Raw genomic sequence first — 69,888 nt, forward strand, 5'->3', positions numbered from 1 at the left:
CCGGTTAACCTAAACAATCCAACCGTTAGTGGAAGATCCCCGTTAAAAGTGAGATTTTTTTGTGGAACACCGACTAAAGGTGAGACTATTAATTTTCATTTTTCCATTTACAAAGGGTAATTTTATGCAAAGAAAGCAATTTAATCTATCAATGAAAAATATTAGTAAGTATATTGTAATGAAAAAAAGGGGGAAAAAAAATTATACAAGTAACTTTTATTTTAGATTTTGCAGAAAACCAGCTATTGGCTGGAATGACTTTGATCATTTTGAAATTAAATTTACATTCGTCTTATATTATTTAGGAAAATTTGTCAAAAACCTCTTTATAATTTATTTTATTTGCAAATTCATACATTAATCAAATTTTTTTTGGGAAGTGATGATACCTTAATCAAAGCCCATTTTCCGGCGTTGACTACCCCAATCTCACCCACAAAACCGCCCCTTCCTCAGCCCCACTCACGAAAGTACCCCTCTACTTAGCCCACCCACGAAACCGCCTCCCCTCCTCATCCCAACCAGGGAAATCAAACCCCCTCTTTTTCACCACCCCGCGAAAATCGGGGTTTAGAGTGGTTCGAGTGCAAATTTAGGGTTTGGGGGGCGCCACTAGGGTGCTGGCATTGACAATGGTGGGGAGAGGGGTGGCTAGGGCAATAGAGGAAGGTTTAGGGTGGTTTTGTTGATGGGGCTGGGGAGGGGAGCGGTTTCGTGGGTGGATTGAGGTAGTCAACACCAGAAAATAAGGTCAAATCCCATTTTTTGGCATAAAGGTATGACTTTGCAAGAAAAAAATTGATTAAGGTATGACTTTGCAAAAAAAAAAAAAAAAAAAAAAATTATAAGGAGATTTTTCCCAAAAAAAAAAGTGCTTTTATAAGGAGATTTTTGACAAAATTTCCTAATATTTATTGTATACGCGTTTTATTTCAAAGTTTTTGTATTCTTAACTTCCTCTTAACATTTATACCTAAGTACTCCCTTTGTTTTTAAATACTTGCTTCGGTTTTCATTTTCGGCCGTTTTTAAATACTTGCTCCATTTCCTTATTTGGAAATCTTTTATAATATTAAATTAATTTCTCTCACCTAGTGGACCCACCATGAATTATATTTTATTAATTTCATATTCTCTCTTTCATCCGATTCTCTCAACTACTTTTGTTTTTTTACAATTTTTTATTTCTTCCACATACCCCATTACTTCCATACTTTATTACTTTCTCCAATTTCTCCTAAAACTCCACACATGGAAAAATGCATGAAGTGTAAAAATGGAGGGAACACTCTCGGTCTTAAAGGTATAGCAAGCTAATTGTGTACACTTGGCAACATAAGTTGTTAATATTTATGAATCACGAGTATGGGAGTTTAACAAGGATGTATCATGAAATTACTACCTTCGTTTCATATTTTTTGCAACTTTCGTATATTTTATACCTCATAAATAATACCCCAAAGTTGCAAAAAATATAAAACGAAGGTAGTATGTTTTTTTGCAAAAATCAGGATGATAGCTTTGAATTCAATGACCACATGGCTGCACTATAGTATTATTGCTGACATACTTTATATATACCAAATACTTAGGGCCTGTTCACATTTACTTAATTTCAGTTCAGTTCAGTTCAGTTCAGTTCCAATCAGTTCAGTTCAGTTCCAATCAGTTCAGTTCAGTTCAGTTCAGTTCAGCTCTTAATTTCCCTCTCACATAAAATATTCATTTCAGCTCAATTCAGTTCAGTTCAGTTCAGTTCAGTTCCAATCAGTTCAGTTCAGTTCAGTTCAGTTCCAATCAGTTCAGTTCAGTTCAGTTCAGCTCAGTTCAGTAAATATGAACAGGCCCTTAATACTATGTATGTAGTAGATTACATGGGTTTGTATATTAGAGAGGGGAAAAAAAAAAAAAAAAAAAAAGAGATGCACTCGCGTGTATAATAAACATGCTAGTCAATACGTATTTATAGCTAGGTTTGTGTCCTTTGTTACACAAGGCGGAAAACATAAAGATTTAATAAAAAAGAAAAAAAAATAAAACAAAACAAAATATGTGTTTCAAAATATAAAAAAACTACAATCAATGAACATTACAGTTAAGCAAAAAAGCTTGAACCATAAAAAAATGAAGCTCCAAATTCAAGAAACAAATAACAAGTAAATCAACTTCAAAAAATCTCTAATCTTCATGCGTAAAATAAATTCTCCGTAAAAATTATTCATTACACTATGTATCATGAGCATTGTGTATTTGGATGTATCGTTTTAAGTGTAACTCACATCTTGAAAAAAAAAAGTTAATTTGCAAAAACGTTCAATTTTGAGTCCCCACCAAATTTCAATTTTCCTTCCTCCCCACACCCTAAGCACATACACCCTTATTTTGGGCTTAAAAAAACAACTCCAAAGCAAAACCCCCATCAATTAGCTTCATTCTGTATTCGGCTGCTTAGCTTTCTTGTCCCAAATTGAGTGCTTACCATTTTCCAATAAACTCTTTTCTACCTTTCTTTATTTCATCATGCTATTATATGTATGCTTCACTAACCTTTTTGCAAAGTAGTCTCTTAATTATGATTACTCTTTATTAGCTACCCCAAAATAAATACCCTCCCACCAAACAAACCCAACTTTACAATATTGTTTTCATCTCTTTGAAGGTCAGTCCAAATTATGGTTTCTACTTCTCCTGAACCTAAGGTATGAAAATGGTTATAACATGCATATATTTTATAATCCTTATTATATATAATTCTGCTGAATTCATGAACCCATGCAAATGTTCAACTGATGAATTTTATGGATCCTAACATTTGTCGTCAAAAACTTAATATATGTACAGGAAATATTTTCTGTTGACGTGTGTCAGGATAAGGGTCCTCCTCGTCGAGCCAAATGGTGGTACTCAACCTTCCACACCGTCACCGCCATGGTCGGTGCCGGTGTTCTTAGCCTCCCTTATGCCATGGCATACTTAGGATGGTAAATTTATACTACTTGAACTCGATTTCCCTATGTACCTGTCTCCAATTAGTCGTTTCATTTGTTGTTGGTAGTCTTTAATATACAAATTTGACCATTAATATTTTTATTTTTATTTCTTAGGCCCTGTTCATTTCATCTTAAAAAATTAATATTCAGTGAATTAAAAATAAGTTTAGTTTTAAGTTCAATAAAATTAATTTTACTTTAATAAAAATAATTTCAGTGCAAAATTAAAAAAAATACTTATATTATACTAAAAAATTGCATTGAAATAGGGAAGCCTTTTCAATGACTGTTATAATAATATTAAATTATAGCCGTGATAATTATATTAAATCATACCCTTCATATTTTAGGGGCAATTGCGTCCATTAATTTACTTGACTGTATATTGACATTAAATTTTGTTTGAAAAGTATTCAGTTAAACAATTTTCAAAACTATAACCCAAAAAAAAAAAAAAAAAAAAAAAAAAAAAAAAAAAAAAAAACCTTTTACAATGGTTACAAGATCTAACGAGATATTATCTAACTATTTTTCTTAACGTTAAATCAAGAAAAGCTAAGGAATGTGTGTGAGTTGTGTAAAATCCCAAACATTTAAACTTAAAAATAATGAAGTATATTCTTAAAATAAAGCTAACAAGATACATACTACACCTTACATGATATAATGATAATGTTTAATTATATGTACTACTCCCACTATTCTTTTTTATCTTCCTACAAGAGTAAATTAGGTAAGATATCAAGGTATATAATTTTGCTATGTGGGAATTAGGAATTGACATGTTAGGTCTATTGAAAATAACTTCTATATACTTATAAGGTATAAGACTTATTTTTGGTTGTTTAACTGATTAACATAGCATTACAGTAGAAATGATAACTATTAAAAGAGACGAAATCAAAATCTAGAATGTTGCACACTTGCACTTTCACAATTTGTATTTTTCTACAAAAATTGGGGAGTATGGTTTCTAATGTCCAACCAAACGACCACTAAAATGGACAAATCACTGGATCAAGTTACAATATAAATACTCCATATTTAATTTTAAGATTCCCCCCCCCCCCCCCCCCCAATGTCATTGGCTTATGGCTCAAGCAACCCTCAATTCTAATTGATGTTACAGGGGACCAGGCACTGTAGTAATGATACTATCATGGTGCATCACTCTGAATACAATGTGGCAAATGATACAGCTGCATGAATGTGTTCCTGGGACACGCTTCGACCGGTACTACGACCTCGGTAAATACGCCTTCGGGCCGAAGCTCGGCCCTTGGGTGGTGCTCCCTCAGCAGCTGATTGTTCAAGTGGGATGTGATATTGTGTACATGGTCACCGGAGGAAAGTGCCTAAAAAATTTCATGGAGATTTCATGCATCAACTGTGTTAAGCTTAGGCAGTCTTATTGGATCATCATTTTTGGGTCAATCCATTTCTTCCTTTCTCAACTCCCTAACTTCAATTCTGTTTCTGCTGTTTCTTTAGCTGCTGCTGTTATGTCACTCAGGTACTTTATACTACACTATTAATTTGGTTTAATTTGTTATGTCTTATTCAAATATTTAATTTGGTTTTCATACTTTACTATGATTAGTTGATTGCCATAGATTTTGGAAACCTTAATTTTTAAGAAGTAGAATAGATACCTAAAAGATTCTTAGTTGGTGAAGGCTAATTTAGTCACTTTGAGTAGCTTAATTTAACAAGATAACTTACTCAAAACTAGCTACAGTAAGGTAAACTATCACTCGTCGCACTCGAATGACCAAATTAGCCTTATTTAGCTTCATATTGTTGATGTTGTAGACGAGATTTGACCATCAATTTTGACTATCTCTTTCAAGACTTTACCCACTAAACTAGTTGACATCCACAACTATACTTTTATATTGATTTATCGGGATTGCTATTGTTAACTCGCTGCACTTAAATGACCAAATTAGCCTTATTTAGCTTCATATTGTTACTGATGTAGACAAGATTTTACTATTAATTTTGAGTAACACTTTCAAGACTTTATCAACTAAGCTAACTGACATCTGTAACTATGCTTTCTATATTATTGATTTATTGGGATTGCTATTGCTAAAAAGATGTGCTACTTAAAAAGCCTCATTTTCGTGAATAAATTTTACTTTTTTGTACATATAAATTTAATTGATAGCACTATTCTGTTGCTGAAGATATGATTTTGCAATTGAAACTTGCAGTTATTCAACAATAGCATGGGTAGGTTGCTTAGCCAAAGGTCAAATTGAGAATGTGAACTATGGTTACAAAAACACAAGCAACGTTGACTTCATGTTCCGAGTCTTCAATGCACTAGGACAAATTTCATTTGCCTATGCTGGACATGCAGTTGTGCTTGAAATCCAGGCCACCATGCCATCCACTCCTGAGAGACCATCGAAGGTATCGATGTGGAAAGGCGCCTTAGGTTCCTATTTCGTAAATGCACTCTGCTATTTTCCTGTGGCATTTATTGGTTACTGGGCATTTGGCCAAGATGTTGATGACAATGTGTTGGTAGGACTCAAGAAGCCTGGTTGGCTTATCGCCTCTGCTAATCTGATGGTCGTCATCCATGTCGTTGGCAGTTATCAGGTAATCCATTTTATATATTCGAAATCTACAGGCAAAATGGAATGCAATATGTACAGGTTAGCTGAGACCTTTATAAAAAATCATGAAAAATGAGTCTTAGATTAGCTGATCTGAATTCAATTTACATCTAAATTATGTTTAGATAAGGGAAAATATGTTCTGAATAAGGGCTATTAAGTTGTTTCATGTTAAATGAAAGAAGCCTACATCCAAAATACAATCAGTGTTATTTATTGGGCAAAAAAGACTTCATTAGTCATTTAGTTGTGACTTTAATAAGATGAGATGAATGTATGCAGGTATATGCAATGCCAATCTTCGATATGCTCGAGAATTTGATGATAAAAAAACTAAAATTCCCACCAGGACTTACTCTTCGACTCATTACTCGAACAATCTACGTTGGTAATTTAACTAATTTTTTTTATCTTCACTAGTCATTTGATCAATTTCTTTTCAAGAATTTTCTTCATGACCATAGCCATGATTGATCACTAAAAATTCCTTGCAGGGTTAACATTATTTCTCGGAGTCACCTTCCCTTTCTTTGGAGATCTCCTCGGTTTCTTTGGTGGATTCGGCTTTGCTCCAACCGCGTACTTTGTAAGCTCTTCATGTCTTCTATATGCCCTATTCATGTTAAACTACCCCTGACAAAAAACAGAGTTTTAACTTTGTTGAGGGACATCTTTGCAGCTTCCTTGTGTCATTTGGCTCGTAATCAAGAAACCAAAGAGATTTAGCGCTTCTTGGTTCATCAACTGGGTATGCCTTTTGTTGATTATGCATGCTGTATTATGTTAAACCTAAGATTAAATCATTAGATCGATAAAGTAATTCTTTTCATTTGTACTTGTTTTGCAGGCATGTATAATAATTGGGGTGCTCATCATGCTGGCATCAACAATCGGAGGGCTTCGAAACATCGTTATGGACTCCTCCTCTTACAGCTTCTACTCCTAAGTGAAACATAATCTTTGTATGACTGTAACTTAGAGCTAAGCCAAGCTAGCAAATGATCCATCATCGTACATTCGTACCCAGATGATCATTTTGCTTGATTATCTTGATCTAGATCAGGATAAATGTTGTGCTGATAGATTTGAAGATAAAAATTTAGAGTTGAAATGTAGCTGTCAAATTAATCAAGAACATATGTTCAAGTTACAAGTAGCATATTTGGCAAATAGAGCTTGTTGTAGTTAAAACTTGTATGTTATATCAGCTTACCAGTTACTAAAGTTGTATCTTTAGTTTATACCAATGTCCCATGGATTCAATTTCACATAGATCATAAACTCACTTACCAAACATTTAAAATTAATTACCAAGTAATTAATTCTCATAACATTATCAATATGACAATATTCAACATGTCTAGGCCTTTACAACACTACTATGGGTCTGTTCTGATTTACTGAGCTGAGCTGAGCTGAACTGAACTGAACTGATCATTGGAGTTGAACTGAACTAAACTGAATATTTTATGAGAAAAGGAAATTAGGAATTGAACTAAACTGAACTGATTGGAATTAAATTGAACTGGACTGAATTGAACTAAAAATAAGCCGAAGAGACAGGCCCTATCTATTCATTAATACAAGAAATTTCGAACAACATAGCAAAGAAGCATGACAAGTAGTATTAAAACATTTGTTGTGACTATTATATTGCAAGAGTGCCCAAATTGCCGTTTAAATAACTTAGTTCATTTCATGAGATTTTTAATTTTATTGTACTTTAAAAAAAAAAAAAAAAAAAAAGATAGGTGGTTGAGTGTGAGACCCTGAAATAGGTGACAAGGGCTTAGGCCAAAAGTCCACTTCACTAATCAAATTCCTTAGCCATTCCGCTTCTTTACATGCCGAAGCCAATGCTATGAACTCGGAAGCCATTGTTGTGTCTGTAGTACATGTTTGCTTCTTAGATGCCCATGAAATAGCACCTCCTCCAAGAAGAAACACCCAACCACTAGTAGAAGAATAATCCTCTTTATTAGTGATCCAACTAGCATCCGTAAACCCTTCTAAAACCGAAGGATCTCCTTTGTAAACTAAACCATAATCCATGGTTTTCCTCAAATACCTTAGAACACGCCTTAGAGCTTGCCAATGATTCATACTTGGATTAGTAGTATACCTACTTAGCTAGCCTACGGCGAATGCTATATCCAGTCGAGTGCTTGTCATGGCATACATCAAGCATCCAATTAACCTAGCATAGTCCAATTGTGAAATCGGACCTCCTCCATTTGGAACCAAAGAAGCATTTGGGTCCATTGGAGTAGACATGAGAGAACTATCTATTAGTTGAGACAAACACTACAAGAGGGGGGGGGGGAATTGTATGCGAGTTCCTAATGACTACTTTTGCGGAATATGAAACAGAATGTAAAGGAACTTGCAATGCACACAATATTTTACGAGGAAACCTTCCACGGCCCAACTGGAAGTAAAACCTCGACCCTCTAAAGGATTTCCAAAACCAAATCAATCCACTATAATAGGGCAAACACACAGGTTACAACCTATTATACTTAGATCTTTACTCACTAGTTCCAAACTGAACTTGCTACACAGTAGGACCCTATCCTACCCAACCTAATTCCTTGACTTAGATTCACTCATACTCCCTGAACACTCTAACTCTCAGCTTCAACCTTGAAGCCTATAATACCGTATGCAAAGATATAAATCAAACACACACACACCTAGTAACCCAACCAATACAATAAATTTGACTCTAGTATATGAAAGATAAGATACGCATGAAATCCGAAACTAATATGACAAAGTATGAACTTGGCAACTTACACTTTTAAAACACTCTTCGAATTCTTCACGCATAAACTCATAGAAAATATGAAATGTGATTACTACAATTTATATAAGATTAGCTCATATAGGAATCAGGGTTTTCAAAAGATAATTATGTTATTATACCAAAATCACAAAACACGGTTTTAATGTAAATCTTTTAGAAGAAAATCTTTTTAGGAAAACTTAACAAAGATAAATTACAAAAACAATATTATCTTTTAGGAATCCAGATTTTACAAAATAAAATCTTCTTAGAAAATCTTTTCATAAAAACTTATCTTTTTAAAACTTTCGTATTTTAAGCTTTCCAAGCCCTTTTGTCACGTTTCTAATAAATCTCATATCTAAACTTACCAATCATATTTACAGCAATAAATAAAAGTATAAACTTATTAAAAACTAAAATTGCTTTGTAAAATACCGCATTCCAGGTTACTTGGGCTTCACGCAGTCCAGGACTAAGTTCCTGCCGTCTCTTCACTTCCAGTTCTCAACTGGAACTTTGCAGGACAAGTTTTTGTGAAACTTCCTGTCTTCAACGCAGGCCAAATTGAACTTCTCAACTTGCTTTCTTCAACTTCTCGTTAGGGAACTCAGTTAGTTCCTGGTTGGAACTCTTAATCCTATCTTCTTTAACTTTCCTTGAGATCTCTTTGAGTCTTCTTAGATAGGTTACTCTTCCACTTCCAAAGTCTACTTCACTTGTTCTAATCACAACACTCAAAGAATTCTTATTAGTTAAAGTTTGCTAATTTATATTCATCATCATCAAAACACTTAAGCTTCAACACTATCCCACTCACTAATTAACTTCTTAATCACCTTTTCAATATAATGAGATTGTGTTAAAATTAATGAGCCATTCCCTCTCTTTATCCTAATACCAAGGATAACATCCTCTTCCCCCATATCCTTCATGGAAAAGCTAGACGAAAGAAATTCTTTGGTCTTTTTAACTTGATCCAAATCAGTCCCAAATATAAGCATGTCATCAACATATAAACAAATCATAACACCTTTTCCATCATTATCAAATTCACTATATACACACTTATCCGACTGATTTATCTTAAAGCCATTTGCCAAGACTACATCATCAAACTTTTGATGTCATTGCTTAGGTGCCTGTTTTAGTCCATACAAAGATCTAATCAACTTGCACACTTTGGTTCCTTGTTCATTGACAATGAAGCCTTCTGGTTATTTCATGTACACTTCCTCCTATAATTCACCATTAAGAAAAGCTGTTTTTACATCCATTTGGTGAATTATAAGGTCATGAATCGCCGCGAGAGCTATCAATAACCTTATGGTGGTTATTCTTTCCACCGGAGCATATGTATCAAAGTAATCAATAGCGGGAATTTGCTTGTACCCTTGGATCACTAACTGGGCTTTGTACTTTCCAACGGTTCCATCGATCCTTAATTTCCTTTTGAAAATCCATTTACAACCTAAAGGAGTGCAATAGGGTGGTAAATCTGACAAAACCTAAGTATTATTTCCCATAATTGAATCCATTTCATCTTGGATAGCTTCTTTCCAAAATGCCACATCTTGAAACTTCATAACCTCATCAAAGGTTTTAGGATCCTCCTCCACACTATAGCAATATAGTGTTTGAGTCTCTATTGACTCCCTTGACCCTTCAACTAAATAAAGTTGAAAATCGGGTCCAAAAGATTTTTCTTTTCTAATTCTTTTACTTTTTCTAACTTCCAGCAATGTAGTCTCATGATCTTTATTAATAGGATCATCTACAATGATGGAGGTAGTACTAGGTACAATGTCCTTTGGCCTTGGAATTGATGAAAATTGAGTTTCATAAAAAATTGCATCCCTTGACTCTATCACCGTGTGAATCAAGACAAAGTCATTCGGTTCAATGACATAAAACCTATAGGCTTTTCTATGTTCCGCATACCCTATAAAGATGCAATCAATTCCCTTTTTACCCAATGCTTTTCTTTTGGGTTCCGGCAATCTTACAATTGCCCTACATTCCCATACCTTAAAGTAATTGAGAGTAGGTTTCTTTTTGTGCCAAAGTTCATAAGGAGTAACTTTGTTCCTTTTATTGGGAACTCTATTAAAAATATAGAAGCTTTTAACATAGCTTCACCTCAAAATCCGTCACTAAGACCCGAATTAGAAATCATGGAATTAACCATCTCCTTTAGGATTCTATTTTCCTTTCAGCAACACCATTTTTTTGTGGTGAATAAGGGCCGGTTACTTCATGAATTATACCTATGGATTGAAAATAACTTGGATCAAAATATTCCCCACCCCTATCTGTTCGAAGTTTCTTAACTTTTTCATTAGTTTGCAATTCAACTTCGATTTTAAAGACCTTAAACTTATCTAGAGCTTCATCTTTATAAGATAATAGATATAAGTAACAAAACCTTGAAAAATCATCAATAAATGTTACAATATATTTCTTATTTCCTAAAGAAGGCATGCTATGAAAATCACATAAATCACTATGCACCAATTCAAGCAATGTAGAATGTCTTTCAACACTTGGAAAAGGATTTCTTGTAATTTTGTTCAACATGCATGTCTTACACTTCTCTATACTAAAATCAAATGGAGGTATTAAACCAATTTTAGTCATGTCATGCAAACGACGATAATTAACAAGACATAAACGATTGTGCCATAGAGAAGAAACACTAAGCATATAAGTAGAATCTACCACTTTATTATCAATACTTAATTTGAACATTCCATTACAATAATATCCTTGTCCTACAAATACACCCCCTTTAATAAAATAAACTTATCGGCTTCAAAAACCATTTTAAAACCATACTTATTTAAGAGTCTTACAGACATTAAATTTTTCCTAACTTCCGGAACAAACACAACATCATTCAGAGTTAAAGTTTTCCCGAATGTTAACAACAATTCTACTTGACCTATGCCTTTAGCCTTAACCGTAGAATCATTCCCCATGTACAAAATTGGCCCATCTTCTACTTCTTGATAATTCTTGAAGAAATGCCGGCTTTTGCACACATGTCTAGATGCTCCCGAATCTACCCACCAAGAATCATCATCCTGCACAACATTGATTTTAGAAATCATAGCCACAAAATTCATTTCTTAATTTTTAGACTCATGTTGAACATTACCTTGGACTTGGTCAACATTTTGTTGACCTTGGCTACTTGCCTTCTTCTTTTTCCAAAAGGGGCAATCCCTTTTAAAGTGAGGACCACCACACATCCAACAAGTTCCGAATTTACCTTTCTTTTCCTTCTTGTTGTTTGAATTTTTGGTAGACTTGAAAGAGCACTTGTTAGACTTTTTATTATTAGTCCCACTTGCTTGTTGATAAGTGCATAATATGCCATATTTTTAGTCCCTAGTATTAGTCTTATAACATCCTTTTATTAGTTATTTTATGGAATTTGTAACTTTAATTATTTTAGACAATATTTTAGTCGTTATTTTATTTTATAGCTACTTTTATAATATTTGATACTTAATATAATACTGTGTGTTTTTGGTAGGAAAGCAAGGGGAAATAAAAGTGGACTTGAATTGGGAAATGCAAAATAGCTACGGAGTACAAAAAACCCACTTGTGTTAGACCATTCAAGATCACGTGCCATCACAAGGAAAACAAAGCAAAAGAAAAAAAAAAGAAGAAAAAGAAAAAGAAAAGGAGGAAGAGGTGCGTGAATACGGGGAATCAAACCTAACATTATCAAGTTTCACCCCAAACAAGAATTGCAATTATCCTCCGAATTCAAGAGCAAGATATGGAGAAGATGAAATTTTATCCTATTCCACAATTTTATCTTCTCAAAACCAGAAAATTTAGGTCGTTCTTGGTCTATAAAAATCCCCAATTATTCCTGCTAAACACACAACTTAGCCAACAATTATACAAAGAGCAAGATAGTTCGAGTGAGTTCGTAATTGGGCAATTGGTGAAGAGAAGATAACCATTGGAGGGAAGCTTAGTCTCAAATCCAAGGTAAAACAAGAACGAAGGCGAATCGCGGGGTCGAAACCGGGTTTATTCGGGTGTTCTTGGGAGTATATTTTATAAGTCTTCTTCTTAACTTATTTGTTCCATATTACTGATTTATTTGATGTTCTTTGCTAATTTGATGAGATACTTTTATTGGATTATTGGTATTATAATTGATTCTTTACAGTATTATTTTTCGATTTAATGGGTAGTTGAAATTTTCTTGTTCGTGATTATCAAATTTGCAATTCGACATTGATTGTTATCTATCATGTTGTTAGTTGTGAATTATTGCTATCTATATTGTTTGACTTAGTTTACATCATATAGTGAAGTAGTGTCTAATTTTATATCGAGTCTGCAATTACTATTTGGTTTAAATTAGTGAGCAAATTCAATATAAGTAATCTGACAAAATAAATTGCATAATGTCTTGGTCTGCTAAGTCAGATTCGGATAATTTCTTAGCTTGCCTGATGCTACTAAATTCAGCAAACTAACTGTCAGAACTACTTGTAATTAAACATGTCTTGTTTAATTTGAATAACTGATCTCAGCTCTATATTTTGGCTATATTTTAGTCTAACCAGAAATTTATTTTCAACCTAAATTTATGCACTAATATTGCAAGCTTATCTCTCACTAGTTTTCTGTTTTCTTAATAGGTGCATGTACGTGTACGATACAGAAGCAAGACTTCAGCACATAAAAGCGTACGTAGGCTTCCTAAACGAGGCAGAACCAGAGAAGCTACTTAAAATTTTTAGTGCAGAACCTGAACTTGAAGTAGAAGATCCACTACCAATCACATACACTTTCATGGCAGAACGGACGTTGAAGGAACTAGGAGCTCCAAAGCTGGAGGATGAGCCCCTGTGCATTGTTTTTCCTACTCTGGAAAAACCATTGAAGCTCTATTCAGGTTTCCTTAATCTTCTCCCTAAATTTGATGGGAACGCAGGTGAGGATCCTCATAGACACTTAAAAGAATTTATTGTTTGTGTGTTCCACTATGAAACTTGAAGGAATTGAACAAGATCATATTCGAATGCATGCTTTTCTGTTTTCTTTGCATGATATAGCTAAAGATTGGTTGTATTCTCATTCTTCCGGATCAATCACGACTTGGGAGGCTATCCAAAAAGATTTTCTTGAAAAATTCTTTCCCGCAAGTCGTGTTGGATCCATTAGAAAAGAAATATGTGGTATTAGGCGACATGGTAATGAGTCACTATATGAGTATTGGGAACGTTTTAAAAAGTTATGTGCTTCTTGTCCCCAACATCAAATTAGTGATCAACTCTTAATTCAATATTTCTATGAGGGATTGTTGCCTAGTAATAGGGGAATGATTGATGCTGCTAGTGGGGGTGCCTTAGTTGATAAAACACCATCTCAAGCTAAAACTCTAATTTCTAATATGGCACAAAACACTCAACAACATAGTAGTAGGAATGATGTTAGAAGAGTTAATGATGTGGATTTAAGTGGTATTCAAAATCAATTACAAGAAAATGCACAACAAATTGCTACTCTAACCACCTTAGTGTCTATAATTGTTCCTGGTAATGAGTCTAGAGCTAGAGTATGTGGTGTTTGTTCTGATTTTTCTCATGCTACTGATGAATGTCCTACTTTGCAGAGTAGATGTTAATGCCTTAAGGGGGTTTTTCTGGACAATAAAATAGGAAGTATAATCCTCTCTCTCACACTTATAATGACGGTTGGATAGACCATCCTAACCTTAGGTATGGAAATAGACCACAATTTCAGCAGTTTAATCAATTTAAGCAACATGGTCAACAAAACCCACCACCTAAACCGGCTAGCCCCTTATTAGAAGATTTGGTGAAACAGTTAGCAAACCAAATAGGACAGGTTCATGATCATGGTGTTGAATATCAAAAGAAAACTTACATTCACCTACATCACATTGATACTCAAATAGGTCAAATAAGCACTACTCTTAGTAATTTGGAATCTCAACTCTCGAATACACTTCCTTCTCAAACAATTGCCAATCCAAATTAACATGCTAAAGTTGTAACACTTAGGAGCGGTAAAGAGTTAACGGAACCTAAAATAAAGAATAGAGCAGTAAAGAAAGAGGTAAAAGTCAGACCTAAGGATGTAGTTGGTGAGAGTAAGGAAAAACATGATAAAGAGAGTGAGAAAGAACCTGTAGGGAAGGGTAATTCTGATGCAAATTTTGATGTTTCTCGTTTTAAAGATGTTCCCCCTTTCCCCTCTCGATTTGCTAAAGCTAAGAAAGAAGCTATGGACAATGAAATTCTAGAGACTTTTAGGAAAGTTGAAGTTAATATTTCTCTTCTTGATGCTATTAAGAAGGTACCACGCTATGCAAAGTTTCTTAAGGAACTTTGTACTAATAAAAGACAATTTCGGCCTTCTGAAAAGGTAAGTATGGGGGAAAACATTTCAGCAGTAATTCAAAAGAAACTTCCCCCCAAAATTTAAGGATCTTAGCATGTTTTTATTTCATGTAAAATTGGTAATTCTATTTTTGAAAGATGCATGCTAGACTTAGGTGCTTCAATCAATGTCATGCCTAAATATGTATATGATACCTTGAATGTGGGGCCTTTGTCTAAGACTAATGTTGTTATCCAACTGGCTGATAGATCTAATGCATATCCTATGGGAGTTTTAGAAGATGTACTTGTTCAAGTGAATGAATTAGGTTTTCCTGCTGATTTTTATGTGCTTGATATGGGTGATAGTTCTGATAGTGTTCCTTTATTGTTGGGTCAACCTTTTCTAAAGACTTCCAAGACTAAAATTGATGTTCATGAAGGTAATTTGACAATAAAATTTGATGGCGAACTGATTAAATTCAACATATTTGATGCTATGAAATACCCTAATGATATCAATAATGTTAGTTCTATAGATTCTTTTGATGCATGTGATTGGATGGCTCAGGATGTTTTTGATGAGTGGTGTGGAAATTTGTTTGAAAATGGTGTGGTTGGTGATGTTGAAAAAAAAGAAATGGTTGATTCTTTTGTAGCTTTGTCTGCTGTGATTGAATCTGATGTGCTTGAACCTGATGTTTCCGATGGCTGCGAAAATTTTTTGCCTTCTGTTGTGTCTAAATTGATTCCTTCTATTGTTAAGCCACCTGAATTAGAATTAAAACCCCTTCCCTCTAATCTGAAGTATGCTTATCTGGGTGATAATGAGACTTTACCTGTGATTATTTCAAGTTCATTAAATGAATCTCAAGAGACTAGATTATTGAATTTGCTTAAAAATCACAAGGAAGCCTTAGGATGGACTTTAGTTGACATAAAAGGCATTAGTCCTGCCATGTGCATCCATAAAATTTTTCTTGAAAATGATGCTAAACCAACTAGAGAGGCTCAACGTAGATTAAATCCTTCAATGATGGAAGTAGTTAAAAAGGAAATTTTAAAGTGGTTAGATGCAAGGGTGATCTACCCTATTTCTGATTCTCAATGGGTAAGTCCAATTCATGTGGTGCCTAAAAAGAGTGTAATAACTATTGTAGAAAATAATAAAGGAGAGCTTGTCCCTACTAGAGTTTCTAATGGTTGAAGAGTTTGTATTGACTATAGGAAACTTAATCAAGCTACTAGAAAAGATCATTTTCCCCTTCCATTTATTGATTAAATGTTAGAAAAGCTTGTTGGATAATCTTTTTTCTATTTTCTTGATGGTTATTCTGGTTACACACAAGTGCCTATTGCTCTCGAAGATCAAGATAAAACTACTTTTACTTGTCCTTTTGGTACTTTCGCTTTTAGAAGAATGCCTTTTGGTTTATGCAATGCTCCTGGAACTTTTCAAAGATGCATGATGAGTATGTTTTCTGATTTAATTCAACAATATATGGAGGTGTTTATGGATGATTTCACTGTGTTTGGTGATTCATTTTATAGATGTCTTCATGCTTTACCTCGAGTTTTGAAAAGATGTGTTGAAACTAACCTTGTTTTGAATTTTGAAAAATGTCATTTTATGGTTGAACAAGGTGTAGTTCTTGGTCATATTGTTAGTGCCAAAGGTTTAGAGGTTGATAAAGCTAAAATTGATGCCATAAGTTCTTTGCCTTATCCTACATGTGTTCGTGAAGTTAGATCATTTTTAGGACATGCTGGCTTTTATAGACGCTTTATTCAAAATTTCTCTAAGATTGCTTCACCTTTATGTGCCTTGCTTGCTAAAGATGTTGTTTTTACTTTAATGATGAATGCAAAAAGGCTTTTGATGATTTAAAAGACAAATTGACAAGTGCTCCTGTGATTAGACCCCCTGATTGGTCTTTACCTTTTGAAATTATGTGTGATGCTAGTAATAAGGTTGTAGGAGCAGTTTTAAGGCAAAAGAAGGATAAAGAGTCTTATGTGATCCATTATGCTTCTAAATCACTGGATTATACCCAATGCAATTACACTGTAACTGAAAAAGAGATGTATGCGGTTGTTTTTTCTTTAGAGAAGTTTAGGCCCTACTTACTTGGCACTCGTGTGATTGTTTATTCTGATCATGCAACTCTTAAATATTTGTTAAAGAAGAGTCACTCAACACCTAAGTTTCTTAGGTGGATGCTTCTATTATAGGACTTTAATGTGGAAATTAGAGATAGAAAAGGTGTTGAAAACCTAGTTGCTGACCATCTAAGTAGAATTGTACCCAGGGAGGATTGGCCTTTAATAACTAATTTTTTTCCTGATGAGCAGCTTGCATATTTATATAGTGTTGACACTCCTTGGTATGCTGATATTGTTAATTATCTAGTGACTGGAACATTTCCCCCCTACACTCACTAAAGCTCAAAAGAATAACATTATATCTGATTCTAAATATTATATGTGGGATGATCCATATTTATGGAAATCATCTTCTGACCAAATGATTAGGAGATGTGTCGACAAACTTGAATATGCTTCTATTCTTACTTTTTGTCATAATCTTGAAAGTGGAGGGCATTTTGGTCCTCAAAGGACTGCTCATAAGGTACTTGAATGTGGTTTATATTGGCCTACTATTTACAAAGATGCAAATTTGTTTTGTAAATCTTGTGAACGTTGTCAAAAGACTGAAAATCTGTCTAAAAGAAATGAAATGCCTCAATCTGGTATCTTTATTTGTGAAATATTTGATGTGTGGGGTATAGATTTTATGGGTCCCTTTCCTTCTTCTTTTGGTAAAGTTTATATCATTCTTGCTGTTGATTATGTATCTAAATGGGTAGAGGCAAAGGCTGTGATAACCGATGATGCTAAAACAGTTGTTAAATTTGTTAGGATCATATGTTTAATTGATTTGACATGCCTAAGGCCATCATAAGTGATAGAGGGACTCATTTTTGCAACAAAACCTTTAGTGCACTTTTGGAGAAATATCATGTAACCCATAGAGTTGCTACTGCATACCACCCTCAAACTAGTGGGCAAGCTGAAGTTTCTAACAGAGAAATAAAATCGATTCTTGAGAAAATGGTTAATCCTAATAGGAAAGATTGGAGTCTTCGATTAGGTGATGCATTGTGGGCATATAGAACTGCATATAAAACTCCTTTAGATATGTCTCCATTTAGAATTGTTTTGGGTAAAGCATGTCACTTTCCTGTAGAAATTGAGCATAAGTCTTTTTGGGCCGTAAAGCAATGTAATTTAGACTATGACCTTGCTGGAAATGAGAGGAAATTACAGTTGCTTAAACTGGAAGAATTGAGGTTAGAGGCACATGAAAATGCCAAAATCTATAAAGACAAAACCAAAGTCTTCCATGATAAGAACATAGCTAGGAAATCATTTTAGGTTGGACAGAAAATTCTTCTTTTTAATGCTCACTTGGAACTATTTCCAGGAAAATTGCAAACTAGATGGCTAGGCCCTTTTGTTGTTACTAATGGTTTTCCTCATGGTGCAGTAGAAATCAAAGATTTTAATACCAACAAAGTCTTCAAGGTTAATGGTCACAGGTTAAAACCATTCTATGATCAAGCTTATGTGACCATGATTGAAGACATATTCTTCGAGCAAGCATGAAGAGATGAATGTCGAGCCAACGACATAAATTAGGCGCTTCTTGGGAGGCAACCCAAGAATAATTTTTTTATTTATTTTGCTTTCTGCTCTTCTGTTTTTATTTTATTTTATTTATTTATTTTTTTTAGGTAGTGTTTATCTATTTACTTGTTGTAAGCTGATCTTTCTTGCAGACATATGCATACATTCAAATACATCATGACTTGCCAGAGTATCATCAATACTTAAAATCTGAAGATCAATGAATGGAGCAAGAGGCACAACGACAATGAACATAAAAGAAGATCAGATGTTCAGAACGTTCCCAGAAACCAACTAAGTTTCTCTTTCCCTTTTTAACTTTGTTTTCATTGGGACAATGAAAAGTTTAAATGCGGGGGAGCATTGAATAAATGAAATTGGCTTAGTTTTTATGGAGAAAATGCTATTTGAATGGATATATGGCTGTAAATACAATGATTAAAATAACTCATTGTTGAGTGGATTATTCCTAATTTAGAGAAGGTGCTGTCGAATTTTAGATTAAAATTCTGTTAATTTAGATTGCTAGTTTCGTGAATAAATAATGGAACTTTGGGCTAATCAGCAAATTAAAAAAAAAATTGTCTTTTATATATTGCATGCTGTGGATTACAGACATGAAAGATAGCTTAAACCCCTTTTTGGTAGGATTAGTAAAAAGTTTTTGTTTCTCACTAATAATTTTATCATGTCTCAAAGCCTACCATAAACATCATCCACTAGTGAGCCAATTTGAGCTTAAGTTTGTTTTATTATCGTATAAAAGTCACAAATGTGCCTCTATCCAGAAACACAATTAAAACACCTTTTGGGATTAGTAAAGCATATTGTTAAACTGCGATGTAAAGTGGAGTGGTGGTTGTCATTATTTGGTGGTGTTCTAATGTAAAGTTTCAGATTTGAAAGCTCTGCGTAGCAATGTCTGGATTTAAAAAAAAAAAAAGTTTAAAACCTAGTTATGTATGTGTGATGTTTTTATCTCGTGCTTAAGTAGTTCGAGTAAGTAGATCCGTAGGGGTATCTTAAAACCTAGTGCCTTGGGCCAATTGGACCGGGAGTCACTGGTCGAACACTCGCTACAAAAACTATTTGACAAAGACAAAGCATTAAGAGTTCTGAGACTAAAAAACAAAAAAAAAAAAAAAAAAAAAAAAAAAAAAAAAAAAAAATAGAAAAAAAAAGAAAGAGAAGTGTATGTCAAGTTTAATGTTGGAGATGTGTGATATGAATGTACTACTAATGTGCTTTACTAATTTTCCATCTGTACCACTACAAGGCTAAACATATTCTTACACCCTTATTTTACCTTGGTCCTTTTGCATTTCATAAAAGTCCTGATTTGAGACACCTACTTGAATATATCAAAATAAAGGTGAGAAACGGAAATGATACGACGTCGTTCATTGTGGGTGTTAAATCTTTCAAATGTATGGTCCATGCTTGCTGTTTGTAAAAAAAAAAAAAATGTTCATTGTATTTGCTGATTGGTTCACTTGTCCTTCCTCCATCATATTGATGGTGGAAGCCGGAGTACCATTTTCCTTGGTCTCCTTATTTCCATCTTGCAATCGAATGCCCTCCTCAATACGAAGATGAGCACCCAATTGTTCTAGAGACATATCCTCCTTTTGGTGCTTTAAGGAATTTTTAGTCTCTTTCCAAGATAAGGGTAATTTGTCAATTATAGATGCAACCGCAATAGATTCATCCATAATCATGTTATGCTGTCTTATTTGGCCAAAGATTTGTTGAACCTCATGGAATTGCTCCATAACCGGCCTACTATCAACCATTTTATAATTATTAAAACTACTAACAAGAAATTTCTTACTTGAAGCATCTTCGGCCAAGTACTTTGATTCAAGAGTATCCCAAAGCTCCTTTGCACTTTCCACATTTTGATATATATCAAATAAGGTGTCCGACATTGCATTGAAAATACTTTTAGGTTGTAAATGGAATTTCAAAAGAAAATTAAGGATTGATGGAATTGTTGAAATGTACAAGGCCCGATTAGTGGTCCAAGGGTACAAGCAAATTCACGGTATTGATTACTTTGATATATATGCTCCAGTGGCAAGAATAACAACCATAAGGTTATTGATAGCTCTCGCGGTGATTCATGACCTTGTAATTAACCAAATGGATGTAAAAACAGCATTTCTTAGTGGTGAATTGGAGGAGGAAGTGTACATGAAACAACCAGAAGTGAGCTGCTAAACGTCGCTCCCCTTTTACAAGAGAACGCTCCCTTTTTCACATGAATGGACAATTTTGCCCTTTTTACAAGTTGTACTATAAAATGGTCCTTTGTGGGTCATGGCCATTATTATATCATATCGACCCCTCTAATTTGTACCATGTGGTTAAGAAAAATCCCAAGCCCACCACATCGGTCTCCACGACATCCAACCCCACTTTTTTCGATTCACCACCAAAAAAACGTTTTTTTTTTAAAAAAAAAATTATGAAGTTTTTGCGACGAATTTAAGACAATGGACAACGGCAACATTCGTACTCCGAAGATGTTGTCGGAGGATTCTGTAAGTCGTCATTTTTTTTTTTTTGGAAAACAGACATCCGCCCAAAACAATCAGATCCACCTAGGTGGATCCATCTAAAATTTTCGGATCCACCTAGACAGATGAGGAAATTCTAGGCGGATGTGGAGATCCGCCTAAAATTTAGGTGGATCCGATTTTTTTAGGCGGATGTCTGTTTTTCAGTTTTTTTTTTTTTTTTTTGGAATTAATTAAATTTATTAAAGTAATATTCGTATTAGTATTATAAGTTTTATTATCGTTATTATTATGTTTTTGATAATTAGAGTAATTAGTAATAATGTTATTATTGTTCTAGTAATTAGTATTAATGTTTTTATTATAGTAATTATTAGTATTAATGTTATTATTGTTAATATTATTAATATTTATTTTTGAATTAATTAAATTTATTAACTTAATCTTCTTATTAGTATTATAATTTTTAATGTGGTTATTATTAATATTTTGATAATTTGAATAATTAGTATTAATATTATTATTGTTGTTGTAATTAGTATTAATGTTATTATTGTTTTTATTAGTATTAATGTTATTATTATTATTATTATTATTATTATTATTATTATTATTATTATTATGTGAATAGTGATATTTTCAGTTCTAATATTGTTTTATAATTATTATTATTAATATAATAAAAAAGAACATAATGTCTGAGACCATTGTTTTGTTTATTTTATTTTTATAGGGTTTGGAATCTGAAGACGGCTGTGATGGTGTGAATTATAGTGTATTTTGTCACGGACACGTTATTTCCAACGTTTGATGATGTAGTTAAATGGGAGGATGTTGTTGCCATAAATCTGGGATTTATTTTGGTGAAATCGTCTTACAACAAACCAGAGATGGTCGGCCGTATCGATATTTAAAGTGTGATCGGGGATGGAAGAGCAAGCCGAGAGATTTGGAGAACACGATACGGAAGGACCCAAAAACCAAAGCTAATGCTTAGCCTTTCTACATCAAGATATATTATGAATTCATCACTGACAGTTGGAAGATCCGTGCAAAAAATGATGAAACCAGGACCCAACCATCCCATGATTGTGTATCAGGAGGGTCATTGTAAAGTTAGCGGATTGAGCTCGGGTGCAAAAAAAGTTGTGCGTGACATGACAAAGTCCAAGGTTGCGCCACATAACATCATGGCCACTATTACAGAGCAATTTCCTAATGATCATCCAAACATCAGACACATTTACAATTGCCGAAATGACTTGAGGACGGAGATGTCTGAAGGCAGAGGAGTTGTTCAAAAATTTCTTCATTTGGCGCGACAGAGTAAGTATATTTACTGGGTCATGGCTGATGACCTCGGCGTCCTGCAACATGCATTTATGGTCCACCCAATCATGGTGAACATACTCCGCACATACCCACATGTAATAGGTATGGATTCGGCTTACAAGACCAACCGATATGGGATGTCGTTCTTTAAGATAGTAGGTGTAACACCGACAAACCAGAATTTCCTAGTTGGTTATGTGTTTGTGTGCAACGAGTGCACGACTAACTATCGGTGGGTGTTGTAGAGATTAAGGGAGTTGATTGGGTTTGATAAAGATCCAGCGGTATTTTTGTCAGACCGTGAACTTGGCCTCTGTACGGCTTTGAGAAAAGTGTTTCCAAGGACGTCGCATTTACTCTGTCGATGGAACATTAACAAAGATGTGGAGGCTAGGGTAACTGATATGTTCAAAAACAAGAATATTGGTGCGAGTTTAAAAATGGCAAATGGAAATGTATCATGGATGCTATATCCGAGGCGGAGAATGATATTGCTCTAGCTACAATGAAAGCTAGGTGGGCTAGTTTTCCGGCAGTGATTCTTTATGTTGAGAGAACATGGCTTTGTCATAAAACCAAATTTGTGACCTGTTGGACGAACCAAGTTCTTCAATTTGATAACACAAGTAACTGTAGAGTAGAGAGCCAACATTCAACAGTGAAGACGTGGTTTGAATCATCGATCGACAAGTTCGTTGTTTTACTATAGCAATTGTTGTCTTTGCGTCGTTAATGTAATCTTTAAAAAAAAATTATATTGTTTTTAATAATCTGAATCAATGGCAGGTTCTTTGGATACCGTATGGGCCCGAGTACATTGTCATATTAGTAATCAAATCATTGCAATTTGCAATGGCTTGGAGGTTTCAAGATCTAAAATTGGTGAGAAGTACAGACAATTGCCACTGTCACGTATAAATGGCAAAGTGTCTCAACATTGTTTGAAAGTACTCGATGATGAGACGACAAGGATGCGTGAGTTGAGTTACCAGGTGTATGAGCGTTGTGGATGTGCAATGCGTGTGACCATGTGCTTGCCAGATACATGATTCGCTAGTTGCAAAAACATGCTTGTATACCAGGCAAATTCATCCTTTCTGGAAGACCTTGGTTATTGGTGATGGTGTTAACATTCCTGAATTGGTTAACAATTCGACCAAGGAAGCTGCACATTTTTCGTTCCCTGGTTGATGAAGACATTGATAGTGATCCTGCTGTACTTCGAAATGTGTCTCGCATCATTGAAGAGGAGTTGCTTCCGGATCATACAAACCTTGAAGAACCACATGTAAACCTCAACGTTCGAGGTCGATGGAGGAACAATGATACCAGGCGTGATCAAAGTTATTTCGAGCATGTAAACCGTCGAAACACTCAATGTGGTGGTAACCAACAAACAGGTACTAATAAATGACTATTAATTTTATGAATTAAATGTATTTTATCTTGTAGCGTTGCTATTAAATGACTTTTTTTTTTTGTGCAGAAGATCCATGTGACATTAGTCAATGCAGGTATTTTCACTTGCTTTCGGGACCGATGTTGCCTTACATCATGGCATGGAAGGATGTCATTGGTGATAGGAACTGTGCCTTTCGTTGTGTGGCCAACTTCTTCTTTAGTGATCAAGCGCAATGGTATGACACTCGGGAAGCAATAGCAAACGAGATCGCTGGTCATCCTATGTTGTACGAACGGATTTACGGGATTAGAAGACTTTGGATGAATATAGATCGTATTCGATGGGATGATGGGGCGGTTGGGGAGCGGCATTGGATGGTAACAATTCAAGATCTATTTCCTATTGCTACTTGGTTCAACGTAGGGTTATTTGTCTCGGTGTAGGCCTAGTACCAACTTGCTACTACCCATGCATTACGGTGTTACCGTTGAGGGCAAGAAATGGGGTCAGGGCACCCAGTAGAGAGTTCGTGATCACTACAGTTGGTGGGTCACATTTCATACGTCTTGATCTTGCACCTGATTCACCTCTGCCGCCAATCACAGGCTGGTGGACTGAGAACCACGAGCAAAGTGTTGATAGATGGGATCAACAATATGAAGTTAGAAGGAACATGTGGGATGCATTAATTAGGTAGTAAACTTATTTATGTAATTAATTATTGTCTATTCATCATTAAGTTTGAACATTTGTAGCTATGTAATATAGATTAATAACACTAATTAAACTAAGTTCCAACAAAACAAAATATAAAAGTGTCCAATTCTTACATTACATGCTAAATAAAAAGAAATATAAAATAGTTAAGACAAGTACTGAAAATGCAATCACTAATGCGAATAAACAGTAATCTACAACCCCATCTTCGACTTCCTATCAAATACCAGCTGCTTAGTCATTGCCCTTAATTCACGCGACATGTGAGGATACTCGTCCTGTGCTCTTTGGTGAATCTCCATGGACAGACTCATCCACTGCAAATAAGACAACAACATGTTATAGAAATTACAATTACTAGAAATAGAAATAATAGTATAATAAAACACAACAACTTACATAATCCGTGTTAGTTCTCTCAGGTAGATTGCTTCCAACTCCTGAACCAGGAGATACACGAGGGTGAGAAAATTTGTACAACCACTGCATGTAACCAGGCACAACCATAGGAGCTCTAGGACTAAGTCTGCTGAGGGCACCTAAAACTACACTGAAAGACGAACCAGGGACAATCCTAGACCACATCACAGATGTCATGTTGGTCGGGAACTCTATCCGGGACATCTTCAAGTTGGTCAGTCTCTTGGCCTTCTCTGACATGATAATGCTCCTTGGAATGTCTTGCACGAATCCAAGTTGTCGAACCACTCGATGAGGCATGTACGGCTCAATGATGTTACGGTATTGGATGCAGCCAATAAATAAAGTGGTTAGCACGTGTCGTGCAATATCAACTCCATACGGGAGCCAGTTAACCTCAATGTCAGTCAGCGCATCCAGTCTAGCACGAAAAGATAGAAGGCACTCCATGTTCTTGCTAGGGCATCCCGCTCCAACATCCCAAGAAGACGCTCGAGGTATATTAAGGTTCCTCGTCAAGGTACCCTGCTGAGGGCGAAAGCACGGAAAGTACTCGTAAATCCACGCTTATAGAAGTGTGAGACAACCAACAATCGAATCAGCATCTTTTCATGATGCCGTACCCAATTACCGATACAAGTAAGCTAAAGTAGCTGCACCCCAAGAGTACTCATTAATAAGGACACCTTCAACAACAAGCTCGTGGAGGAAGGAATGATGAGTCCGGTTACCACTGTAATACCCCGTATTTTTATATGTATTTTCCTAATTAATTAATTTATTATTATTTTCTAAAAATGGTATTTTAGTAATTCAACTTACTATTTAAATCTTGGAGCCAAAATGATATTTGAATTTTGGCGCCAAAAGTATTTTAAAAACAAATTATTATTTTGGATAAGATTTATTATCCATTTATCCTATTTTAAAAACCGGATTATTTACATATTTCGGATATTTTAATTAAAGCAAAATAATTTTTTTAATTAATTAACTATTATGGCCAAAATTACCTAATAACTAGCTAGGATTTTCGGATTTTCCATGTATGGAAAATCTTATTTTTCTTGGTTATTTATTGGTAAATAATTGGTATTTAATTAATTATTTATTTAATTATTATTCTATATTATTTATACAATTATTTTATTCCTTAAAAACCGAGCAAAATCTTCCTAAATATATATAGAGGAATCCAAAAATTAGAGCTATGGTAAGCTCCATATTTTCGGCCCTCATGAAATATTTTAGGGGAATTTAATTGGTAAAATTATATTTTTAATTATCTCCCAAAATCTCCTATTTTCCTTAATTCTAATTCTCCATCTTTTAATATCCAATCATCATATTTTCTTGCCATTCATTCTTCTTAATTATTCCCCAAGTAATTCCAATTTCCTTTATATTTTTCATGACATACATACCTTCCATATTCAATTATACACAATTAATCTCTTTAATATCAAAACTTTCCTCAAATCTTTACTCACTTCTCCAAGTAATCCCTTAAACCCTACTTGCCATAATTCTTCCCACATTCTCTTGCTATAATTATTGCATGAGCTAGCCTATAAATACCCCTCCATACCTCTCACATTCTTCACACCAATTCTCTTCTTTTCTTCTCTTCTTTTTACACAAATCATCCCGTTTATCTTTGAAGCCAATTTTCGGGCACTTCTGGTCAGTTTTGGGGGTATTGCTGTTTCACAGAAGATTGTTCCTCTTGAAAAATCCTTGAAGTTAGGATCAAGAATCACCCAATTCGGAGTTATATCAAAGGAGTTATAGCCTCTGCAAGTTCTGCCTATTCTTTCCAACGAAAATCCAATTCTTCTCTTTTCCTTGGTTTCTTATCTTTTCTTCTTCTCTTCTCTTATTCAATAATAATAATAATTATTATTATTATTATGGGGAATTTATAAAAATTATTATGAGTAGTTTTAATTATATAAAATTAGATTTTTAATGATGTTTATGAAAATTAATTTAAAAGGTTCATGTACATATAGTTGGGGGGTTTTTAATTTCATTATTTGTGATTATTTGTTAACCTTATATTGATTAAGGTTATATTTATTTATAGGGTGTGTTCGATCAAGAATCTTGAGGTTCCTTTTGTGTGTTTTTGCTAAGTGAGGATCAAGGTACGTTAGGTGGTTAGATACCTTGAAAAAAAAGATTGGTTTGAATAAGCATGTTTGAATGATTTCTTGTGATGATTGAATTAAATTGAATTGAATTATGGTTTATGAAATAAAAGTATGTTTAAAAGATTGGTTTTAATAATTAAATTGGAGTATTGATTTTTATAACATGTTTTGATTAATTAATTTATTATTCATGTTTAAAAAGGATTGGTTTTGAAAGCATGTTGGATTTATAAAAAAAAAAAGGGTTTGGATTATTATTATTAAAGGTTGAATTATTGGATTTAAAAGAGAATTTATTGAATCATTGATTTATTATTATTTATGCTTTATAAGCATGTTGGTAATCCCACTATGCGGATTTGGTTTATTGATAAGGCCTTGGACTTTGTATGACCGGGTCTTTCCTCAAGAATAGCCTTGTTACATAAGGAGACTAGCTTGGGGGGTGTGCACACTTGGGAGAGAAATTGGTTTAATTGGTTTTATTGGTTTATTATGAGGAATTGGTTTTAAATAATTGATATTGGTTTTATTGGTTATGGATATTGGAATATTGAGAATCACTTTTGAATCATGAGTTTTGAATTTATTGGATTAATTATTGGAATTGATTTCAAAAGCATGTTTGCAAATAAGTTGAGTTTAATTATCTTACACTTACCGTACTTAGCATATTTTGCTAACCCGTACTTCTTATTTGTTTTGGTTCGCCCTATTTACCGTAATGGTAAGCAGTGTTATTTCAGGTGGAGTGAATAAATTGATGCATTGGAGTCCCGGGATTTGGTTTCACTAAATTAGGAATTTTGGTCTTGTATTTAAATTGAGTACTCATGACATTGGTTTCTATTTATAGTTATTATTAATAAAGAAGAGTTTTGAAGTTTCCGCTGCAAAGTATTGGTTTATTTAGTGAGTTTGAGTAGCTTTACGTAATCACGCGGCGGTAATACGCCTAAGTCTATCTCTACGGTATAATTATACGTATTATACTAGTATTTCCGTAGAGGGAGATTTGGGGGTGTTACAACCACTCTTGTCTAAAAATAGTGATCCTCCAAGCACTAACCACATGTATGCAGCATAATGGACACTTAAGGGCCTCTGAGCCTCCAACGTCGTACCAAAAATCCTCTCAGTCAGCACCCCACTACCTTGCCAAATCGTCTTAGTACCGCATTTCTCATTCAACTCATTCGCAGTCATATCCATGGTAACCGAGCACGCGTCTCGTAGGGCGTCCGTGCTAGGGGTAGTGGTAACCATGGAACCATAGACACGAAGCCCAAGAATATAGTACACACCGTGCAGCATGATCGTGATCTCCCCAAATGGCATATGAAATGTGTTCGTATCTGGCTTCCATCTCTCAACAAAAGCAGAAATCAACGATCAATCAAGACGCTTAAACATAATCCCGGGTAAGTGAGACAACCAACTGCCATCAATCGATTCGAGGTGCTCCTATGGAAGACAACCTCACCAATTAACCAATTCAGAACACAACTATGTCCTACTCAAACACCGCAAAACATTTTGCTCCTTCTCGACCCATATATATGACGCCACGTGACAACCAAAACTAGGGATAACAGTCCCATCCTCAGGACCACCTGGCATCGGCTGCTGCACTAACCATGTCTTTGCCGAGCTTGTGGTAGGTTGACTCGCTTGACTACCAACAAATCTTCCATGCTGACCCCTATATACTGCATGATAATCCTGAGGGTTTGATTCTTCGTCCCGATCAACATGACTTGCCGAATCTTTGTCCTCCTCGTCAGATGTAGGTAGTCCACCTGATGAATACATGGGCAGGCTACCTTGTGACTGATGCTCTCCTGACCAACCACTAGGAGACCCATATTGCTGCTCATGATGAAGCGGTGACCCGATAATTATTGAACGAGATGACTGCCTCCTAACCGACGCATTCAAACGTCGTGATATTGCATGACGAGCACGCGAACCCTCAATCTACATTAAATAAGTACAAAATAATATATCAGTAATAATTAGAAATAACACTATTTGATTAAAGTTGGACGATAAATATTAATATTCAAATAAAATAATTTCATAACAGCACCATCACTAAAACTAATAATAATAATTATTATAAACCACATATTTTGCAATGTACTAATAACATAATACAATAACAACAACACAAAACAATATCCTAATAACAACACTCAACAACAACAACAACAACAATAATCATAACACCAACAACAACAATAACAACAACAACAATAATCATAATAACAATAATCAATAACATACTAATAATAATAATAATAATAAGAAGAAGAAGAAGAAGAAGAATATTAATCATAATAACAACAATAATCATACTACCTCCGTTACATATTATTTGCAATGATTTGACATAAAGTAGAGAGGAAAAATGTCTAATAGTTGCAAATAATATGTAACGGAGGTAGGAATAACAATAATCAATAACATACTAACAATAATAATATCTACACTTTCGCCTAAAATTTCTGAAAAAACCCAGGAGGATCTGGAAATTTCAGGCGGATCCACCTAGGTACTTCCGGAAATTTCAGGCGGGAGTCCTGGATTTCAGTTTTTTTTTTTTTTTTTTTTTGGTAACAAACCTGTTCGCCACCGCCGCCCAGCCCTCGACCAACGTAATTCACCCGGATGCGTCGCGGATCAGCCATCGCCGAAAAAATTGTCACCTCCTTCAACTGGTGGCTGTCGGTGGTGGGTTGTTGGTGGTGGTGTGTATGTGTTTTTTTTTTCAAATTTTAATTAATTAAAATTTTTTTTTAGAGAGATAAAATGAGAGTGAATGAGAGTATGATAGTGAGGTTAGAGAGTAAAGTATGAGAGTTGTGAGTGTCGTGGAGTGAGTTGTGGGTATTTAGGGGTAAAAATGGAAAATCCGTTAAAAAAATGCGAGCGTTTTCTTATAAAAGGGGAGCGACGTTTAACAACCCCAGACTAAATTTTTAATTAAAAATGATTCAAGTAAGTTGAGACTACTTTACAAATACGCCAATACAGAATAAAAATATAGAGCAACCAAACTAGTAGATTGTGAACAAGGATAATAGAGAACAATATACTTCGTATTATTTATTGTATACCCTACTAATACGGGTAGAAATATGTAGCAACTGATCAAGTAGATTGCGAAGGATAGTGTACAATACGAGTACAATATTTATTATATATTCGCTTTACATAAAAGTATAAAACTTTGGTTTAAACCAACAAAGTGTTGGCTCACTTGCTAAGACTCTAACGTCAGATGCTAGAGGTTTGGGGTTCGAGTTCTACCAAGTGAGAGTATTTCAGGGTAGAAATTCTTTTACCTTCCTCTCTATTTCTAAATGTTTGGCCCGCAAATACTAATTACAAAAAATCGTGATGTTGATTCCTGATCAAGATCCTCCATACCATTAAAAAAAACTTTGATTTTAAGAAGAAAAAAAAAATTATAATAATCAAATCAGACCCAGAAAGTGGGTAGTGGACAAATGAGAAAAATGAAAGGCAAAGGCTTCAGACTCATACACGCGCACAGCACGCCCATCACAATTCACTCAAATTCTCAACACAAAATCTCAAACACACAAACACTGTGAACTTGCGAAGAGGAGAGAGAAAATTCATACTTCTCTCTAATGGAGACTGCAATTATTGGCAGATTAGCTCTTTCTCCCAACCATGTTCTCAACCCTATATCCGGTAATTTCTCTTTTAATTTCATCACTTTTTTGGTTTTTGGTTTTTGGTTTTTGGTTTTGTTGTTGTTAATTAAGCTTCTAATAATTGCTTCTTTTGTAATTGCATTGTTGTTTACATTAATTTGAATGAATTCAACTTAGTTGCTTCAATTTTTTTAGGACCTGGAATTTATTGATTGACTTTAGGTTATTTTTCTGGGTTTTGCTATATATTTTACGTTTTTTTTTTTTGGTTGTGGAGGATTTTAATTTTTGATGGAAAATGATATACGCTGCCCAATTAAGAAGTTTAAAGTAAACATAGAGATTTAATTGAACATTTATAACATTAAATGATGCGTGATTTTGTCATAAATTTCTAAATTAATACGGAACACCATTAAAATCAACTTTCTGCAGTTGATGAACTTTTTGGATTTTTTAAATGTGTTAAGAGCTGCAATTCTCTCTTTCCTCACTCTTCTCTTTCTTTGGTTTAAAACTTGTTAAAGTTTTTTCTTATTTCTTTAAAGTTTTTAATTAGGATTTTTGGTTTATTAAAATGTTTTCTTGGGATTTCGGTGCAACAATTTAGTTGGAGAACCACCTTGCTCCTTGCTTTCTAAAGAATTTGTTTTGCTTTTGAATTTGATAGTCATATCCATTTTAGGTTGGAACTTTATCTTTATTTAGTAGGTGATTTTATAATGGTTTGCATAAGGTAATGAATTCTGTAATATGTAATGCCTTATTGTAACATGGAATTAACCCGGGCGTTTGGTCACGTTTAAGCCATTCTGTGATGGTTTTACAATTTGTCATTCCACTAAAAGTTAAGCCATAACTTGTATTTTTTATAAAAACTCTTGAATGTAACTTTTACAGACAACTAGAAACATAGATTTAAACTCTAAATTTCTAGTTGTCTGTAAAAGTGTGGACTCAGTGTGAATGAATTAGAAATCTAACCAATTTAGCAAATGAAAAACAATCCAGAAAATGTATAATTATTTTACAGAAGATTGGAGGGAAAAGAAGAAAGGAAATATGTTTCTTTGGCTGAAATATCTCATTAAAAGAGGACATACAAAGAGGCTAAGGCCCATGTCACCTTCCAATGAACAGGCTACTCTCAAGTTTCTGTTTGACAAGCTCTTTGGATGCATTATTTTTCCTTGTGACTTAAAACAAATTAATAACTTTTGCGGTAGCATTTTATTTCTAGTTTTTCTTAAAGTAAACTTATGCAGATCGGTAATCTGTCGTGTTTTAGTTGCTACGGAATTGGCTTGCAGGAATGCTTGTATATGTGACTGTGTTCTCTAATCTCTTTGAACATTGGTTCTAGATTGTATGATAAGGATTATGATAGTTTTTGCTTGGTTGCTTTAGTGATGCAAACTTTGGATGCCCTTTTACCCTTTAAATCCTCATTGCTTGATTTTATTTGGATGTTTGATTGTTTGGTTTATCTTCACTCATTGGAGCAGTTGACTGTGGTTTATTAAAAGAATGTGTTATGTTATTACTGGAATGATCTTTCTGGATTTATGCCCAGGGGATAAACATTATTTTTGTAAAGGATTGTGCCACCACCGCGGATTCCTTATGGCTGTGTCAGCTACTGGATCTTCTAAGGGAGGAGTATTAGACAGACCTGTAATTGAGAAAACCACCCCTGGACGTGAATCTGAGTTTGATCTGAGGTGCTAATACTAATAATGCCTTCCTTTTATCTTTGATAACATTAGAAATGCTTCTAACACAAAAATGGAGTTTATCTACTATTTGTATTTGTGCATTTTTTGTTGGGAGGGAAATATATATGACTTATGTTTAGGTGAGCTCACATGGAGTTATTTTGAAGCCTATCACCAATATCTTGTTATCACACGACAGAAAGATGCAAATCTAGAGAAATGAATTTTGGGATTTTGGCTGCATATAAATTGCAAAATGGTATTGCAAAGTGATGAACCTTGTAAACTTTTCATCCCTCTTAAGAAGTGTATCTTTTGGGTCATTTGATGGACATTAATACTAATTTAGTATATTGAAAATAGTGGAGGATAAATAATTGTTATTACATCACAAATTATATTCAAACAAGTTAATGGGACATACCGTATAGGAAAGTGGACAGTCACTTTGAGTCTGAAGTACTATGTTTTAAGTTATGGAAATAACTAGAGCTTGGGCTCCACTTTTAAGGAGCAATAAGTGACTTGATGCATTTAGTCTACTCTTTCCTTACTCTTTGAGACTATAGCCCTTAGCTGGTTTATATTATTGCCTTTCAGGTTCATCATTGATTGATTATTTATATGTGTTGAACAATCTGTTAGAATGTAAAGAAAATAAGGTTATGTTTGTCCTTAGAAGTGCTCTTAAATCATGTAGAGGTACTGCAACTCTGGAGAGTAAGGGATGGTTTCGTGCGATTTGACCTTTTGAGAGAGAGATTGCAAAAGGTTGTTCATTGATAATTTTTTGTTGTCCTTCCCTCTTCAAGGTATTTGTTAGATATAGTTTAATAAGTACTGCTCTTTTGAAAAACTGTAACATTCCGAATATATTGTTATTTAAACTTTTTTTTTTTTTTTTTTAATTTCTTGTCTGTGTTTCAACGGTTTGTAAGATGGGGAAAAAAAAAAAAACTGAGGAAGTTCAAAATAAATACCTAATTCAGGGTCTAAAAGACAGGCCTTGCTATTTGGTGGCAGGTGAGAAAAAATTAGCAAATAGGATTTCTGTGTATTTGGGCAAGGGCATAATCTTGAAGTAGATCGATTGCTCTATTAAGAAGCTAACATTATAGTGTTTTTTTAATTTAATAATGGTAATATTTTAAAGGTCAAGTAAAATCCGTTTTATAATGTTCTTCGTCCTTGTCTAAACCATTTTTCTATGCTGAATATACTTATCATATATGAGACTCATCAGTAGGTTCTTGTCCAAACTGCTGAATTTTATAGTGTTTTTTATTTTATAGTAATGGTAATATTTTAGTGTTTTTTATTTTATTTTATTATATAATAAGAACCTAATATTATAGTGTTTTTTATTTTATAATAATGGTAATATTTTATAGGTAAAGTAAAATCTGTTTATAATGTTCTTGTCCTCATCTAAACCAATTTTATTTACTGAATACACTTGTGTTATCGTATATGAGACTCATCCATAGGTTCTTGTCCTATCTGCTGAATTGAACTTGTGAGACCTGAAAATATTTCTGTTGACAAGATTTAAATCCCATAATTCTGTTTTGTTTTAGGAAAACAAGGAAAATAGCTCCTCCATATCGTGTACTACTGCACAATGACAACTTCAACAAAAGGGAATATGTTGTGCAAGTACTGATGAAGGTTATACCTGGAATGACAGTCGACAACGCTGTAAACATCATGCAAGAAGCACACATCAATGGCATGTCAGTGGTTATAATATGTGCTCAGGCTGATGCTGAAGACCATTGTATGCAGCTGAGAGGCAACGGGCTGCTGAGCTCTATTGAACCTGCAGGCAGTGGATGCTGAATTGCGAAAGTGTGAAAGAGAGGCCTTGTGGTTGTGGGAAGGCCAACATAGTTGTATAATGTTTATAAATTACATCTACATATGTACATATCTGGTAGCCATTGCCCATGTGAACCTTGGTTTTTGTTGTGCTCAAATTTAGACAAGATTTATCTTATCAATACATAATAATGCTCTTACTTGACTATTTGGATATTATTGCTTTATAATTTCCAGTTGCAAATGTTTAGTATCAATGAATAGTTATGCAGATCGTTGGCTGTGTCTACAGAGTGCATTGAGAAAATGGCTAATCTTCTTAAGCAGATGAATCATAATCAACCTGACTCTGCTTGATATAATGTAGGTTGTAAACTCAAAGCATACTCCCTCTGAATTGAGATATATGTGTAATACTTTTTGAATTGTAGAGTGAGTTGACGTATTCTTCAATAGATTCTATGCAAATTGACAGCATAACACTTCATACTAGTTTTAATTTTTATAAAGAAGCATACTATAACTACATCTAAAGGTAGATGCTATTATCCAGTGCCAAATCAAGCAGCATTTGACCCAGAAAATTTTGACTGGGGATTTGATGATTCAGTACAAAATGATCCAACATTAATGCTGACTCCTATTTTAAAACATGTGTGTAATCCTATAAATATAGTTCTGTACGAAATAACAAGATCCAGCAAAAAATGAGAATAATTCTACAATTATAGCTGCAGAGCAGCAAGCAACTTGTCATTTCAGAAGTCTCTTGCTCCCTTGTAGAACTGCAACGTTATTGTTTGATCTGTTTTGGAGCTTTGGCCGACCATTAATCGCTGTATCAAGCAAATGTATAAGCAGTTTTGATCAGATTCTGATTCTTGATCCAGAATAAAATGCAGAAACCAAATCCAAAGCTCTTTTTAAAAGTGGATTTTTCACTTTGTCCGAAAAGATGAGGCAAAGCTATTTTTGAGACACAATTACAAAGTACACATTCAGACAAGAAAGCTCATGATTCAGCCACATCAACAGCATTAAAGGGCATTCACAGGTTCTACCCTTCTACAAGTTGACTAGGTTCATATATATGAGCATGACATGCTTTTGATGCATACATGAAATTCATGCAGCTTTTCATACATACTATACAGAAATTGTAAAGGCAATATCTACGAACCTCTTGAACATTTTTACAAGGGGATTAGTCGACTGGAGAAAGGAACGATTGAATCCCAAAAATAATGAAAAGAATACCACCAAAAAGGGCAACCTGCAAGACGAGAGCAATTAATTATTAGAAGCCAAAAGCATAATATTGGAAGAAGGCATGAGCTTTATAATGTGTACCACTTTCTCGGATATTTGAGATGCCAAGCTCTTTCCACCCAAGACAGCAGCTGTGGTGCACAATGTTTGTCCTCTACAGATTGTATATAAGTGATATCAGTTAAGATAGATCCTGATACTAAATTGGGAACAAGAGATACCCTAATACTAATTAATTATTCTACTCCTATAGTGGGAGGCCAAAAGAGAGAGAAAAAAAAAAGGTAACAAGTACAGAATGCTGCAGCACTTTCTGAGTGTACTACTTATCACTCAAAACCTCTTTATGACAATAGGGAACTTGAGCAAAGCAAGGAGAAATAAGAATATACAGACCTGGTTCAAAAATGTCCCAAATTTTTACAAAAAACAGATCTTGACTAGAAAGTCAACAGCCAATCAATAGGGGTAAGCTTGGCCTGCCAGACCCTCTCGAACAGCTAAATCACTGCACTAATACCAACCATATGGTCATTACTACCCCTTCCCTTTTCCCTAGCTCACCTCTCTCTATCTTCACCCCCTCTCTCATTCTCTTCCATTGCTTCTTCACAATTGACCATAAGAATAAATTACAGAATACAGGAGGAAGGCCATAGGTAATGATACTTACAGAATTCCACCAAGCACAACACCAAATGGGTTCTCATTTGCAGCTAGACCAATGGTAGCAAGCTGAAGTATCACATTGCAAAATGTGAATTACACAGCATATTAAAGCTCAAGGGATGGCATATAAATCTATGCAGATAAATAAATACAAATTATCACAAAAACACATTCTTGAAGGTCCTTAATCTCACCTGGCTCTTATCACCCCATTCGCCAAAAAAAGTAATGGAGAACGCCTGCAAAACCACAGTAACTAAAGTGAGAAAATATGAATGGCGTCAACAGGAATTAAATATACATAGAAATCACAAATAGGGTGCTACCTTCAAAAGAATTGGTGAGAAAAACTGTGTAAGAAATGGCCTAGTCTTCTTTTTCTTTTCATCATCATCCTATAGCACAAAAAACATTGGGTATCTCCAATTCACAAGCATCCAGATCAAAAGGAAATCTTTTAAATAATATACAAAATACAAAGTATTTCCAGAGTAAAGGCCTACTGCCTTTTCAATGGCTGAGGTAAACTCTTTGTAATAATTGCTTAACAATAACTAAACAAGAGGGAAGAAAACCAAGTGAAGAGATAGCAAAGGAATAAATAGCAGAGGAACAGGAAAAAAATAAAAAGTGGGATTCGACTTGCTCTCACACTATAGATCCATCAAGCTTCAACAGATCAACAAGAATTTGATTTTAGGGTTGCTTCAGCAAATCATGAACTGTCTGAAGGAATTTTTTTTTTTTTTTTTTTTCATTTTGTTTTATTACATTAAGCAAAGATGTGGTGAAGGCACATGCATCCCTTGTGCTTGATGCCGTTGATGGTCACAGCCTAATGACCTCGCTCACATTTTAAAGCAGAAGTTTTACCAGATCAACTCCAAACATTTAACATCATACATTTTTCTTCAGTTTGTGGTTAAGAAACCTTGATAATGCAAGAGAATAAACAAAAATACATATGCAGGAAATACAAGCAACAAATACATTGATAACCTTGAAAAGGAAGATATAAAAGGAAAGAGAGATGGAGGCATCAAGAACAACAAAGAATAAGAGTACTGGAAAATTTGCAAGTGTGCACATATAAAGAATCTCACCTTGTTCACTTTAGCCGTTGTAGTGCCCTTGAAATCAGCATCCTAATCAAATCATAAGAACTGAGTTATAGCCTAAATTAGTACGAATTCAAGAAATGATGAGTTGAATACTAACCAACTGCTTTTCAACTTCAGCCAACTCTCCAGCTTCCCTACATAAATGAGATTTTACTGGCTTTCAGCAGAATGAAATTTAACTGCTTTTTTCAACATGAGAAGCACAAAGGAAGACAAATTGAACAAAGACCAAGAAGAAAATTATCACCCTTCCTGATGAAAACCATCCCATAGTGACCATAATCCAAATCCAAAGAACAACAATGTTGCAACATGATGAGTCAGCTTACGAGACATCTGAGTAATTTGCAATCACAAAGCATCAGATAGAAAAATGCAAAAAAGGAACATAAGTAAGAATGGCATCTTATTTTATTAAATAAGATTTTAAGAGAATGAGAAATATTATAACCAAAGCCAAAGGCATTATTAGATACAGCTTGTAGAGATATCATTAAAACATTCTCAGGGATATAAAACAAACAATCCCAATATAAGGCACCAAAGGGTGTCAAATTCTATAGAAGAACTCCTTACCAAATTAGGAGCAGCCCATCCAACAACAGCAGAGAGAATGGTCATCACCTAATTTGAAAGTTAATCAGACGAGTTAGACAGGCATCTGGAGAACATGTCCACAAATGAATAAATATGTAAGGCAAAAGGTTGCACTTACTATCAGAGCAGAGAGACAACCAGAAAGGACAAGTCTTCTTGGATGACGCATGGCTAAGATCTAGAAGCAAGGATCAAGGAAAACATCAAAAGCAAGATTTAGCAAAACTATCAACAATATATGGCACAGCATTAACTAAAAGGTAACATCTTGGGGAAGGAGGGCTTGACATACAGGGGTATCATTATAGTAATGATGCAAAGGTTAAAGGCACTTGATTATCATTATATTTTCATTCACAAGATCAGTATCCATCTACATTGCAAATTTAGGAACTATACATTTGTGGCTTATCCATGCTATCTTACTCGATTACTTCCATCTTTTTTTCATCTATAACAAACAAATATTTATAACATGACCACAATGTCTTTACAAAGCTTCAACCTACGGCATGGTCAATGGTGATGGATATTCAATTAAATGGGCCATGTTCATGTATAGTTCCAAACCATTTACATGTTGTTCCCAAAACTTACAACTTTTCTCTACTCTCTCTGTCCTTTTTTGTTTGCCCCATTTGACTTTTCATGGTCTTTAAGATACATTTAAAAAATATATATATATCTCTAATCCTATATGTGTAGAAGTTATTAAACTTCGATAATTTTAACCAATCTACTACGTAAAAAAAAATCTGTCTTGACTATGTTATCTATAATAGATTAGTGAGGATTTCTGGTCAAAGTTAACTTTGACCCCAAAAAATACAATGGGGCGAACAAATATAGATGGAGGGAGTATATTTGACAAAAAAATAAAAATTAAGACCAAGGTAATTTTCTTTTTTATTTATTCCATTTTCCCATCATTTTAGCTAAGGGTATCATTTATCACAGGTCACTTTAATCTATCCTTAACTGTTGAAACAGCAAAAGGTCATTTCCACTAACACTTATTCTTCCAAATAACCCCATATCCTCCCACTAATTAGTGATTCCACATGTCTTCAGTATAAAAATTATATGCATTAGATTCCACAAAAGAACCAAATTCTTTTCAAGCACTAACAATCAATCAAAGAGCACTTATGCTCCTTCAATTACAAACAAGATACAGTACTTCAACATAAACAGTTTTAAAAACATAATAAAAATCAACTCTTAGCAATTAAATTACATAATATTATTCAAATTTACAACACCCCAAATAAAAATCAACCCATTCAACATAAACATCTAAGAAAAATCAATTCTTGCAACATAGTATAACACAATAAAGATCAAATTAACAATTAACCCTCATAAAAAATAACCCATTCAACACATTCCAATAATAATTAGAAAACAAAAAATAAAATAAAATACAGACCGCCGCAGCAATGAAGGTCTTGTCACCGATCTCAGAAAGCACAGTCATGGCCAGTGATTTGGTAAACCCCTAAATTACAAAATATAAACAACCCATTAAATAAAAATTCGAAATCCAAAAACAAAAATTATACCAATGAACAATAAATATTAATTACAAAAAAAAAAACTAGAAAATCACCTGAACTACAGAAAGAGACATCCTTTCTTTTTTAAGAGTGAAAGGAGAAGAAATTATGGTTAGAAAAAACTCCAATTCTTCTTCTTTTTTCTTGTGTTGCAAAAATATGCAAGAAGAAGAAGTTTGAGTTAAGAGAGCTGGGTGAATGCGACAGGGGTTGAAATTATTATTAATTTCAAAGTTGATTTGCGTATTGGTTTGCCCAAAAACCCAATTATCTTGGGTTTTAAATAAGGGTTTGCTGATGAGAGAGAAAATGTGATGTTTTTGAAGGTGAAGTGAAGCTTAGCTTAGCTCACCTTTGTGGTTGTTTATTAGTCCAACTAGCCTTCTGGCCCGTGCAACGCACGGTTTATGTATAGGTATACTATATAAATAATTATTTTTTAATATATTATTGACAAATGAATAGTTTATAGAGGAGAAGAAGAGGTGAAAATTGAATGTAATTGTAGTAGACATTAAACTGGAGGAAAGTGAACCAAACAACATTCAATCATTCATATATGTATTGAATTAAAGTTTTTTTTTTCATATGAGAAAAGATATTTAAAAAAAAAAAAGATTAAATAAGGTGACATGTGGCATTGGAGAAAAAAAAAATGAAATGTACATGTGGCATTATAGGGTTCATGGTTTTTGTTTTTAAATACTAGTATAGATATAGACTAGTATAGATTAGGTGATTAATTTAGTAATGTCAATGATACTATTAACTTTTTGAGATCTTCTTTTGGATGGATTCCTTCTTGCTTGATCTCTATGTTGGTTTATTGGGTGGTCTTACTTTAGGGTTGGTGATGGAGCGAGATTGTAAGACTGGGTATAGAACGGTTATCGATCTATCAATTTATGATGGGTGAAAAATTTAGAATTAATGATTGTTTTGGTGGGTTCAAAATTAAATTATTCTCGCGCTTACTACTAATCTAGATATGAATTATTCGCTTAAATACGACCGTACTGATCAAATGTCAATTAAATGAGTTTTAACTAGTGCTACTACACTATACTTCGTATGAGGTTTTGGACCATATTAAACTGAAGACCGGTATTTCAAATTTCTCGACCTGAAGACTAAATCGATTTTCCTTAATCTGGTCCGATCTAGTCCAATTTTTCTTTATGTACTAGTTTTAAACACACTTAATTGCGAAAGATGATCACGGTTGTTGTTAAGGTACTAGTCGAGGAACATCAAAGTTATTTTTCATTCTCTTAGGAGAGGTGGAACCATATAACCTGTATGCAAGTGTTATGTTTAGGGTCAGGAAAAGGAGCTACGTTGTGTGTCCAGTGTCCTTAATCTTAGTCATAAAAGTGTACAACATCTTTGTTAAAAATTGAAAAGGTACACAAAACATAATTATCCCCTTAACTCAAAAAACGACCAAAAGCTAAACTCTTTAAAATAAATTATAGCATAACAATCAGATAAGGCAAGGTAGTATTTTCCTATCTTTTAAAAAGTATGAGAAAATATTTCTGAATAGTGTGAGAATAATTATAAATATTTGTTTACTTATATACCTATATTGATATAATGTTAATTGCCTCTAAGCTTTTCTTTGTGTGATTTGATTATTTAACTCTTATGAATTGTATTTGGACAATTATACCCTCTAAAATGTTTATTTACTTGTTTTCCTTCGTTAACGGCAATATTTTTTTGAAAAAAAAAAGTGTTAATAAGAAAATGTGCGAACATTTATACCCTTAAAAATATTTGTTTATATAGTTTTCCCTCATTATGTTGCCAACAACTGAAAGAGTTCTCTGAAAATGACTAGATTTGGTGCACGTATTAGCCACCCTAGTATAATAAAGTGTACGTATTGAACTTGTGCATGCCTAGAAGTCATTGTTCGTTTGATTTTAATGTACCACCTCTGTTTCTAAAAGTTCGACTCACTTACTATTCATGTGGTCAAAATAAAATAACTTTGACCACATTTTATGAGCTATACAATAGAAATAAATTAGCATGTGAAATCTTATTAGATTCCCCTTATTATAAGTAATCCAAATATCAATTTTTTACTCCCTCCGTCCCATAATTACAGGCAAATAACTCTAAAAAGTACGGTTTTTAAGGAGGATGGAAAAAGTAGAGGAAAAGTGTATGAAAAAGATAAAAAGTGAAGAATGTTGTATGGGAATAATAAAAAGTAGAGAATATTATATGGAAAAGTGAAAAAGTAGGTAATGATTTTTTGGGTAAGTGTGTTTTTTGTATGAAAAAGAGAAAAAGTAAGTAATGATTGTTTAGGTATGTGTGTAATTTGTATAGAAAAGCTAAAAAGTAAGTAATGATTAGGTGCTATTTTTAGTAATAGGAGGAGCATTTTGGGACACCCAAAATAGTATATTTGCCTGTAATTATGGGACGGAGGGAGTACAACTTTCACTTATGTACAACCGGAGTTATTCATGGTCAAAGATGGTCAAAAATGAGTCGAATTTTTAAAAATGGAGAGAATATATCTTTTTCTCAAACACGTACTTCGTATTTATTTAGTAATGTATATCAATAAATTAAATTTACATGTTGATCTTTGTTATTAATGCTTAATTATGCTTTCCTTAAACAAATGCTTTAATGATGCTTAATATTTGTAGTTATAGTTCATTATTTAGTAATAACAAATTCACATCTTGAACAATTGTCGTTATCTTATCGGTTTATTTAGTAATGTAGTTGTTAATCATTGTGTTTAGAGAGGGTAATAAGGTAACCAATAGGTTGGCTAGCCTAGGGGTCATTCTCCAAGAGAAGGTAGCTTATTGTGATGTTTCTCCAATTGAGATAAACAAACTTCTCAAGGAGGACTTTACTGGGGTAACTTCACCTTGGTTTATTAGTTTGTTGGTGTTTTGTTTTTCTTGTTCTTTGTTTCGGGCTTTTCCCCTCTTTTGTAGCCCAAAAAAAAAAAAAAAAAAAAAAAAAAATAAAAATCATTGTTTACAATTTTTTTAGAATTGTATTTGTCATTTTTTTTTTAAAAGATTGGAAAAACACACTTTAATAATCCCAACTATTGATGATTTATTTTTAATAATCCCAATTAAGGTTTATTATCTAATAATCCCAACTATTGGGTGTGTTTGCCTAGAGTAGTCCCAATGACCGGTAATCTACTAAAAGGGTAAAAAAAAAAAAAAAAAAAAAAAAATTTAAAAAAAATCCACTTGTTAGCATGTAATTGCTTCAAAATAAAAAAAAAAAAAAATTAATTTTTTTTTTTTAAAAAAAAAACCCCAAAACCCATCCCCAACCACCTCCTCCCCCTTCCCCTCCACCGTGAAACCCTAAGGCCCAACCTCAGGCCATCGAAATTTATTTATTTTTTCTTTTTTTTTTTTTAAATTTTAGACTAATCACATGTTGACACGTGAATTGGTTATCTGCTACAACAAGTCATTGACTTGGTGTTGACCGGTTAGGACTATTGTAGGCAAACATACCCAATAATTAGGTTTATTAGATAATAAACCTAAAGTTAGGTTTATTAAAAGTAAATTGTCAATAATTGAGATTATTAAAGTGTTTTTTTTCCATTAAAGGTAACAATTTAATAAAACAGTCAACGTCGTCTAAGTGAAATAACCAAGAATGTATTACAGAGTACTCCATACGAAGTAATCACTCCATGAAGCTCAGCTACATATCATGGTTTTGTTTTTTTTGTTGCACAATGGAAACTTCCAATTTGGATTTCCATAATGAAATTTTAAATTGCTACTGTACACTAGTAGTGGTTAGACACTGCCATACTAGAAAGCTCAAACTCCCTATTGATCTGATGTATCCTAATCTCTTGACGCAGATGAAAGGAGGAAACTTCCTCATGGGCCCAATTATGCCTTTTGTTTGTCTTACTCAATGTAGCTGCACCAGGTTGATCTGCAAGATAAATGTTCAGAGTTTATCCTGTGTTTAAGGGGTCGTGTTATGTTCACCTTATTTTCACTTATTTTGAAAAATTAAGGTCAAATAAGAGCTAATAATTAAGCTCAAATAAGGCCATATATAAAAGTACATGATACAATTTAAAAACAATAAATCAGATAAATTAAGTAATTAAATGAAAAATAAGTGAATAAACACGTCCTTGTAAACTATTTTAAGACGTAGAGAACCCGTGCTAAAGATTATAGCTACTTTAATAAGCTGAAATCAATATAATAATAAATCAAACGTAGTACTACTAATCTTAATTCTACCTAACATTACCAGAAACATATGAAGTGAAGACTTCTTAAAACTACCTAATATGAGTAACTCCTTTTTGGAAATTAGCAGCTGCTTACTTTGCCTCGGATGTCGCCATATATCACTAGAGACTTATTATGCATCTGCTGATCTATTTCTTGATGATATGTCTGATCTTATTTAGCATTAAAAATTACGTCAATATAAAATTAAGTGCGAAAAGATTCTCATTTCATTTATTTCTTACAGAGTAAATAAGTTGATTGAATGATACTCCGTAATCTTTTTGAGTTTTATTGTTTGCCAATGATACGAGCAAAAGATTGAAGCATTATCTCAGCCTCTCATCGTCTTCATATCCAAACACAAAATTGACAAAAAAAGTATCACAATTCACAAAATAAATATATGTTGGTAGTATGTTACAAAAGTTGTTGGGGGTGCTATAATCCTAATCTTCTAATTTGTTGTAGCAGTTTACTACCTATACATCTTTATACATGATCATCTAAAGCTCCTCCTTAATTATGTCTTAATTTCAATTATTGTCGGACAACACTCCTTTAAAACTCTCACCTTACTCCTTGCTATTTCACTCCAATTTTTCTTAATGGCTAAATTATCCCCTAATACATGTATTTTTGCTCTTTTGGCAATCTTAACTATTTTTTCATTACCATTGTTAGCTTCTTGTAGGGATTATTCACTTTTTAGGTCCAAAACTAAAACCTTAGATGTCAAAACTTCTCTTCAAAAAATAGCTCCAAATTCCCATAAATTGTCTAATGTGCAACATTTCCAAAGCACGGATAACTCTTCTTTCAGCTTAAAGCTACACTTACGTCATCCATTGTACAAAAATAAACATGACGACTACAGATCACTCCTTTTGACTCGGCTAGCTCATGACACAATTCGAGTTGGCTCGATCCATACACGAGTCAGTCTTGCGGCTGAACAGAATCTAAGAGCCCCCATTGTCTCGGGTGTAAGCCGAGGAAGCGGGGAGTACTTTAGTCGTGTCGGTATCGGAAACCCACCACGTGAAGCATATATGATCATTGACACAGGAAGTGACTTAAGTTGGGTACAATGCCAACCTTGTACTCAATGTTACACCCAACCCGACCCGATCTTCGACCCAACCCAATCTACCTCATTTGGATCCCTCCCATGCAACTCCACAATATGCAACGCCCTAGACGAATCCGAGTGTCGTTCGGGCAGCTGCATCTACGAGGTATCTTACGGGGACGGGTCCTACACCACGGGCGACTTCATAACCGAGACCCTAACTTTCGACGATGGGGACACCATCCACGACGTCGCAATCGGATGTGGGCACAACAACGACGGGTTCTTCACTGGGGCAGCCGGGCTACTCGGGCTTGGTGGAGGATCATTGTCATTACCCTCTCAAATAAACGCCACGTCGTTCTCCTATTGTCTCGTAGACCGCGAATCTAACTCAACCTCCTCCCTAAACTTCAACACCAATGCATCAATACTTCCAGCTGATCCAACCCTAATCACAGTACCACTTCTAAGTAACCCTACTGCCGAAACATTCTACTACCTCGGGCTCACAGGCCTAAGCGTAGGCGGTACAACACTATCAATCCCTAGTAGATCATTTGTAATAGACAAGGATGGGAGCGGTGGGGTGATCATCGACACCGGAACAGCCGTGACACGGTTGGAATCACGGGTGTACGAGTTGTTACGAGACGAGTTTCGTAAGGGGACTAGTCATCTACCAACGGCAGATGAAGTGGCAATATTTGATACATGTTATAACCTTAGAGGACAAGAAAGTGTGGAGGTTCCGGCGGTGGAGTTTCACTTTGCCGGTGGAAAGAGTTTGGCATTGCCGGCGAAAAATTACGTGATTCCGGTGGATACAGAAGGGACGTTTTGCTTAGCATTTGCACCAACAACAGCATCAATGTCTATAATTGGAAATGTACAACAAGAAGGGATACGTATTGGGTTTAATCTTGTTTATTCCTTAGTTACCTTTGAGCCTAATGAATGCTAATATTTTATAAAAATTAGGTTTAGGTGTATTATTATTTATATTTCAAGGTTTGTGATACATGGAAGAATTAATAATTCAATAGTACTATTTCAAATTTGAGTGACAATTTTTTGTTGGTAACTTGGTATGTATCAAAACCTTGCAAATTTATATTTTAAGCAGAATGGATTGAACTAAGTAATCTGATGATCTAATTTCTATCTCAATTTTTTGTTGACTATCTTTCACAGATATATGAATGTATGATTCACTTTATCAAATTAGGGTGTAATGTAAGGATAAGGAGATTCAAACCCTCAACCTTTATATAACAAAGGTGACTACTTAACCATCTTAGCCAATCATCAACTATGTCATTAACATGTAAAAAAAATTATATAAATGCATACTACAAACCTACAAGGTTCAATTAAAAAAAAATACTTAAAGACGTACAACGACAATTTCAGTTTTAAAAAGTCTTTAATAAAATTTATCAATTGCACGTCTACAACACTATAACAGTAGCAGCCTGAGGCAACGCTCGGACTACTCACTAGTTAGATTATTAAAATGTATTTTTTCCAGATTAGTTGAAACTTGAAAACATTTACTTGTGAGTTGTGTCCTTCTTTAAATTAGGCCCTTTATCGACTTGTCGCATTGGCCCAATAAGATTGGAGTATAATTTTTTCTCATCTAACCCAAATACAAATTTTTACCTACACCCCTATGTAGGCAGCGTTACCTGCACCCCCCTTCTCTTATCACGATGACGTCACTTTGTTATTTTTCCATTTCTAGCCATCTATAATATGTTCATTTCTATATTAGTAAATGTTCAATTTTGTATCCATCACTAGTGGAAAAAATCTTATTTGTAACAAGCTATCCGTAACGGGCACATGAAATTCCGTTACAATTACCTCATTTGTAACGGGCAAATTTAATGTCCGCTACGAAAAAGTTGTGACCTGTGCCAAAAAAGAGATATTCGTAACGGATAGATTGGTGCCCGTTACGAATAAGTTGTTAATCGTAACGGACGTTATTCTTCCCGTTACGAATAATCAACTAATCGTAACCAACATCTCTGCCCGTTACGAATAAGTTATTATTAGTAACTGACGTTGTTCTGCCCGTTACAAATAACTAACTAGTCGTAACTAACTAGTCTTGCCCGTTACGAATAAGATTTCAAAGTAAACCCTATTTTTCACTTTCCCCTTTCTCACTCTCGATGTCAGTCAAAAATTTCCCCCTTCTCTCAGCTCTCCCACGTCCTCACCTCCCACCTCCCACCTCCCTCAACCTCATTGAAGCGCACCTCCCACCTCCCACCTCCCTCGTCCTCGTCCTCACCTCCACTCCTCCTCCATTGTTGCGCACCCTTGAGTTTTCCATTAAAGCGCACTCTTGAGTTTTCCATTAAAGCGCACTCTCACACTCTGAGTTCTCCATTAACGCGCGGTCTGAGTTCTCCATTGAAGCTTTGTCTGATTCTCCATTGAAGCGCACTGAGTTCTCCATTGCAGCGCACTGAGTTCTCCATTGAAGCTCGGTCTAAGTTCTCCATTGAAGCTCGGTCTGAGTTCTCCATTGAAGCGCACTGAGTTCTCCATTGAAGGGCAGTCGGAGTTCTCCATTGAAGGGCACTCGGAGTTCTCCATTGAAGCGCACTGAGTTCTCCATTGAAGGGCACTCGGAGTTCCCCAATTTTTTAACCCTTGTTTCTTGTAAGTTGCTTAATTGCAATTACTTAATTATAGGTTTTTTTTTTCCCCAAATTAATTGATTAATTTTACATGTTTAAATTGATTCTTGATTTTGCTAGGAAATGGGAGTGAATTGAAATTGATGTTTTAGGAGTACCTCGGTCCTCAGCTCCCTCAACTCCATTGAAGCAGCTTGATTTCTTGGTGACAATTTGGTATGATTAATTAATTGACTTGTAGTTTGTTTTTTTTGTTTTGTTTAATTTACTTCCAACTTTCTGCAAATTCAAATTTGTTTTTTTTTTCTTTTTTTTTTGTCTAATATTTTGTCAATTTTTGTTGTGTTAATATTTATAATGCATTATATCTTCATATGCCTAGATACCCGTTCAAGATTTACTCATTAGGAGTAAATCTTGAATAGTCCCCGTTTGGGACTGTTCTTGGAATTGTATTCTCACTTAGGATGTAAATGGTTGATTGTTTTTCGGAAGTAAAGGTAATTTCGTGTAAGCATTCCGTAATGTGTTCTCTGGGTACATACGTAATTAAGAAATCAATTACGTCGTGTACTTGGAGAACCGTAGGGAAATGCTGCCGAAATTTCTTTAGGTCCGAAAAGTGGTCAACCATTTTCTAGTGGGAATACACTTCCAAGGATGGGTTAGGTTGGAGCGATAAGGACCTTTGAAATCATGCATTTGGAGTATGTTGATATGTGATGTTGAATATAATTTCTTTCTTGGGATTTAATCATACATTGTTAGAAATGGACCGTCGTTGGATGTATAATGCTTCTCGAACCACACCGGAATACTTAGACGGGGTCAAAGAGTTCTGTAGAGTCGCAGTGCAACACCAATGGAGTACTCTGGTTGAACAAAGGCTAACCAAAGCAAGACCTATTTTCTGCCCTTGTCGTGATTGTAACAATGTGAAAAGGTGGGAAGACATTAAGAAAATAGAGGACCATTTGATTATTCGTGGGTTTATGCCAGACTACAATATTTGGTATTGGCATGGTGAAAAATTTCCTCCCATGGATAATTCTTCTTCTATTAACGGCAATGGCAATGAAGCTGATGAATTTAAGCCAAATGGTTTTGAGGATAATGAAGTGGGTTCTAATGATGACATGGAGGAAGATAGGATAGATGAGATGATAGACGGGTTAGGTGATCATGTTAATGAAGATTCTCATATATATGAGAATGTGTCGAAAGCAGCTGAGACACCGTTGTACCCTGGTTGTTCTAAGTATTCCAAGCTTTCTGGGATTCTAACATTGTACAACTTGAAAGAGAAGAGCGGGTGGACCAACACTAGTTTCACTTTGTTGTTGGAAACCCTCTCTGATATGTTTCCAGAAGGAAATGACATTCCTAAGTCGACTTACTATGCGAAGAAATTGATGTGTCCATTGGGTTTAGAGTACTCCAAAATCCATGCTTGTCTGAATGATTGTGTGCTATATCAAAAGGAGAATGCAAAATTGGATGCTTGCCCAAAGTGTGGTGTGTCACGATACAAGCGAGAGGGCTCAAATAAGGATCCCTTGAAGTGGCCACCAGCTAAGGTAGTATGGTATCTTCCCATAATACCAAGGTTGAAGCGCCTGTTCTCAATTAAGGATGAAGCGAAAAAATTGGTGTGGCATGAAAATGAGAGGAAGAAAGATGGGTTGATTAGACACCCGGCTGATTCATTGCAATGGAAAAACATTGACAAGACATTTCCAGAATTCGGGAAGGAGCCGAGGAACATAAGACTGGCATTAAGTACGGATGGGATGAATCCATTTAGCACTCTTAGTAGTCAACATAGTACATGGCCCGTTCTTCTGTCAATATACAACCTACCTCCTTGGTTGTGCATGAAGCGCAAGTACATCATGTTATCACTTCTAATCCCAGGTCCTAAACAACCTGGCCATGAGATAGATGTTTATTTGGAGCCCCTTATTGACGATTTGAAACTGTTGTGGGATGAAGGTGTTGTGACATTTGATGCTCTTTCAGGTACAAATTTTCGATTAAGAGCCATGGTGTTTTGTACCATAAATGATTTCCCTGCGTATGGAAATTTGTCAGGGTACAAAGTTAAAGGAGAAAAACCATGCCCTATTTGTGAGGATGACATGGAAATTACACGCTTGAAGCATTGTGGCAAGAATGTGTATATGCATACTAGACGATCACTTCGTCGAAATCACCCATACCGGAAGATGAGACAACAATTCAACGGGCATGTTGAGAATGGAGTGAGTCGTGAGCCATTGACAGGAATTGAAGTGTATGAGAAAATTAAGAATGTTAAGACAATCTTCGGTAAGATGCATAGAGAAAAATCGAAGAAGGGTGTGTTGTGGAAAAAAGTGTCTAAGTTGTGGGATCTGCCTTATTGGAAGCACTTGTCGGTTCGACATTGTCTTGATGTTATGCATATTGAAAAAAACGTTTGTGAGGCACTAATTGGGACTTTGTTGAATATCAAAGGGAAGACAAAGGATGGTGATAATGTGCGTAGAGACATGAAGAAAGCCAAAATTCGACCTAAGCTATGGCCCGAGGATAATAACACAGCGAAAAAAGCATTTTTGCCCCATGCGTGTTATACATTGTCTAGAGAAGAAAAAAGGGTCTTTTGTGAGTGTTTGAAAGGAATCAAGGTGCCGACGGGGTATTCATCGAACATAGGGCGTTTTGTTTCTACTACTGATAAGAAAGTTGTTGGTATGAAGTCCCATGACTGTCATGTGATGATGCAAGTGTTTATGCCAATTGCACTCCGAGGCCTTATGCCAAAACATGTTAGGCATGCTGTTCAATAGTGTCAATGCATAGTGGAATATTCAAATTAATTTCTTTTTTGTATTTGTGATTTAAAAATGTGTTGTTACAATTAGATTTTATTATTTTATTGATTTACACAAGATTTTGCTTGCATTTTTAAAATATAAAAAGGAACATACTTCTTAGTTGTACATACTTATTAGTTTTAAATCAAATACATCTAATAATATAGAATTATCCTTCTTGTTGCACTCCTAATCCATGGTATAAAGCATTTAATAAAGTAACAATCAAAACACACTATACACATCGTTTTTAATTTAATACATTTGATATAAATAAAATTTATATGGAATCATCTTCCTTGTTATACAATTATTGTACCCCTTCTACTCTTGTGGTGTTGCGTGTTTTCTTGGACACCTATCATTTTGTCAATATACATGTGATTTTCTTCAACCTTTTGTTTTATTTCATTGTCCTGTGTTATAAGATATCAAAATATTTTACAATAAAATATTAGTAACAATTAAAACACACTATAAACTAAACAGGATGATTAAATAAACATTTACAAAACCAAAAATGAACACATTACCAAAAAATGAACATAGTTCAATATGAGAATGAACAATTATTAATATCTAAATGAACATCTTTCATTACAAGTAAGAATGAACAAATATATATTAAAATTTAATTGAGAATTTTTCAATATGATAACAAACAAGTATTTACATTGAAACGAATATATTTTAATGTGAGAATGAACAAGGATACAACTAAATGAACTTAATATAAGAATAAATATGGTATTAAATTACAAATGAACATCTTTTAATATGAGAATGAAATCTACAAGGAATGAACATGTATCAAATTTAATTATACATACATTAATATGAAAATGATTATAAATGAACATGTATTCCATATATATATACACAAACTCATACATACCGAATCTGCAAAAAAAATAAAAAAATAAAAAATATTAGTATCGTAAATGAACATTCAGGCAAAAATTAAAGATGCATATAGAAATGAACCTTTTATAAAATTCTAATTATCATCAATTAACATGTTAATGATAAAATATTAGTATCGTAAATGAACATATATCTAAATGTGAATGAACATCAATCAAAACGAGAATGAGCATCTATCAAAAAGAAAAATTAAATTCTTAGTAATCCTACGAAATAATTCAATTAATCCAGAAAATTACAACAGTTTACATAAATTTCAACATTTTGAGTCCAATAATTTTATAATTTAAGAACATACCATAAATCAATTCAATACAACACTAGAGAATTCAAAACTCTAACATAATCCAACCATAATTATATTACTTTAAAAAAAATTATAATTTCACAAACTCTTATCAATATTTTATAGATCTAGAGAAAAAAAAAGGAGAAGGCAATATTTTCGACAGTTTTATTTCCGACGAGATGATTCCAGCGAAAAATGTGAGAAGATTTCGATAACGTTGATAATAACAATTACGAATTACAATCGGATTGCAATTTTTTAAAGTAGCACAAGAAGTACACGGTTGTTTGAGAAGAGAGAAAATAAAGAATTGTGGTCTCTGGAAGTTTAGAAAGAGAAAATAAGAATCGTAGTTTTAAAGAAAGAAAATAAAGATGATAAAAGAAGTTTATGAAATGAGGAAATCTGATACATACATTTATGGTAGCCTGGTAGGGGTGTAGGTAGTACAACCTCTATACTAGGGGTAGGTATTAGTAAAATCCTTTCAGTCATAAATTGGAGGATAATTTTTCATACTTGGCTAATTATTTATTTTTATTTATTTATTTTTTTTTTTTTTTTGAAAAGAAACCATATATTTTCGTTTGAGGGAAAATAAGTTATTGCCTTGGAGCAAGGTTTTCCTTGTTAATTTAATTTTTTTTTCTTTATAAGTAAAACAACGTATTGCCTTGGGGCGAGGTTTTCGTAGCTCTTTTTTTTTAGGCAACTAAGTTTTATCCCATCACCATTAATCCATTATAAATACAACCCAAAGATCATACTCTCCTATAACACCAAGGTAACCTGCATGAGATCGAGATTGAGATCAAAGAAAATGCAAGTCTTTGTGAAAACTCTTACCGGCAAGACCATCACTCTCGAGGTCGAAAGGAGCGACACCATCACCAATGTTAAGGCCAAAATTCAAGACAAGGAAGGTTTTACATCTCTCCGCCTTCTACCCTTTTTCTTTCTTTAATTTCAATTTCTTCAATGTCATGCATCATGCATGCTTAGGGTTCGTTTTAATTTGTATTATATGCTTTCTTCGTTTTTATTTACATGTTTTAGTTCACTTGTCACGTTTGGTGATGCCTAACAAAATAGTTATGCCTTGTTTTATTATGTAAGTCTCATATAGTATTTTAGGCGTTTCAAAAACATATACTCATATTGAATATATTCTATTTTTAACTTAGTTTTTTACTCCTTATTTCCTATTTTATACCGATTAAATTCTAATCGGTTAAATTAATTGATTGTTGATTGATGACATGAATCTAAGTAAAGAAATTCCTCCCTTGAATTATGCTTTTTTAAAAAATCAAAAAATTTAAATAAGGCAAATTAATTATAAACTGTTTTTGTTTTTTAATGTTAGATTCCAAATATTCTTTTTTTTTTTTATTTTTTTATTTTATGTGATTAATTTACATGGGACTATCATCAAATAGAAATAGAGTGAGTATAATAAATGTTAAATAATTAGAATGACAAGACGTGTTATATGTAGAATGCACATAATTGTATATGAATCTACCAAATAATTAACGTGCATAAACCAGCAGTACGTAATACTATAATTTTGGTTGATTTTGAAGGTATACCACCGGACCAGCAGCGACTAATTTTCGCCGGAAAGCAACTAGAGGATGACCGTACTCTTGCTGATTACAACATCCAGAAAGGTATATTAGTATGGTTGTTCACTACTTGTTCATAATACCCTTAATTTTAAGTGGTTGATTAATGTAGTATGGTTGTGTGTTAGTATTTAATTTGATTAGTGCATAATTTTACAAATTTATAGATGAATGATCTATTTTCCTTTAATTAACTTTAATTTGTGTCTATACACTGTGTTAAAGATTATTTTGATGTGTTTAATTTAATGGTTTATTTCTTTCTTAGCCTTACTTTTATTTGTTGTTATTGATTGCTTTTTTTGTATGTTTGGATAATTTGGTGCAACTGTAGAATCAACTCTTCACCTTGTGTTGAGGCTTAGAGGAGGATCTGGAAAATTAAGTTATCCACCATCTTTGATGGCTTTGGCTCGTAAATCTAACCAGGATAAGTTGATTTGCTGCAAGTAAGATTTTTGCCTTTGCTTTTCTCATTGCTAAACCCCTATTTCACTCGGGATTTTTTTTTCAACTCATTTTAACATACTTGCCAATGCAAAACTTTTGAACGTTGGTGACAGGTGCTATGCTCGCTTGCCTTTGAGGTCTACTAATTGTCGCAAGAAGAAATGTGGACATTCTAATGAGGTATTGCTTGCTACCATCTTCTAAAAACTTCATCCAATAATTAAACTAGACCCTTTTCCATAATTATGAACATATTTTTTTAATCTCATACTAAGCTAATTGATAATTGTGCTTGATTGATTCTTTTCAACAGCTAAGGCGCAAGGCTATGATTTTCACTAATGGTAACAAGGGATAGAGGCCACATTTGGTTGAGATTTGCACAAGTTTTAGCATTATCTAATAAAAGTTGTTTCTGAACAATTGTCTTATGTCCATGGTTTTGATGATTTCATTAGTATTTAACCTAGAATTTTATTATTTTTATAAAAGACTTGTTATCAAGCCTTCACTCTTAGAAGTGAATATTACTTGTTGGCTTGCTTATAGCAAATTATATTTCCCATTTGAAGACATTTTATGGTTATCTATGTTATTTGCTTCGTATTTTATCTGTGTAGATGATTTAAATATTTCAGTGTTAACCTATTCTTACCAATTATTTAAAATTAAAAAAAAAAGAAAAAAAAAGTTGTCTATCAATAATAATAGTAAATTTCTTTTATTCTTAAAACCATTCTCAATTTGATAAAGTTGACATTGGTTACAAAATGCTAGATTAACTAAAATTTTTGCGAAAAATCATTATTAATATCACGTTTGATAAATTTTACAAGTTCAAGGCTACCAATGACATTTAGAAGATATTTTGGCTACCATTGATTAATGTCAATAACACAAAGCTTTCAATGAAAATTTTCCAAAAACAAAAAAAGGGAAAATTGTCAACATGAATTTATGATTTGTTCTTTTCACCTGGTGTTTCGGGTAAAACAATGGGACCTTCGACAAGGTTCTTCTGAGGTGGCTGAAGACTGGGCTCGGTCCAAGTGGTGTTGGGCCGAGGGTTTCCTGCATAGCAAACACACGTAAACTAGCCTCGGGGGTTGTGCCGAGGGAGGCCCTCCGATGCCAAAGTCAGTACAGTGTGTAGAGAGAAATAGCTATGCAAGAGTATTAATTGCTTGAGGCTATATGTGAATGCATAATAAATGGTACAATTGATGGCTTTTATACCTTTGCATAGAAGAATGGGCCTAAGCCAAATGAGCTTGCCACATGGACTTAGACCTTAACTTGACTTTGACTTGGCATGAATTGGAGAGTTGAACCTTGGACCTTGGGCTTAGAATTGAATCATTTATGGACTAGGCCCAATTAGATAAATTGGACCCCAACAACTTGCCCCCCAGACCCGATTTGGAAGAATGAAGGGTCGGGTTTTAATTAATCAAAAAATGGAGGGAAGTAAATGATTTAATTAATCTAAAAAATTTGAATTTAAACTGCAATTAATGAAGTAACGGCAGTTTGGATGGATAATGGAGGAAGTTGGACGGATAATGGGCAGTTAATTTGGAGGGAACGTGTTTAACGGTTACTTAGTGAGGGATTTAAGAGAAATTAAGTGCACTGACCCATAGAATTCCCATTTCTGGAAATATAAGGTCGGATTTTGCACTCTCTCTCCTCACTTCTTCACAAATTCGCACTCCAACTCACGAAAACCCACTGATTCCGATTCAAAACTTCACCAAATTCTCAAAATTTAAGCTTTGAAATTGAAATTCGCTGCTCCGAACTTGTAGATCGGTAAATTCCGCATCAGATTAAGGTAACTTTATTTGATTCTCTTTCGATTTTTCTCGAATTTGGAAGCACTCCCCTTTTTCTCGATTTCTCTTTTGAAACTCCGACACGGCTAGAGGAAGAGCGTGTCAAACCTGACAACCCAAGCAAACTCGGCATCCAAGGGACCGAGTTGACAGTTGGAATGGGGAAAGAGTTGGGCCCGACCCGGAAGAGGGTCTCCGGGCAGTCCCTTTATCTTCGGCGCCTCCCGGAGGAACAGGAGAGGCGAGCGCTTCTGGGTAGGAGGAAGCTTCAGCCGCCGCACCTTGGGACTTGCTCCCTGGGTTTAATGAGTGGCAGAATGCCGAAGCCATCTCGGCTATGATGGGGAATGTCCCTTATTCTTGGTGGGTAAGGAACGCTAAAGCCTACCATTTTGCCGAACAGATTGAGTTGTACTACGGCATTCTCGAGGTGGATGGGTATTGGTGCCAAATGCCCACTGCAACAGAAAGGATTCATCGTCCACCCCCTGGATACGTGGGGGTGTACACTAGGCAATTACAGTATGGGCTCCGATTCCCCCTGAATCCCTTCGTCAGGGATCTACTGAGAGAGTACAGGATCTCCCTGTGCCAGTTGAAGGGTGATGACGTATTTTTGGGTGTGCCGGTTCTTCGGTCTCGAGCCGAACCTGCACTGTTTTAAGAAGGTGCACAAGCTTGTGCCGAACACCCAGAGTAGGTATGTCACCATGGCTCTGGCTGGTATCGGATTGAGAGTCATCCACAATATTTAACGATGTGGCCGAACGACTCTTCAGACAAAAATTAGAGAGGCCAATGGATCTGGGTCAGGGCACCTGCAGATCCTGACCATCCCTATTTCTTCGGCGCTCCTCGCTATCTCTCCGAACCTGACCCAGACATGCAGGACTTGGGTCCCGAAGAGCCTGACACTGCTAGCCATCCCAACTATCAACAAGTGTTTCTCTTCGGGAAGAAGGAAAATCCCAGAGGGACTGGCCGGTTGAAGCATATTCCGGAGAACTGGCTTCCAGACTCTTACTATGCCTTCCAAGAGAACATGCTAGCGGTTGTCGGCCTCAGTCGAAAGTTTCGAGATGGTAAGCACCTTCGGCTGGGGCCGAGGACTTGCATTTTTTCTTTTATTTTTTATTTTTTTATTTTGCATTTACTTCAGCGCTTTTCAACGTCTGTTTCATTGCACTGATTCATTCTCTTTGCTTTTCAGAGCTGAACGAGAGCAACTCCAAGATTGACTACGAGTGTCTGGGAGTAAATGTCGAAAAGGTTGTGCTAGATCGCGCCCCTGCAATCACTGACCCAAAGAAGCGCCCGTTGCATCTGCATTCAACAGGTCTTCAGATTGAGGCTGCTGCAGACTACCTAAGGCAGAAACCTTGGTGGGCGAAGTGAGATCCTCTGAGGCGTCAGTTACCTGAAGAGGAGGAAGCTGCCCGGACTGCTGAAGAGGTAGCTAGGGCGGTTGAGGCCCTAGAAGGAGGTGAAGGGACCTCCTGAGATGCCGAAGAGGAAGCAGCGGCAGACGAGGCTCAGCCGAGAACCTTGGTAAGTTCTTCAGAACTTAGCATTTCTTCCCTCTTTTCTTCTTTTTTTTTGTTTTACTCACACCTTTCTTGCCCCCCACTTTCTGCAGTCTGAAGAAGAGAGCAGAAGGAGAAGAGAGGGTAAAGCTCCTGTCCGTCCCGAAGACCTTTCGGAATCTGAGTCTTCGGATTCTAAAAATATGGACGAGCAACCTCTAACCAGAAAGAGGAGGAGGACGGGTCCAACAGTAGTGGGCCCGAATGAATTTGAGCTGAGGCCGATGCCAAGCCTCACTATAAGGGAGCCTGTCGAAGGTAGAGGCAGGGTTCCCAGAGTTCCTAGGGGTCCTTCACCCCCAGTTCAGCCACCACCACCGATCCCACCACCTCCCTAGACCCCTCCACCACCTCTTGAAACTCAAGAGATGGAGGTGGATCAACGAACTCTTGATCCAAAGGATGGGGTTCAGGAGGAGGTGCCGAACCAAGAGAGCGCTGCTAAGCTCTCTAACGATGAAGCTACTGTTGGCGGGGCAGCTAAAGAGGTGGTTGTAGCTGAAAAAGCAGCTGAAACTGCAACCAATGAAGGTTTTGCTGCTGAGATTCAGCAAGAGGTTGACGCTCTCCTGGATCAACCTGAAGAAGAGGTTGAGACGATCAACCTAGAGGACACTGCTGAAGAGACGGGGGACCAAAATGCTGAAGTCCCTTCGTCTTCAATTCCTTCTATCCAGACTTTTAGGTCTGAGGATATGGGGTTCCATGTCCCCTTCATCAACATTCCCGATAGCGTCCGAGAGACCATCTGGGGAAATCATCGAGAGGAGGCTGTGGCCTTCTTTGGTGACTTCTCTGGTTTGTCCGAAGTAGATCGGGCAAGAGAGTGGTCACTTAAGGCCACTGCTGGAATGGGAGAGTCTAGCCGAAGGGTCTCTGACCCTGCAATAGACAACCAACGGCTGCTGATGCAGGTACTCCTTTACTTTTGCAATTTCAGCTCTTCAGTTCAGTTTTTTTTACTGACTCGTGCACAATCAGACTCTTACTGTAAAGCTGATAGACTCACTCCAGAACAAGCTGGAGATTGCCCAGGCTGAGGCAAAGCTGGCTGAGATGAAGATTAAGGCAGCCGAAGAGAAGCAAGCTGAGGCCGAAAAATATGAGAAGCAGGTTGCTGAGGCCCTCCAGAACTTCTGCAATGCTATGCAGAATGAAGTCCTCCCCACTGTTCTTGAAGGTGAAAAGCTCATCAACGAGTATGGGGCCGTTGACATCCCCAGCTTCAGAGCCGACATTGAGCGCCGAATAGTTGAGGAGGTCGGCACAAGGGTGTCCAGCCAAACTGAAGAGCTGTGACAGAGGATAGAGGTGCTGGAGGCCCAGGAAAAGACTTCCAATGAGGCAATGAAGGCCAAGGATGCTCAGATCTCTGTGGCCAAGACCGCTGCTGAATCCCAAAGTCAGAGGCTGCAAGAACTAACTGACCAGCTGAAGGCTAAGGAAGAGGATCTGTCTCAGGCTGAGACTGCTATTGGCTTGGTCCGAAACCAGTTGAACAACACCAACGAAGCAGCCAATAGGGTTTAGCTGCAACTAGACGAGGCCAAGGAGAAGCTGGAGGAACAGCATGAGACCTCCTAGAAAAATTTGGAGGAGGTTAAGAAGAAGCTGGCCGATGCTGAGGCTCAGCTAGCTACCAAGGTTTACTCCAAGGCTGAGTTTGCAAAGGCCTTCAGCAACGGGTACAAGGTGGCTCGAAGGTTGGCCCTCCACGCTGCTCCTGAACTGGACTGGTACCAATGCGAGATTTGGGCTGAAGATCCCAAGGATCCTCATATGCAGTTCGCTAGTCAAGCTGAGATAGATCTTGAGGTCCGTCTCAAAGCTGAGGAGATGGAGGACACTGAAGCTGAAGAAGCTGAAAACAGAGAGAAAGAAGCTCAAGCTCAAGCTCAGCCCGCTTCTTCAGCTGCCGGAATTGATGCTACCAAAGAGCCCAACGTCGCTGATCAGCCTGATCCTTCAGCTGAAGCCTAGGGACTCGGGCAATCGTCTTCAGAATCTTACGGATCAACCTGTGCTTAACTTCTGACTTGCCGCTTCTGGATTTTTTGCCTTTGTTTTTGCTTCAGCTTGCCTTGGTGTACAAAAACTTCAATTTTTGTCTTGTACGCATTTCGGCAGCTGTAATTTTCCGCTTGTGGGCGGCTGCCGATGCTTTTATTATTCTCTGGAACATTTCAACTTTGTAGTTCGTCATCCGAACTTGTTTCTCATTAATCTGATGTTTTTCCTTCCATTGCTTTGCTTTAAACCTGCGCATTAACCTGATTTTTTGGAAAAATTTGCTAAGTAAGAAAGCCTTCAGCTCTAGAAATCTTAGCTGATGATAATTTGCACTTGTAGTGTCTGTTTCCCCCCAGAAATTTGAAGATTTTATCTTCGGATTTCTGAGATGATTGCCCATCCCTTTTGGTTATAGACGAAGCTTCTAATATTTCGAAAAATTTCCAACAATTGTGCTATTATTCTTGATTTTCCGTCTATCTGAAAGAATGGATATCTGGGACACAAGGCCAACTTAAGGCAATGTCTCAGACAGTGGCCCTCTGGGATACAGGGCTCAGTTAAGGCAATATCCCAGATTCGTCCATGGACTCATTGCCTTGGAGAACAAATCTTACTGAAGCATTTGCTTCAGCTAAAAGACCAGAGTTCTACTATAGGCGAGTTTATCAGCAATCCGAAACCTGATGCCTTAAAGGCGAAGGTTTCAGACATGGCTGAAGAAAACCCTTAAAAGAGTAGATAGAATGAAGAAAAATGAAAGAATAAAAATTGCAAACGTTTATAGAAATGGTGGCTCTGAGGCCTTTCATTAATAACTGGAAAATGTACATACAAATATTGTTCCGCCCCGAAGGGTTTACATATGATATTTCTTAAGTAAATTAGCATTCCAGTGATTTTTCAACTCAGTCCCATCCAACTGCCGAATCGGTATGTTCCTGCCTGAATCTCATCATAGATCTCGTAGGGTCCCTCCCAAGTGGCTGAGAGTTTCCCATGGATTCGGCTTTTCTGAACTGCAGCAGCCTTCCGAAGGACGAGTTCTCCAATTTTGAAAGGCCTCGAATGAACCCTTCGGTAATAAAATTTGCTGATTCTTTGCTTGTATGCAGCCATTCTATCCCAGGCTGAGTCTCTTGCTTCGTCAAGGAAATCAAGAGATTCCTTCATAAGTTGCTCATTCTCAGCCGAGAAGTGGTGCACTCGCAGACTTTCAGAACTGATTTCCACTGGAAAGACGGCTTCGGCGCCATAAACTAGCTCAAAAGGTGAGTGGCCCATTGCCTCTTTTTCAGTTGTCCAAAGTGACCAGAGGGTTCCAGGGAGTTCCTCTATCCACTTGGACTTTTGGTCTTCAACCCTCTTCTTCAGAGCATTGAGGATCTGCTTATTTGCAGCTTCGACTTGACCATTACTTTGCGGGTGACATACTGCTGAGTACGCCAACTTGATGCCAAACTGGTCAGTATATCGCCTCAACGACAAATTATCAAATTGCCTTCCATGATCAAAGACAAAAACTTTCGGAATACCAAAGCGAGTGATGATATTCTGCCAGATGAATTTTCTGACAGTTTGCTCTGTGATATTCGAAGTTGCTTCGGCCTCAATCCATTTGCTGAAGTAGTCTATTCCAACTATCAACCATCTTTTTTGGTAGGGATCATCTGGAAAGGGACCCAAGATATCCAGCCCCCATTGGGCAAACGGAAGCGGATTCAAGATCGGCTGAAGGTCTTTAGCTGACTGATGGAAAACTGGTGTGAATTTTTGGCATTTTACACACTTTCTGACCAGCTCCTTAGCGTTTGAGATCATGGTGGGCCAGTAGTACCCAGCCCTCAATGCCTTGTGGGCTAAGGTTCTTCCCCCAATGTGGTTCCCGCAGATGCCGAGGTGAATTTCCCGAAGGATGTAATCAGCATCTGTTGGGCCCACGCATTTTAGTAATGGGGCTGAGAAGGATTTTTTCAGAAGCTCCCCTCTGAAGACAATGAACCTTGAGCTGGTTCGCTTCAGCTTGGAGGCTAAAATTTTATCTTCGGGAATTTCTCCCCGAAGCTTGAAGGCTAGGATGGGATCCATCTAGCTTGGTTCCTGGTCAACGTAGCACACTTTAGGTGCTTCGTCGACACTTCTTTCTCGGTGCACTTCTACATAAACAGATCGGTTCAGCTCAGTGAGAGTTGAACTAGCAAGTTTAGAGAGTGCGTTGGCTTGAGCATTCTGGCCCATTGGGATAAGCTGAACCTCAAAAGTTCTCAGCTTTGCAATGACTGATTTGATCTTGGCAAGGTAGGCTATCATTGAGGGCTCTTTGGCCTCATAGTCACCTCTGATCTGATATGCAACTAGCTGAGAATCTGTCTTCAGACAGACATGTTCGGCTTCCAAAGATATGCACAACTCTAGGCCAGCCACTGCTGCCTCATATTCGGCTTCGTTGTTCGAGGCTTTGAAAGATAATTTGAGTGCATCCTCAAAGGATTTACCTTCGGGAGAGGTTATCACTACCCCTACCCCCAAACCATTTACGGTGGAGGATCCATCCGTAAAAACGGTCCAGACTTTCTTTTCTTCGTCTAGCGTCTCCTGGTACAAGCATTCGGCCAGGAAGTCCGCTAGAGCTTGAGCCTTGATGGCTGCTCTTGGCTGGTAGCTGATGCTGAACTCGGTGAGCTCAAAAGCCCACTTGGCCGACCTACCAGATTTTTCAACTTTGCCAAGGACTTTTTCCAGCGGCTAATCAGTTAGGACCACTATTTGATGGCAATCGAAATAAGCCTCAGCTTCCGAGCAACTACCACTACTGCCAATGCAACTTTTCGAGTAGAGGGTAGCGAGTCTCGGCATCCGAGTGTGGCTGACGAAGTAGATCGACTGCTAAACTTTATTTTCTTCCTTTAGCAGCACCGCACTGATAGTGGCTGGGCTGACAGCTACGTACAAGTACAGGGGTTCTCCTTCAACTGGGCAAGCCAGCGTCGGGAGTTGAGCCAAGTGCTCTCGGAGCTGCTTGAAGGCTTCTTTTTGCTCGTCTTCCCAGACAAGCTCTTTTGTTTTTGGGAGCTTCAGGGCTTTGAATAAAGGTAACCCCTTGTCCAAGGCTCTAGAGATGAACCTTGTCAGGGCTGCCATTCTTCCGGTGAGCCGCTGAACGTCCCTCTTTGTTTTCGGCTCGGGAAGATCGAGCGCTGCTTGCACCTTTGCGGGGTTGGCATCAATCCCTCTTTTGCTAATCATGAAGCCGAGAAATTTCCCAGACTTCACGCCGAACACACACTTCTTCGGATTCAGCTTCATATGGTGCTTCCTTAAGGTGGCAAAGGTTTCAGCCAGGTCCTTAACATGGTCTTGATCTTTTTTGCTTTTGACAATGGAATCGTCAACATAAACTTCCATGTTTCGGCCTTTCTGATCGGCGAAAACCTGATCCACCGGCCTTTGATAAGCTGCCCCCGCATTTTTCAATCCGAAGGGCATCATTTTATAATTGTACACCCCGGCGTTCGTGACGAATGTCGTCTTTGCTCGGTCATCGGAGTGCATGAAGATCTGATGGTACCCCGAGAATGCATCCATGAAACTAAGCAAGGCATGGCCACTTGTCGAGTCGACTAGCTGATCGATCCTCAGCAAGGGATAAAAATCCTTCGGACAAGCCTTATTTAGGTCAGTGAAGTCAACGCACATTCTCCAGGTGTCATTCGCCTTCTGAACCATCACCACATTAGCCAGCCATTCTGGATACTGACAGGGTTCGATGAAGCCTGCATCCAGCAGCTTTTTGACTTCGGCTGCGATGTCTCGGTTCTTGCTTGCGGAGTAATTCCGCTTCTTTTGCTTAACAGGCCGACACGTGGGGTCGACGTTAAGCTGGTGAGAGATGAGGTATGGGCTTATCCGGGGCATGTCAGCTACCGAGAAAGAAAACACATCTCGGTTGTCCCGAAGGAGTTGGATGAGCTCAACGCGGACTTGTGGATCAAGATCCAGCCCAGTTGTGACACATTTTTCGGCGTCTCCTTCGGTCAACTCGACCGTTTCAGTCTGCTGATCCAGCTCCATTGCTTTGGGGTCGTATTCTTCATCATCTGGCCTGCTGTCAATATCAGCTGGCGTCCCAGACTTTTTCTTCGGCTGGCTCTCTGAGTCGTTCGGCTCAGATGAAGAACTAGTCTTTTCTTTCTCTGACCGCTTCTCTTTGGCCAGAGAAACTTGGGCCGAAGTACTTAGGCCTTTCGGCTTCCTCGCACTTGGCTCTTTTTCTTTTTCCTCCTCATCCTCGTCATTGTCCTCCGAACGACTAGTGGATGGCTTGAGGTAATTGCACCTTTGGGCTTCCTTTTGGCTGCCCTCAATTCTTTCGTCTGAAACATAGATCATCATCTGATGATACGTTGAGACTACCCCTTGAATCTCGTGAATCATAGGTCTCCCCATGATCACGTTGTACACTGAAGGAGCATCAATGACCAAGAATTCGGTCATGACGTTCCTGGCTGCTTTGCCGCGGCCGATGGTGACGGGAAGTGTAACCTTCCCGTCAGGATAAGTTGAAGACCCGTTGAATCCGGATACCGGGTAGGGTACCGGCGTGAGGTGCTTGGGCTTCAACTTGATCTGATTGTAGGCCGTTCGGAACAAAATGTTTGCTCCGCTACCACCGTCGACGAGGACTCGACTGACGTCGTGGTTGGCCACCGTGGCGATGATCACCAACGGGTCCTCATGAGGGTACGTCACCCCCCGACAGTTGGTGGATGTGAACGTCATGTTCGGCACCGGCGACTGGGGTGGCTGGATATCAGCATTGTTCACCTGATGGGTCAGAACCCTGAGGTGACGCTTGTGCTCCCTCCAAGAACATGTTCCTCCCGAAATAACATGTATTGGAGCAAATTTTTCCTCCGAAGCTTTGTTGTTGTTCTTTCGGGGGAAGTCAATTTCTTGCCGAGAGTCTTTTTCGGACTTCTCAGCTTCTTTTCTTTCGCGGTGATCCGCGATATATTTTTTCAAGTACCCTTTCCAGACTATATCCTCGATCTGGTCCTTCAGCTGGATACACTCTTCAGTGTTGTGTCCCGGGGATTCATGGAACTCACACCACTGATTCTTATTTTTCTGTTGATACCACTGGGGAAGTGGTCTCGGCTTTCGGTAACTCTGCTCCCCTTTCGTTACGCTGTAGATTTTAGCGCGCGGGAGGGCGAGCGGAGTGTAGGATTCATATCTGCCCAAGTGAGGCGCAGATTTGTCCTTCTTCAACTCGTTGGCCGAAGATTGTTCAGGGGCTTTCGCCTTTCCTTTCGACTTCTGGCCTTGGCCTTCGGTCGATTGTTGTTTTTGTTTCCCGCCCCCAGTTTGAGGTTGGGTTTTTATTTTGTTCCACTCTTCGGCTCGGATGAACTTATCCGAAGCGCTAAGAACCTCCTCCAAGGTCTGAGGTGAATTCATGACCATGAAGTCGGAGAACGGTCCAATCTGAAGGCCGTGCTGAAGAGCAAAAATGGCCAACCCTTGATCCAGCCGAAAAATGCTGGATGACTCGTTGCTGAAGCGAGTCAGGTAGTCCCGGAGGCTTTTGGCCTCCCGTTGGTGCAGGCTCATGAGCTCTACCGTTGTCTTCTCTCAACGATTTGCCGTAGAAAAATTGCTCTTAAACTTGGTGGATAGATCATCCCACCCAGTTATGGAGCCTTCCTTTACCCCCTTGGAGATCCACGCTTGCGCGACCCCCTTGAGAGTGGTGGGAAAATATTTGCACAAGGTCGCTTCGGACCTGGGGCACAGTTGCATATGCCCCTCATAAGAGGCAATATGGTCCTTCGGATTCGAAGTCCCATCATAAGTGATGTGCGACGGGATTTTAACCGTCGGCACATGCTCTTCCAAAATCCATTGCTCGAATGGAGAACTGGTAGGAAGCATCACGGCCTTGCCCTTATTTATGGCCGGAGGAACCGCGCTCCGCCCTCTCAGAGAGGTAGAAGTGGTTTTCGTTCCTCGGTCAGAAGGCTGGGCCTCGGCTCCAGGGAAGGAGAGGCGACTGTGCACACTCGGCTCCCTGTGACCGAGGCGGTCGAGGACGCTTCGGCGAGTAGTGTCTGGCCGAGAGGCAGAACTGCTGCTTTTGTTAGTCTTGCTCTGGATGAGCTGGGTGTCAGATTCCTTGAAGTAGTGCGAGTTCCTTCTTCTTTCTCGCTCTGTCCTCCAAGTGTCTTCCTCCTATTCATCTGCCAGCTCCCTGAAGGAGGAGGGTTTCCCCCCTCCTGGCCGAGCCTCCTCCGCTGATTCCTGGTTTGCTTAGGTGTTCGGTCGCGTGGAGGTGGCACGTTTTGGGCCCTCATGGCGTCCATGAATACCGCCAGGGCTCTCACTACCTTTTCCGAGTTGAGCACCGTCAAAGGTGTCCTCGGCTGAGAACGAGAGTGAGAATGGATGCTCAAAGGCTGGCTCCGAGCATTGGATTGAGTCCTGTTGTTGGACTGATTTTCAGCATTGGACCGAGGAGGACTCGTCCGGTGCTGAGAGTGAATGGAGGGAGATTGAGATCTCCCTTGGGATGCCCTCTCCGAACTGGAGGGTGGTGGCGACGGAGAAGAAGGGTCCAAGGGCCTCTTCCTCGGCGTCATTCGACTCTTCTGTGATGGAAAAGGGTCGCTTTTCGATTTCTTGTTCTTGCGATTCTTAGCCATTGGTACTAAGATTCAGGTAGAACAATTGAGATTGGCCTAAAGATTTTTTGAAAGTCCTCCCCACAGACGGCGCCAAATTATTTCGGGTAAAACAATGAGACCTTCGGCAAGGTCCTTCTGAGGTGGCTGAAGACTGGGCTCAGTCCAAGTGGTGTTGGGCCGAGGGTTTCCTGCACAGCAAACACATGTAAACTAGTCTCGGGGGTTATGCCGAGGGAGGCCCCTTCCGTGTAGAGAGAAATAGCTATGCAAGAGTATTAATTGCTTGAGGCTATGTGTGAATGAATAATAAATGGTACAATTGATGGCTTTTATACCTTTGCATAAATAGAAGAATGGGCCTAAGCCAAATGGGCTTGCCACATGGACTTGGACCTTGACTTGACTTTGACTTGGCATGAATTGGAGAGTTGAACCTTGGACCTTGGGCTTAGAATTGAATCATTTATGGACTAGGCCCAATTAGATAAATTGGACCCCAACACCTGGAATTAGGTGTTTTGGCCTGATTTTAATGATCTATTTTGTCTAGTTTGGATTGGTAAATTAGTTTGATTAAGTGTACAGGAATGACTAAGTTTTGACCTTACTCTTACACTAATGTATAAATAAATAAATAAATAAATAAAACATAGTCAAATGAAAATCATATTAAATTCACATCATGTGTACATTACAAATACTACTCTCTTTGTACTTGAATATTCACCTGATTTTGACAAGAATAAGTGATACAAAGTTCATAAAATAAATTAGGAGGGAAGATCTATTCCTCACTCTCGATCAACACTTCATAAAGTCGTAAATGTACAATTTTATACTCCTTTCGTGTTTTGTCCCAGAATAATTGATACACTAAAATTTTATTTATCAACTTTGTCCATCTCTTATTGCTATTATAAAAAGATTTTTATAAAAACTTGATATTCTAATAATATACATTGAGACAAATCTAACAACAATTTACTTATTAATATTTTATTTTATATAATAGCAATAATAATATATCTAAATACATAAATTCTTATATGTGGTTGTGGCCATCCATCATGGAGTAGTTACTCGATCATCATTGTTATAGACGTTACTTTGTCACTGTTATAGGGGAACTCGGTCGGTGTTATAGAAGTTACTCGTTCAATATTACATGGTTTTACTCGGTCAGTTTTTATAGAATTTATATCGGTCAGTATTATATGGATTTTACTCGTTCAGTTTTATAGAACTTATAGAGGCTACTTTGTTCTTTTACAAGCTGTCGCATGGTGTGACCTAAATAAGTGTTAGTGTGTTACACTTTCTTTTTGGCAAAAAACTATAGTACATTTAAATATATATCTCTCTCATCTCATGGTTTCCTTCCAAACCCACTACGGAGTACTACTTTTTTTTTTTTTTTTTGAAAGAAGTCCTAAAGGATACTAAATTTCATTAATAAAAGCCATGCGGCATCTACAATTGACAAGGAACGATAATGAAAACGAATTTAACAAAATCAAACAAGAACTAATCGGGGAAGGGCTAAGAATCCAAATACATAAATATAACAATTCGGCACATCTTGATTCGTTGTCTCATACAACTTTTTGAGTGGATCCGTCGTCGCTTCGCAATTTTGTGAGAAAGTAAATTCTTGTGCTAATTCCATAATTCGAATTCAAGCCATAATCAATAGTAACCTCGCACAACCGGAGACTAAATTAAGCACAAATAAAACCTTGTCTTTCGAAGGAGTACGAAAAACCTTGTCTTGCGAAGGAGATCGAAAAACCCTTGTCTTTCAAAGGAGATAAACCCTTTCTTTTGAGGGAGACATTATTGTAACCTAAAATAAAAGAGTTAAAAGAAAATAAAGATTGGGGCTTTCCACCAGGGAAATTTGATGGAAGCCCCTTTAAAATTGACAATGGAGACTAGGTTTAGGAGAGAGAAGAGAGAAAAGGAGGCTAGGGTTTAGATATTGTACACACGGAGTACTACTTTTTTATTATTTCCTGCCTCACACGTTCATTATTTTTTAATAAATTATTAACTTTACTATCTTTCTTATTTTATTAGTCAATTCAATTACCTTAAATATGTGCCAATTAAAATATAACGCTTCTTAGAAGTATCCAAATTTGCAATAGATCAAGTTACTTTTGAATTGGGTCGGGCAGATACAGAGTAAGTTTTTGACACTTTCACAAAGCACATCTATGTTGTTAACTTGTTACTTATTTTCTCTTATTTTTGATTGACGATTGACAATTGACATTATATTGCTCAAGGAAGTGAGGAACTCCAGCTTGATTTAACTCATATTGCCTAATTTGCCTTTTTTCCTTGTTTTCAATTTTTCCCCTTTAGAGCTCTTTCACGCTCACCCCTCTTTCTCTCTCCTCCATTAAAGCGTACTCTGACTTCTCCATTGAAGCGGCTTCCGAGCTTTCTATCCTCCATTGAAGGCATTGAGGCATTTTTTGAGGTAAATATATTTTTCTCCATTTTTTTGGGTTACAGTGTATCAATTTTGTACTCTGGGGTTTAATTCACGCTGTTGTTATTAATTTCATTGTTAGCGGTCAATTTAGGGTTCTTCTAAGGTGGATTATTGAACTATTAATTATAATTACTTAAGTTATGAAAGATTATTGATCGATTTTGTTGCTAGTGTTTTGCTGCGCGCTGCTATTAATTTAAGTCGATATTCTTAAGTGAGATGAATTTTATGTGATTTTTCGAGCCTAATTTGATAATTGAGTAAAATTTGTTTGCTAATGTTTTGCATTTTTGAACATTATTGGCTAGCGCTGGCAATTATCTACAGAATTTCGAAAATTCCATACTCTTATTATGTGATTTTTCGAGCTTAATTTGATGATTGAGATGTGGTTGTTAATGAATTACATTTTTGGAGCCTTATTCGTTGGCTGGCTCTGGCAATTATCTACAAAATTTGAAAATTACACATTCGTATACTCCGTATTATACTTCATTTAAGGCAATAGGTACGTTCATATATTCGGTCAAAGCTATAACTACAGCACAAAAATGGTGATTGCTTTATTGTTTTTTCTAGCTTTAGGAGAACTTGAACATTACAAAGAAATCGTAGACATATGCTATGTTGTAGAAGGAAGATTTGGAGGATGGAATTTTAGGATAGGAGAAAATACAAGTATTCAATATATAATCATAAGAACCAAAACGAAGACCCTTGACTAAATTCATAAGCACATAGCAAGCAGTGCAGCTTGTTAGGTAACTTTGTCATCAACATTTGTGAAGTTTCAGACGGATTTCATAACCCATATACTGGAGATGCCTGCCAAAGTGTACCAAATCATCAGAGAACATAAGATCAGCACTAATCAAGTGATAAACTAAAGACACACCTAACTTGTACAAAAGCCAAGGAAAAAAAGATAATTAATTCATTACAGTGTGTTAGGATATAAAATTAAAAAAAGAAAGGGAGTGAAGAGGAAGAGAGAGAAGGGGAGGGGAAGGAGGAAAAAATTTAATTCCATTGTTTGGATGATGGAAAATAGGAGGGAACGGGAGGGAAATTTGAAGCACGGGAAAGGAGAGAGAAAGTAAAAAGGGGTGAAAATTGGGCAAAAAAGTAGGGGGAAAGGAGGTTAGAATAGAAACAAGGGAAAGAGATGAGTAAAACTTATGTGTGGATTATAACATTTTCTTTCCAAATCTCTCCAAACTTGGAGAGATTAATTTCTTAAATATTGAAGGACACAATTTCCTTCCATTCCCCTCATCTCCTTTTCCCTCACCTTCTATGTTACATGGACTCTTTATTTCATCTTAACTACCCATGTCGGACCCTTGATACTTGGACACTTTATTTTTAGTTCAAAATATGGAATTTTTTCACAAAATAATCGAGTCGGATGCTTGGACATGTACCTGTGTCGGACATGGGTATCCTAGTCCATGTAACGTAGCTAACCTTCTTAATGTACTATCCAAACAATGGAATCTCTCTCTCTCTCTCTCTCTCTCTCAAATCCTTAAATTTTCAAACTCACGGTCAGTAGTCACCCTACGTATTCAGATTTACCACTTACAACCACTAACATGATAAGTTAAACCCTTAAATACACTAGATAAATCTTTTTAGTCTGTTAGTTGTTTATATAAGCGGGTTTGACTAGATGATTGTATAAGTTCGTT

At 36.4% G+C, this 69,888-nt stretch overlaps 10 protein-coding genes and 1 pseudogene across 11 annotated transcripts in view; 10 read left to right on the forward strand and 1 right to left on the reverse strand.

The window, feature by feature from the left end:
• The first annotated feature begins 2,550 nt into the window (after positions 1-2,550).
• LOC145563677 (lysine histidine transporter-like 6) lies at positions 2,551-6,563 on the forward strand. The gene is made up of 8 exons (XM_081624109.1): positions 2,551-2,699; positions 2,842-2,981; positions 4,120-4,503; positions 5,207-5,600; positions 5,900-6,005; positions 6,112-6,203; positions 6,297-6,365; positions 6,465-6,563. Exons 1-8 carry the CDS (start codon positions 2,673-2,675, stop codon positions 6,561-6,563), a joined length of 1,311 nt encoding a protein of 436 aa, XP_081480235.1. The 5' UTR covers positions 2,551-2,672.
• Positions 6,564-11,911: 5,348 nt separating this feature from the next.
• LOC145563678 (uncharacterized) lies at positions 11,912-14,227 on the forward strand. The gene is made up of 2 exons (XM_081624110.1): positions 11,912-12,410; positions 13,073-14,227. The coding sequence occupies exon 2, from the start codon at positions 13,420-13,422 to the stop codon at positions 14,059-14,061; it is 642 nt and encodes a 213-aa protein (XP_081480236.1). The 5' UTR covers positions 11,912-12,410; positions 13,073-13,419; the 3' UTR covers positions 14,062-14,227.
• A 2,502-nt stretch (positions 14,228-16,729) lies between these two features.
• LOC145564919 (uncharacterized) lies at positions 16,730-18,445 on the forward strand. The gene is made up of 7 exons (XM_081625076.1): positions 16,730-16,870; positions 17,012-17,163; positions 17,312-17,408; positions 17,490-17,562; positions 17,647-17,681; positions 17,732-18,129; positions 18,280-18,445. The coding sequence occupies exons 1-7, from the start codon at positions 16,730-16,732 to the stop codon at positions 18,443-18,445; spliced, it is 1,062 nt and encodes a 353-aa protein (XP_081481202.1).
• A 2,019-nt stretch (positions 18,446-20,464) lies between these two features.
• Positions 20,465-23,366, forward strand: LOC145564921 (protein FAR1-RELATED SEQUENCE 5-like). Its single transcript, XM_081625077.1, has 5 exons — positions 20,465-20,674; positions 21,719-21,746; positions 22,024-22,472; positions 22,563-22,743; positions 23,104-23,366. The coding sequence occupies exons 1-5, from the start codon at positions 20,465-20,467 to the stop codon at positions 23,364-23,366; spliced, it is 1,131 nt and encodes a 376-aa protein (XP_081481203.1).
• LOC145563679 (uncharacterized) lies at positions 21,778-24,512 on the forward strand. 2 transcript variants are annotated; one of them, XM_081624111.1, is made up of 3 exons: positions 21,778-23,007; positions 23,104-23,717; positions 23,804-24,512. In XM_081624111.1, the coding sequence occupies exons 2-3, from the start codon at positions 23,438-23,440 to the stop codon at positions 24,160-24,162; spliced, it is 639 nt and encodes a 212-aa protein (XP_081480237.1). In that variant the 5' UTR covers positions 21,778-23,007; positions 23,104-23,437; the 3' UTR covers positions 24,163-24,512. The 2 variants fall into 2 exon arrangements, with proteins under 2 accessions (XP_081480237.1, XP_081480238.1); XM_081624112.1 differs by having other exon boundaries at positions 21,778-23,717; positions 23,807-24,512.
• Positions 24,513-30,567: 6,055 nt separating this feature from the next.
• Positions 30,568-34,436, forward strand: LOC145562294 (ATP-dependent Clp protease adapter protein CLPS1, chloroplastic-like). The gene is made up of 3 exons (XM_081622516.1): positions 30,568-30,732; positions 32,269-32,416; positions 33,988-34,436. The coding sequence occupies exons 1-3, from the start codon at positions 30,669-30,671 to the stop codon at positions 34,247-34,249; spliced, it is 474 nt and encodes a 157-aa protein (XP_081478642.1). The 5' UTR covers positions 30,568-30,668; the 3' UTR covers positions 34,250-34,436.
• Positions 34,437-34,661: 225 nt separating this feature from the next.
• On the reverse strand, positions 34,662-39,785 carry LOC145562293 (GDT1-like protein 5). The gene is made up of 13 exons (XM_081622515.1): positions 39,494-39,785; positions 39,314-39,382; positions 38,003-38,062; positions 37,864-37,911; positions 37,535-37,623; positions 37,385-37,421; positions 37,270-37,311; positions 36,493-36,561; positions 36,361-36,405; positions 36,171-36,232; positions 35,579-35,651; positions 35,409-35,501; positions 34,662-35,064 (listed from the first exon to the last, which is right to left on the reverse strand). The coding sequence occupies exons 1-12, from the start codon at positions 39,512-39,514 to the stop codon at positions 35,433-35,435; spliced, it is 684 nt and encodes a 227-aa protein (XP_081478641.1). The 5' UTR covers positions 39,515-39,785; the 3' UTR covers positions 34,662-35,064; positions 35,409-35,432.
• A 4,531-nt stretch (positions 39,786-44,316) lies between these two features.
• On the forward strand, positions 44,317-45,744 carry LOC145564922 (protein ASPARTIC PROTEASE IN GUARD CELL 1 pseudogene; annotated as a pseudogene).
• A 2,463-nt stretch (positions 45,745-48,207) lies between these two features.
• LOC145564923 (uncharacterized) lies at positions 48,208-50,268 on the forward strand. The gene has a single exon (XM_081625078.1). The coding sequence runs from the start codon at positions 48,208-48,210 to the stop codon at positions 50,266-50,268; it is 2,061 nt and encodes a 686-aa protein (XP_081481204.1).
• Positions 50,269-52,314: 2,046 nt separating this feature from the next.
• Positions 52,315-54,172, forward strand: LOC145563680 (ubiquitin-ribosomal protein eL40 fusion protein-like). Its single transcript, XM_081624113.1, has 4 exons — positions 52,315-52,431; positions 53,095-53,181; positions 53,471-53,766; positions 53,900-54,172. Exons 1-3 carry the CDS (start codon positions 52,329-52,331, stop codon positions 53,587-53,589), a joined length of 309 nt encoding a protein of 102 aa, XP_081480239.1. The 5' UTR covers positions 52,315-52,328; the 3' UTR covers positions 53,590-53,766; positions 53,900-54,172.
• A 13,739-nt stretch (positions 54,173-67,911) lies between these two features.
• LOC145563681 (ABC transporter I family member 1) overlaps positions 67,912-69,888 on the forward strand; it is a 4,556-nt gene continuing 2,579 nt past the window's right edge. Inside the window, exon 1 of the mRNA XM_081624114.1 lies at positions 67,912-68,182. The gene's annotated coding sequence lies outside the window, so the exon portion shown is untranslated. The remainder of the gene's footprint in view (positions 68,183-69,888) is intronic.

Source organism: Chenopodium album, chromosome 10 (genome assembly GCF_948465745.1).
Source record: "Chenopodium album chromosome 10, dcCheAlbu1.1, whole genome shotgun sequence".
NCBI classification, from domain to species: Eukaryota; Viridiplantae; Streptophyta; class Magnoliopsida; order Caryophyllales; family Amaranthaceae; genus Chenopodium; species Chenopodium album.

Coding starts and splice junctions, on each gene's coding strand:
- LOC145563677 (XM_081624109.1), top strand. CDS start 2,673: ATGGTTTCTACTTCTCCTGAACCTAAG. Junction 5,601..5,899: donor ATGTCGTTGGCAGTTATCAG/GTAATCCATTTT, acceptor GAATGTATGCAG/GTATATGCAATGCCAATCTT. Junction 6,366..6,464: donor CTTCTTGGTTCATCAACTGG/GTATGCCTTTTG, acceptor CTTGTTTTGCAG/GCATGTATAATAATTGGGGT.
- LOC145562293 (XM_081622515.1), bottom strand. CDS start 39,514: ATGTCTCTTTCTGTAGTTCAG. Junction 39,383..39,493: donor TGTCTCTTTCTGTAGTTCAG/GTGATTTTCTAG, acceptor TTTGTAATTTAG/GGGTTTACCAAATCACTGGC. Junction 38,063..39,313: donor AGACCTTCATTGCTGCGGCG/GTCTGTATTTTA, acceptor CCTTGCTTCTAG/ATCTTAGCCATGCGTCATCC.
- LOC145563678 (XM_081624110.1), top strand. CDS start 13,420: ATGAAACTTGAAGGAATTGAACAAGATCATATTCGAATGCATGCTTTT.
- LOC145563679 (XM_081624111.1), top strand. CDS start 23,438: ATGGTGTTAACATTCCTGAATTGGTTAACAATTCGACCAAGGAAGCTG. Junction 23,718..23,803: donor TGGTGGTAACCAACAAACAG/GTACTAATAAAT, acceptor TTTTTTGTGCAG/AAGATCCATGTGACATTAGT.
- LOC145564921 (XM_081625077.1), top strand. CDS start 20,465: ATGTACAAGGCCCGATTAGTGGTCCAAGGGTACAAGCAAATTCACGGT. Junction 21,747..22,023: donor ATCTGAAGACGGCTGTGATG/GTGTGAATTATA, acceptor CATCACTGACAG/TTGGAAGATCCGTGCAAAAA. Junction 22,744..23,103: donor GTTCAAAAACAAGAATATTG/GTGCGAGTTTAA, acceptor AATCAATGGCAG/GTTCTTTGGATACCGTATGG.
- LOC145564919 (XM_081625076.1), top strand. CDS start 16,730: ATGTGTGATGCTAGTAATAAGGTTGTAGGAGCAGTTTTAAGGCAAAAG. Junction 16,871..17,011: donor CTGAAAAAGAGATGTATGCG/GTTGTTTTTTCT, acceptor CTTCTATTATAG/GACTTTAATGTGGAAATTAG. Junction 17,682..17,731: donor TAACCGATGATGCTAAAACA/GTTGTTAAATTT, acceptor GACATGCCTAAG/GCCATCATAAGTGATAGAGG.
- LOC145563680 (XM_081624113.1), top strand. CDS start 52,329: ATGCAAGTCTTTGTGAAAACTCTTACCGGCAAGACCATCACTCTCGAG. Junction 52,432..53,094: donor CAAAATTCAAGACAAGGAAG/GTTTTACATCTC, acceptor TTGATTTTGAAG/GTATACCACCGGACCAGCAG. Junction 53,182..53,470: donor TGATTACAACATCCAGAAAG/GTATATTAGTAT, acceptor GTGCAACTGTAG/AATCAACTCTTCACCTTGTG.
- LOC145564923 (XM_081625078.1), top strand. CDS start 48,208: ATGGACCGTCGTTGGATGTATAATGCTTCTCGAACCACACCGGAATAC.
- LOC145562294 (XM_081622516.1), top strand. CDS start 30,669: ATGGAGACTGCAATTATTGGCAGATTAGCTCTTTCTCCCAACCATGTT. Junction 30,733..32,268: donor TGTTCTCAACCCTATATCCG/GTAATTTCTCTT, acceptor ATTTATGCCCAG/GGGATAAACATTATTTTTGT. Junction 32,417..33,987: donor GAATCTGAGTTTGATCTGAG/GTGCTAATACTA, acceptor GTTTTGTTTTAG/GAAAACAAGGAAAATAGCTC.